General features: G+C 42.9%; 3 protein-coding genes across 4 annotated transcripts; 1 reads left to right on the top strand and 2 right to left on the bottom strand.

The window, feature by feature from the left end:
* The first annotated feature begins 9354 nt into the window (after positions 1–9354).
* Positions 9355–26325, top strand: LOC124031294 (pollen-specific leucine-rich repeat extensin-like protein 1). 2 transcript variants are annotated; one of them, XM_046342366.1, is made up of 5 exons: positions 9355–9611; positions 18034–18122; positions 20384–20474; positions 22689–24702; positions 24929–26325. In XM_046342366.1, exons 4-5 carry the CDS (start codon positions 23066–23068, stop codon positions 25014–25016), a joined length of 1725 nt encoding a protein of 574 aa, XP_046198322.1. In that variant the 5' UTR covers positions 9355–9611; positions 18034–18122; positions 20384–20474; positions 22689–23065; the 3' UTR covers positions 25017–26325. The 2 variants fall into 2 exon arrangements, with proteins under 2 accessions (XP_046198322.1, XP_046198323.1); XM_046342367.1 differs by lacking the exon at positions 9355–9611 and adding an exon at positions 10159–10311.
* A 453-nt stretch (positions 26326–26778) lies between these two features.
* On the bottom strand, positions 26779–37820 carry LOC124031295 (methylosome protein 50-like). The gene is made up of 10 exons (XM_046342368.1): positions 37262–37820; positions 36452–36637; positions 36128–36266; positions 29539–29588; positions 29355–29425; positions 29100–29157; positions 28487–28555; positions 28260–28368; positions 28109–28177; positions 26779–27969 (listed from the first exon to the last, which is right to left on the bottom strand). The coding sequence occupies exons 1-10, from the start codon at positions 37344–37346 to the stop codon at positions 27813–27815; spliced, it is 993 nt and encodes a 330-aa protein (XP_046198324.1). The 5' UTR covers positions 37347–37820; the 3' UTR covers positions 26779–27812.
* Positions 37821–42245: 4425 nt separating this feature from the next.
* On the bottom strand, positions 42246–50599 carry LOC124019872 (prefoldin subunit 5-like). The gene is made up of 6 exons (XM_046335311.1): positions 50472–50599; positions 44453–44555; positions 44236–44267; positions 43349–43423; positions 42803–42908; positions 42246–42679 (listed from the first exon to the last, which is right to left on the bottom strand). The coding sequence occupies exons 1-6, from the start codon at positions 50535–50537 to the stop codon at positions 42600–42602; spliced, it is 462 nt and encodes a 153-aa protein (XP_046191267.1). The 5' UTR covers positions 50538–50599; the 3' UTR covers positions 42246–42599.
* Positions 50600–51464: the final 865 nt, after the last annotated feature.

Genomic DNA, 51464 nt, shown 5'->3' with positions numbered 1-51464 from the left:
CTCCACAATCAACTGACCTCAACCCAATTGAGATGGTTTGGGATGAGTTGGACCGAAGAGTGAAGGAAAAGCAGCCAACAAGTGCTCAGCATATAGCTCCTTCAAGACTGTTGGAAAAGCATTCCAGATGAAGCTGGTTGAGTGAATGCCAAGAGTGTGCAGTAAAGAAAAACCCTTGAATGAGTAGATGTCCAAATTTTTGACTGGTACTGTATATATAGTGTACGTAGCTAAGATACATTTGGTGTTTTCGATAGCAGTGTCCAACTGTAGAAGGCCACTGCCAGACAAGTCTTCTACATAAACAGAATACTTCAGTGAGACCACTGATCAGCCCATTATTTTAGGAGGCCTTGAAGTGCTTGTGTTATTGGTCTGTCTCTCCCACAAAACCCTTCCCTCAAGCACCTTTTACTCAGCGCAAAGTGATCCATTCAGCTTGCCCTAGTTTACTCTTAAGACTGTAAGTCTACAACAGTTGTGGAGCTACCTGAGACATTTTTAAGGCTCCTCCATCTGGTGTCATCTCCATCACAGTGCGAGAATGGGCTGAACGGTGTTGTGACTGGACTGAGCAGAGACAGCAATAGGCGTCTAGCCTCAAATTCCCCTTCTTCTTCCCCCTACAAACAGAGACTGCCTCCTGGTGGCCCTGCCTAGAGCTACTGAGGCCTCAGAGTGAAACCACAAAACGAGTTGTTGATGTTGGGCCTATGACATCACAAAGCAGTTTGGTGGCATCATCAATGACAGAACCCTTGGGGGGAATCCAAATCCCTTTGTGTGTCACAATCACAGAATTTGAATGACTATAATAAACAAATTACTCTGTTTCTATGGTAACAATATCTCATACATTGAGTCAAAACACAATCAACTCTATGTGGCTCAGTTTAAACTTCCCTGCTGTGATTGTGCTTTGTTTAATCACTGCAGATATTTTCAGGCTAGTCAAATCAATGTCGGTCAGACTTTTAATGTTTTAGCCATCAGATGACCCCAGATACTCATTTACTCATGAGTAATCAGCGGAGGTGGGACCAAGTCATTGTTTTACAAGTCACAAGTAAGTCTCGAGTCTTAGCACTTAAGTCCCAAGTTATGTCCCAAGTTAAGACAGGCAAGTCCAAGTCAAGTCTCAAGTCAAGACCGTAGAGTATCACATCAAGTCTCAATTCCTAAACTTTGAGTTTCGAGTCCTAAACAAGTCATAATGTGTTCTTCACCAAATGTAACACCATTTCATATTTTTTACAAGTATATGACATTTACAAGTATATGACATTTACACAAATCATGAATGCATTTAAAAATATCTAAATATTTATTACTTTCCAAATAAACGTTATATTTCCATGGAAATACAGGGGTGGCCATGAGAAAGACACCCCCCTCAATAGTGATCGACAATTGCCCAACCTTAACACACACACACAAACACACACTCCCTCTCTGTGTGGTTACAGTAGGCTAACCTATGTCAATGGTTTTAGGAACAGCATTAAAATCGGGCAGGATTTAGGCTACCAACTAGTCCTTCAATCTCGGGTGCAATGATCACGTTCCCGCACTGACTGGAGGATAATTGATTAGCCTACATGATACACCAGTAAAGTAATAAAACATATAGCTGTCGGCTATATTAGCCACGACTTACCGAGTTGCAAGTCATCATATTTGTGACTCGAGTCTGACTCGAGGCCAAGTCATGTGACTCGAGTCCACACCTCTGGTAATCAGTAAACTCATTCACTGATTTTACATGTCAGGAGGACACTTATAAAACAATCAGGGAATAAGTCATCAGTAAGATTGCAGAAGTTATGCAGAAGTCACTCTCTATTATCCACTGCTGTCGTCACAGATCGGGATCTAGTGTTTTATGAGCTATAGAAACAGGGTTTAAAGGTGCAGCAAATTGCAGTCATAACACAGAGCTTTGAATCATGTCTCTGGTGCTCACATCATTTATTCTTACATATGAATTCCAATTAACTGTATCCAGAAGACTTCTTCACCTCTAAGATATTATGTGCGTAAAGAACATCACTCACAATTGTCAAACTATACTGTTACTCACAATTGTCAAAATATACTGTACTACAATCGGTCAAAATCAGATTTATATAATTTTACTTCATCATAGTCATCATAGTATGTCCAGAAACATCCAAGGCACTCTTGACATGCACTACTGCTGGCACTGCAGCTGATTCACTGGATAGACTACAGGTAGCTGTGCTCTCAGAGCCATGGGGAGGGAGTCTGAGAAGAGCCTGCCAGCATATTTTAAACATCTCTCAGCATCGGTCACCGGTCAACATGGTGACTTCCCACTGGTGAAATAGAAACAGGGTTAGTATCTGTCTCCAAGAAAATAATAAGAAGGTGCTGAAGACGGTCTCTACTAATTGACTTCACGGTCTAAGTTTACATAGATGGCAAAATGGAGATAGAAGTGTGTGTTTCTGCACATTTCTGAGATTCATTTCACAAGGCTACATGTCATCAGGTAACATCCTTTTGGTTGTGAACTCCGGAATTCAAATAAAAAATCCAACTTTATTTGTCACATGCGCCGAATACAGCAAGTGTTGTGAAAAGCTTACTTACAAGCCCTTAACCCAACAGTGCAATTCAAGAAGAGTTAAGAAAATATTTACCAAGTAGACTAAAATAAAAAGTTATAATAAAAATGAACACAATAAGAATAACAATAACGAGGTTATATACAGGGGGCACCTGTACCAAGTCAGTGTGCGAGAGTACAGGATAGTTGAGGTAATTTGTAGATGTAGGTGGGAGTGAAGTGACTTTGCATTGATAATAAACAGCGAATAGCAGCGGTGTACAAAAGGGAGGGGGGTCAATGTAAATCGTCCGATGGCGATTTTATTAATTGTTCAGCAGTCTTATGGCTTGGGGGTAGAAGCTGTTGAGGAGCCTTTTTGTCCTAAACTTGGTGCTTCGGTACCGCTTGCCGTGCGGTAGCAGAGAAAACAGTCTAGATTACAGGCAATATCCAAGCTGGGCTAAAGACTTGAGCTACTACTTACAATTATCCTGACGTGGACGAATAGAAGAAATCCCGCTACGACCTCTAACGAGACATCAAACATGCAAAATGACAATATAGGAGGAAGGTGGAATCCTATTTATTTTTTATTGAACCTTTATTGAACTAGGTAAGTCAGTTAAGAACTAATTCCTATTTACAATGACGGCCTACCCCGGCCAAACCCTAACCCGGACGACGATGGGCCAATTGTGCGCAGCCCTATGGGACTCCCAATCACGGCCAGTTGTGATACAGCCCAGGATCGAACCAAGGTATGTAGTGATGCCTCTAGCACTGAGATTCAGTGCCTTAGACCGCTGTGCCACTCGGGAGCCCTCCAAAACAACGGCCCCCCAATTACAGCGGCTACAGTGCTCGTCGTATGTGGCAGGGCTTGCAGTCAATAACCCAGTCATGAGTTGCCCAGCGATGCAGAACTCTCAAACAACCTAAATGCCATTTATGGTCACTTCACGGAATATAACACTGTGCCTTGAGTGAAAGACGCTGTTTTTCTGGATGACTGTGTGATCTTGCTCTCCGTGGCCGATGTGAGAAAAACGTTTAGAGGTTAACAATCAGCGGCCAGATGGAATATTAGGGCTTCACATACATTTTCAATCTCACCTTGTCCCCCCCGTCTGTAATACCAACATGTTTCAAGCTGACCACCATTGTCCCTGTTCCCAAGAGCTCCAAGGTAACCTACCTAAATGACTATCGCCCTGTAGCACTCACATCCGTAATATTTGAAAGGCTGGTCATGACAACATCAACAACATCATCCTAGACACCCTAGACACACTCCAAGTCGCATACCGCCCCAACAGATCCATAGATGACTATTGCACTTCACACTACCCTCAAAACAAGAGGGGAAATGCTGTTCATAGACTACAGCTCAGCGTTCAACACCATAGTCTCCTCCAAACACATCACCAAGCTAGGGACCCTGGGACTGAACCCCTCCCTCTGCAACTGGATCCTGGACTTCGTGATGGGCCAACTCCAGGTGGTGAGGGTAGGCAACAACACCTCCGCTACATTGACCCTCAACATGGGGTGTGTGCTTAGTCCCTTCCTGTACTCCATGTTCACCCACGACGCCAACACCATCATCAAGTTTGCTGATGACACGACGGTGGTGGGCTTGATGACCGATGGTGATGAGTCTGCCTACAGGGAGGGGAGGTCAGAGACTTAGCAGTGTGGTGCCAGGACAACGACCTGTCCCTCAACATCAGTAAGACCAAGGAGCTGATTGTGAAGCATATGAGAAAGAGGGGAGATCATGCCTCCATCCACATGGACAGAGTTGTTGTGGAGCAGGTCGAGAGCTTTAAGTTCCTTGGCATCCACATCACTAAAGCCTTAACATGGTCCACACACACCCGCACAGTCGTGAAGAGGGTACAGCAGGCTGAAAATGTTTGGCATGGGCCCTCAGATTCTCACAAAATTATACAGCTGCACCAGAGAGCTTCTTGACTGGCTGCATCACCGCTTGGTATGGCAACTCCACCACCCTTGACCACAAAGCGCTACAGAGGGTGGTGAAGACAGCTGAATGCATCACTGGGGCCGAGCTCCCTGCCATCCAGGACCTCTATATCAAGCGGTGTCAGAGGAAGGGCTAAAGAATTGCCAAAGTCTTCAGCCACCCAAACCATAGATTGTTCACTCTGCTACCGTCCGGCAAACAGTACCGGAGCATCGGCTCTCGGACCAACAGGCTCTGAGACAGCTTCTACCCCCAAGCCATAAGACTGCTCAAATAGCCAGACTGCTAAATAGTTCATTAATGGTACCTGAACTATCTGCTCTGACTCCATCTTGCACTGACATTACACAAACTCACTAGACTTTATATACACACACATTACATTGTCACACTACACAGTCATTCCCACACATAACCCTCACACATTCACATACACTACATATACACACACACACGCACACAACACACACACGCAGACCAACACAACATAAACACACATACATACATACACACACTTTTACACTCATCATTTGCTGCTGCTACTCTGTTCTTTATTTACGCTTATTATTGTCTATCCTGATACCTAGTCACTTTACCCTGCCTTCATGTACATATCTACAGTTGAAGTCGGGAGTTTACATACACTTTAACTAAATACATTTGAACTCAGTTTTTCACAATTCCTGACATTTAATCTGAGTAAAAATTCCCTGTTTTAGGTCAGCTAAGATCACAACTTTATTTTAAGAATGTGAAATGTCAGAATGATAGTAGAGAGAATGATTAATTTCAGCTTTTATTTATTTTTCGTCACATTCCCAGTGGGTCAGAAGTTTACATACACTCAATTAGTATTTGGTAGCATTGCCTTTAAATTGTTTAACTTGGGTAAAACGTTTTGGGTAGCCTTCCACAAGCTTCCCACAATATGTTGGGTGAATTTTGACCCATTCCTCCTGACAGAGCTAGTAAAACTGAATCAGGTTTGTAGGCCTCCTTGCTCGCTTTTTCAGTTCTGCCCACAAATTTTCTATAGGATTGAGGTCAGGGCTTTGTGATGGCCACTGCAATACCTTGACTTTGTTTTACTTAAGTCATTTTGTCACAACTTTGCTTGCAAGTACGCTTGGGGCCAATGTCCATTTGGAAGACCCATTTGCGACCAAACTTGAACTTCCTGACTGATGTCTTGAGATGTTGCTTCAATATATCCACATAATTCTGCCTCCTCATGATGCCATCTATTTTGTGAAGTGCACCAGTCCCTCCTGCAGCAAAGCACCCCCACAACATGATGCTGCCATCCCCGTGCTTCACGGTTGGGATGGTGTTCTTCGGCTTGCAAGCATCTCCCCTTTTCCTCCAAACATAACGATGGTCATTATGGCCAAACAGTTATATCATTGTTTCATCAGACCAGAGGACATTTCTCCAAAAAGTATGATCTTTGTCCCCATGTGCAGTTGCAAACTGTAGTCTGGCTTTTTTTGATGGCGGTTTTGGAGCAGTGGCTTCTTCCTTGCTGAGCGGCCTTTCAGGTTATGTCGATATAGGACTCGTTTTACTGTGGATATAGATACTTTTGTACCTGTTTCCTCCTTCATCTTCACAAAGTCCTTTGTTGTTATTCTGGGATTGATTTGCACTTTTCGCACCTGTTATGCAGGTGAATGAGGACCCAAAAGCAACTTGGCGAAAACAGAGTCTTTAATCCAGTAAAGTAAATCTACAATCATAAAGCATAATTCCACTCGTAATGACGAGAACAGACTGGAGACTCGATCATGAACTGCAGGTTGCCTCGGGAAGGCACTTGAACGTAGCAGACTCAGACACCTGCTCACCACGCAGCATCTGAGGGAAACACGACACGACAGGGCGATACACAGACACAGCACGGTGAACAATAGACAAGGATCCGACAGGGCAGAAACGGAAAACAAGGGGAGAAATAGGGACTCTAATCAGGGGGAAAGATAGGGAACAGGTGTGGGAAGACTAAATGATTGATTAGGGGAATAGGAACAGCTGGGAGCAGGAACGGAGCGATAGAGAGAAGAGAGAGAGGGAGGAAGAGAGAAAGAGGGGAACGAACCTAAAAAGACCAGCAGGGGGAAAACGAACAGAGGGAAAAGCAAAATGACAAGACAAAATAAGACAAAACATGACAGCACCAAAGTATGTTCATCTCTAGGAGACAGAACGTGTCTCCTTCCTGAGAGGTATGACGGCTGCGTGGTCCCATGGTGTTTATACTTGCTTACTATTTCTTGTACAAATGAACGTGGAACCTTCAGGCATTTGGAAATTTCTCCCAAGGATGAACCAGACTTGTGGAGGTCTACAATTTTTTTCTGAGATCTTGGCTGACTTATTTTGTATTTCCCATGATCTAATGCAAAGAGGCACTGAGTTTGAAAGTAGGCCTTGAAATACATCCACAGGTACACCTCCAATTGACTCAAATTATGTCAATTAGCCTATCAGAAGCTTCTAAAGCCATGACAACATTTTCTAGAATTGTCCAAGCTGTTTAAAGGCACAGTCAACTTCTAACCCACTGAAATTGTGATACAGTGAATTATAAATGAAACAATCTGTCTGTAAACAGTTGTTGGAAAAATTACTGTCCTAACCGACTAGCCAAAACCATAGTTTGTTACAATAAATTTGTGGAGTGGTAGAAAAACGGGTTTTAATGACTCCAACCTAAGTGTATGTAAACTTCCGACTTCAACTGTCCCTTAAATACCTAGTACCTCTGCACATTGATCTGGTACTGGTACTGCCTGTATATATCTCCATTCTTGTGTATTTTATTTTATTATTTGTGTTAGTTACTATTTTATTTTGTTTTATTATTTTTAAACTCTGAATCATTGGGAAAGGTTTGTGAGCAGGCTTGTCACTGTAAAGTCTACACAAGTTGTATTCAGCGCATGTAATAAATACAATTTGATTTGATTTGTGTTGTGACTGTTTTCAAGATCCAAACCATGACCAATGTCTTACCAATGGGCATCTGCTACTCTGATTCAGCAATCTGCCAAGGGAGGTAAATCAAATCATGGACAAAAAAACGAAACAATTCTTAGCAACTGACAGAACTGGTTTAACGGAGTAAAGCAGGAAAACAAAAAGATCAGGTCAACAAAAAAACTCAAATTCGGGGCCTCAATTCACACACTCACATCTCAACATTGTAAAATACTTGTGTTTGGCTGCTATCAGCTATCATACAGTGCCTTTTTCCACTTTTTGTTGTGTTACAGGCTGAATTTAAAATGGATCAAATTGAGATGTTGGGTCACTGGCCTACACACAATATGTCATGTATTGTCATGTCTTGTCCCTGTGCTTTCTCTTCTCTTCGTTTCCCCCTGCTGGTCTTATTAGGTTTCTTTCTCTCTCTCTATCCCTCTCTCTCTCCCAGCTGTTCCTCATTCTCCTAACGACCTCGTTTACTCTCTCACACCTGTCCCCTATTTTGCCCTCTGATTAGGTCTCTATTTCTCTCTCGGTTTCTGCCTCTGTCCTTGTCGGATTCTTGTTTGCTGTGTCCTTGTTCCGTCCTGTCGTGTTTTGCCTTTTCATCAGATGCTGCATGTGAGCAGGTGTCTCTGTCCGTTACGGCCCGCGCCTACCCGAAGGGACCTGCAGTCTGTTGTAGCTTATCCTGCAATTCTCCTCAACAACTAAAGAGGATTTATGTTTTCCCTGTTTGGACATTTCCTGTAAAGAATTGAGGATTATGTTTTCTCTGTTTGGACTTTAATAAACTCAGTTTCTGTTAAGTCGCTTTTGGGTCCTCACTCACCTGCATAACACAATACCCCATAAGTGGAACTATGTGTTTAGACATTTTTACAAATGACTTACAAATTTAAAGCTTAAATGACTTGAGTCAATAAGTATTCTACCTCTTTGTTACAGCAATCGTAAATAAGTTCAGGAGTACAAATGGGCTCAACAAGTCACATAATAATTTGAATGGACTGTGTGTAATAATAGTGTTAAAATGATTTCTTAATGACTACCTAATCTCTGCACCCCACACATACAGTACAATTATCTGTAAGGTCCCCTCAATTGAGCAGTGGATTTCAAACACTGATTCAACCACAAAAGACCAGGGAGGTTTTCCAATGCATCGCAAAGAAGGGCACCTATTGGTAGATGGGTAAAAAAGAAGCAGATACTGAATATCCCTTTGAGCATGGTGAAGTTAATAATTACACTTTGGATGGAGTATCAATACACCCAGTCCCTACAAAGGTACAGGCATCCTTCCTAATTCAGCTGCCGGAGAGGAAGGAAACTGCTCAGGAATTTCACCATGAGGCCAATGGTGACTTTAATAAAACAGTTACAGTGTTTAATGGCTCTGATAGGAGAAAACTGAGGATGGATCAATAACATTGTAGTTACTCCACAATGCTAACCTAATAGACAGAATAAACTGCCTTGCTCAGGGGCAGAACAACAGATTTTTACCTATGCGTCTGTATTTAATTTTCAATAAATTTGCTAACATTTCCCCCAAAACATGTTTTAATGTTGTCATTATGGGGAATTGTGTGTTGCTGGTGAGAGAAGTAATCAATTTAATCTATTTTGAATTCAGACTGTAGCACAACAAAAGTGGAATAAGTCAAGGGGTATGAATACTTCCTGAAGGCACTGTAAGTCTAATTTGAATTTGATTCTAATGAAGAGCATGGTTTGTTGTTTCTCTGCTTCCTCTGTGGGCTTACAAAAGAGGGAGGCACAGAGAAAGGGGAGGAGGCAGGGGCGGTGGCCATTTTCTCTCTACTTCGAAGATTTCACCGAATCAGTGAGGATTCAGTAATACACCTGTCGTTAAGACTAATTAATGAATTAATACGTTTTTGACGACTGGCTATGGAAGCTCCTGCATAATATCACGTGTTAACGATTCATCTGTACAATAGGTCTACCAATAGGACAAAAAAATGAAAAAGGGACCGTTGCATTTTTTGGGTCGAAAGAACCAGTCTCTCTTCGATACCAATATTAAAATCAAGGAGATGGGTAAGTGTTTACTGTCACATTTAACAATTAACTAATAATAGTGATTGAATATTTAATCTATCATGCCAATCAGCATTTTCTCACTACTGTCCCGACCTTTGCACTTGTTACAGTGACAGATCAATGGCAAATGTGGCCTAAATGTTCACATTCTAGAATAAGAAAAATGCTGGTTGAGTCAAATTAATACCCAATGTTTTACACAATGCTAGTAATCATCGAAAGTAACCAGGGGGGTCATTAGGTCTCCCAACAGTGGTAAACCTACATTTACCTGAGACAGTCACTAGACTCTGCGTTCATGACGATGCAGGTAGAATGCAAGGTGTCTATTTTAACTAAGTATTAGATAGCTGCAGCATTGAATAAAATAAACCATTTTCGTTGCGATTATTTTAGAACATGTCAATCAAAACAATACTACAGATCAGATTTTTTCACTTGGGAATTGCGTATACTTGCCCGCTGATGCGTAATAAAAGTAGTGTGGTGGAGGTATACACTGTATCACGTATGTAGTACAATAGAGAAATAATGTTCAAAGCAGCCTACACAAACGCAAAGCACGTGAGTTCCATTCATGTAAAACCTCACACAGCCTAATTTCAGCGGAATATCGCCCGTCAGGCAGCAAGTGCGAGCAGCTCTCCACTTGTTGTCGGATAGAGCGCAGCTCACAGAATAACGACATCCGTAACAGGTAGGTCGTGTTGAGGAAAGACGATTTAATGTAAAATATCTACTAGCAAATGCTAACTAAAAAGCAACAATGGGTATGCGAACCAAAAGATTGCTCCGAAATCTTGTTTGAATCTTTGCAATGCGCAATTCAGTCATGATTCAGTTTGAATGCATACTGTGTCGGTTTTCTACAAAAACATGGTGGCTTTGAGAGTGAAAACCTGCATTTTTTTAAATTACAACATTATGTGGGCCTACCTATTATTACCAGTAGGCCTAGATATGTTATTGAGATCTTATAACAGACTGCGCCCTAAAAATGTTTAGATTTTTTAAAATATAGAATAATTATAGTCAAAGGAGAACATGGTAGCATAATTATTAGACCTAAAGGGTTTTTTAGTCCAGGTCTTGGGAAATGGAGACTAATTCAAAATGAATATGAATAAACCCCCTAGAGATCTGAAAACTGTTCAAAGGTTCTCAGAACTAAAAACGGGACAAATTGACATATTTTGCATTGCCCTGATTTCTGGGTATTCTATTTGATGAGGCCTCTATAACAACGGAAAGGTCAAATAAAATTAGTATTTGTCACACTTCCTAAACAACAGGTATGGACTAACAGTGAAATGCTTAATTACTGCCCTTTCCAACAATGCAGAGAGAAACATTTAGAAATAATAGAAAAATAACATGAGGAATAAATACACAATGAGTAATGATAACTTGGCTATATACACTGGGTACCAGTACTGAGTCGATGTGCAGGGGTATGAGGTAATTGTGGTAGATATGTACATATAGGTAGGGGTAAAGTGCCTAGGCAACAGGACAGATAATAAACAGTAGCAGCAGCGTATGTGATGAGTCAAAAGAGTTAGTGCAAAAAAAGGTCAATGCAAACAGTTAAGTAGTGAAACCAAATAGCTATTCTGACTAACTATTTAGCAGTCTTATGGCTTGGGGGTAGAAGCTGTTCAGGTTCCTGTTGGTATCAGACTTGGTGCATAGGAAACCCCTTGTCGTGCGGTAGCAGAGACAACAGTCTATGACTAGGTTAGCTGAGTCTGACAATTTTTAGGACAATTTTTAGTCCTGGATCCACGGCCTTTTCACCCCGCTACCATCTAGAAGGCGGAGACAATACAGGTGCATCAAAGCTGGGACAGTGAAACTGATAAACAACTTTTATCTACAGGCCATCAGACTGTTAAAGTCACTACTAGCCAGTCTCCGCCCAGTCCCTGCCCTGAACTTAGTCACTGTTACTAGCCGGCTACCATCCGGTATTCTACCCTGCACCTAGAGACTGCTGCCCTATGTACATAGTTATTGAACACTGGTCAATTTAATCATGTTTACATACTGTTTTACCCACTTCATATGTATATACAGTGCCTTACAAAAGTATTCACCCCCCTTGGCATTTTTCCTATTTTGTAGCATTACAACCTGTATTTTAAATTTCATGTAATGGACATACACAAAATTGTCCAAATTGGTGAAGTGAAATGAAAAAATTAAACTTGTTTAAAACAATTCTAAAAAATAAAATCGGAAAAGTGGTGCGTGCATATGTTTACATCCCCTTTGCTATGAAGCCCCTAAATAAGATCTGGTGCAACCAATTACCTTCAGAAGTCACATAATTAGTTAAATAAAGTCTACCTGTGTGCAATAACACATGATCTGTCACATGATCTCAGTATATATACACCTGTTCTGAAAGGCCCTAGAGTCTGCAACACCACTAAGCAAGGGGCACCATGAAGATCAAGGAGCTCTCCAAAGTAAGGGACAACGTTGTGGAGAAGTACAGATCAGGGTTGGGTTATAAAAAAATACCAGAAACGTTGAACATCCCACGGAAAACCATTAAATCCATTATTAAAAAATGGAAAGAATATGGCACCACAACAAACCTGCCAAGAGTGCCCACCAAAACTCATGGACCAGGCAAGGAGGGCATTAATCAGATAAGCAACAAAGAGACCAAAGATAACCCTGAAGGAGCTGCAAAGCTCCACAGCGGAGATTGGAGTATTTGTCTATAGGACCACTTTAAGCCGCACACTCCACAGAGCTGGGTTTTACGGAAGAGTGGCCAGAGAAAACGTTTGGTGTTCGCCAAAAGGCATGTGGGAGACTCCCCAAACATATGGAAGAATGTACTCTGGTCAGACGAGACCATCAAGGAAAATTACATTTACATTACATTTAAGTCATTTAGCAGACGCTCTTATCCAGAGCGACTTACAAATTGGTGCATTCACCTTATGACATCCAGTGGGACAGTCACTTAACAATAGTGCATCTAAAACTTAGGGGGGGGGTGGGGTGAGAGGGATTACTTAACCTATCCTAGGTATTCCTTAAAGAGGTGGGGTTTCAGGTGTCTCCGGAAGGTGGTGATTGACTCCGCTGTCCTGGCGTCGTGAGGGAGTTTGTTCCACCATTGGGGGGGCCAGGGCAGCGAACAGTTTTGACTGGGCTGAGCGGGAGCTGTACTTCCTCAGTGGTAGGGAGGCGAGCAGGCCAGAGGTGGATGAACGCAGTGCCCTTGTTTGGGTGTAGGGCCTGATCAGAGCCTGGAGGTACTGAGGTGCCGTTCCCCTCACAGCTCCGTAGGCAAGCACCATGGTCTTGTAGCGGATGCGAGCTTCAACTGGAAGCCAGTGGAGAGAACGGAGGAGCGGGGTGACGTGAGAGAACTTGGGAAGGTTGAACACCAGACGGGCTGCGTTCTGGATGAGTTGAAGGGGTTTAATGGCACAGGCAGGGAGCCCAGCCAACAGCGAGTTGCAGTAATCCAGACGGGAGATGACAAGTGCCTGGATTAGGACCTGCGCCGCTTCCTGTGTGAGGCAGGGTCTGGGAAACTGGTCAGAATTGAAGGAATGATGGATGGTGCTAAATACAGGGAAATGTTTGAGGGAAACCTGCTTCAGTCTTCAAGAGATGTTAAACTGGGACAGAGGTTCACTTTCCAGCAGGACAATGACCCTACGCATCCTGCTAAAGCAACACTTGAGTGGTTTAAGGGGAACATTTCAATGTCTTGGAATCCAATTGAGAATCTGTGGTATGACTTAAAGATTACTGTAAACCAGCGGAACCCATCCAACTTGAAGGAGCTGGAGCAGTTTTGCCTTGAAGAATGGGCAGAAATCCCAGTGGCTAAATGTGCCAAGTTTATAGAGACATACCCCAAAAGACTTGCAGCTGTAATTACTGCAAAAGTTGGCTCTACAAAGTATTGACTTTGGGGGGTTGAATAGTAATGCACGCTCAAGTTTTAATTTTTATGTCTTATTTCTTGTTTGTTTCACAGCAAAATATATCTTGCATCTTGAAAGTGGTAGGTATATCAAATTATACATCCCCCCAAATCTATTTTAATTCCAGGTTGTAAAGGCAACAAAATATGAAAAATGCAAAGGGGGTGAATACTTTCGCAAGCCACTGTACTGTATTCTAGTCAAGGCTCATCCTATATAACTATTGCTGTAAACACCTTTTCTATTCATATACTGTCAATACACCATCATATATACAGTTGAAGTCGGAAGTTTACATACACCTTAGCCAAATACATTTAAACTCAGTTTTTCACAATTCCTGACATTTATTCCGAATTAAAATTCCCTGTCATAGTTCAGTTAGGATCACCACTTTATTTTAAGAATGTGAAATGTCAGAATAATAGTAGAGAGAATTATTTATTTCATCACATTCCCAGTGGGTCAGAAGGTTACATACACTCAATTAGTATTTGGTAGCATTGCCTTTAAATTGTTTAACTTGGGTCAAATGTTTTGGGTAGCTTTCCACAACGCTTTCCACAATAAGTTGGGTGAATTTTGGCCCATTCCTCCTGACAGAGCTGGTGTAACTGAGTCAGGTTTCTAGGCCTCCTTGCTCGCACACACTTTTTCAGTTCTACCCACATATTTTCTATAGGATTGAGGTCAGGGTTTTGTGATGGCCACTGCAATACCTTGACTTTGTTGTCCTTAAGCCATTTTGCTACAACTTTGGAAGTATGCTTGGGGTCATAGTCCATTTGGAAGACCCATTTGCGACCAAACTTGAACTTCCTGACTGATGTCTTGAGATGTTGCTTCAATATATCCACCTAATTTCCCCTCCTCATGATGCCATCTATTTTGTGAAGTGCAAGTGCACCAGTCCCTCCTGCAGCAAAGTACCCCCACAACATGATGCTGCCACCCCCGTGCTTCACGGTTGGGATGGTGTTCTTCGGCTTGCAAGCCTCCCCCTTTTTCCTCCAAAAATAACGATGGTCATTATGGCCAAGCAGTCCTATTTTTGTTTCACCAGACCAGAGGACATTTCTCCAAAAAGTATGATCTTTGTCCCCTTAGTCTGGCTTCTTTATGGCGGTTTTGGAGCAGTGGCTTCTTCCTTGCTGAGCGGCCTTTCAGGTTATGTTGATATAGGACTCGTTTTACTGTGGATATAGATACTTTTGTACCTGTTTCCTCCAGCATCTTCACAAAGTCCTTTGCTGTTATTCTGGGATTGATTTGCACTTTTCGCACCAAAGTACGTTAATCTCTAGGAGACAGAACACGTCTCCTTCCTGAGCGGTATGACAGCTGCGTGGTCCCATGGTGTTCATACTTGCGTACTATTGTTTGTATAGATGAACGTGGTACCTTCAGGCGTTTGGAAATTGCTCCCAAGGATGAACCAGACTTGTGGAGGTCTACAATTTATTTTCTGAGGTCTTGGCTCATTTCTTTTGACTTTCCCATGATGTCAAGCAAAGAGGCACTGAGTTTGAAGGTAGGCCTTGAAATACATCCACAGGTACACCTCCAATTGACTCAAATTATGTCAATTAGCATATCAGAAGCTTCTAAAGCCATGACATAATTTTCTGGAATTTTCCAAACTGTTTAAAGGCACAGTCAACTTAGTGTATGTAAACTTCAGACCCACTGGAATTGTGATACAGTGAATGATAAGTGAAATAATATGTCTCTAAACAATTGTTAGAAAAATGACTTGTGTCATGCACAAAGTAGATATCCTAACTGACTTGCCAAAACTATAGTTTGTCAATAAGAAATTTGTGGAGTGGTTGAAAAATGAGTTTTAATGACAACGTAAGTGTATGTAAACAGTTGAAGTCGGAAGTTTACATACACTTATGTTGGAGTCATTAAAACTCGTTTTTCAACCACTCCACAAATTTGCTGGTTGAGAGAATGCCAAGAGTGTGCAAAGCTGTCATCATGGCAAAGGGTGGCTACTTTGAAGAACCTCAAATACATTTTCATTTGTTTAATATTTTTTGGTTACTTTCATGATTCCATATGTGTTATTTCATAGTTTTGACGTCTTCACTAATATTCTACAATGTGCAAAATAGTATAAATAAACTTTTGTGTGTGTATATATATATATATATTATACTGAACAAAAATATAAACGCAACATGTAAAGGGTTGGTCCCATGTTTCATGAGCTGAAATAAAATATCCCCGAAATGTTCCATACGCACAAAAATCTTATTTCTCTCAAATATTGTGCACAAATTTGTTTACATCCCTGTTAGTGAACATTTCTCCTTTGTCATGATAATCCATCAACCTGACAGGCGTGGCATATCAAGAAGCTGATTAAACAGCATGATCATTTCCCAGGTGCACCTTGTGCTGGGGACAATAAAAGACAATGCCACAGATGTCTCAAGTTTTGAGGGAGCGTGCAATTGGCACGCTGACTGCAGGAATTTCCATCAGAGCTGTTGCCAGAGAATTGGATGTTAATTTCTCTACCATAAGCCGCCTCGAACGTCGTTTTCGAGAATTTGGCAGTACGTGTAACCGACTGCAGAACCACAGATCATGTGTATGTCGTCATGTGGAGTAGCGGTTTTCTGATGTCAATGTTGTTTACAGACTGCACCATGGTGACGGTGGGGTTATGGTATGGGCAGGCATAAGCTACGGACAATGAACACAATTGCCTTTTATCGATGGCAGAGATACCGTGACGAGATCCTGAGGCCCATCGTCGTGCCATTCAAAATTCCACAGGCTACAATCAACAGCCTTTTGCGAAGGAGATGTGTTGCTCTGAATGAGTACATTTATATTACGGACTCAAACATTGCTGGTTCTGATATTTCTTCGTTTTAAGGATTTGTGTGTATTGTTTTGTATTGTTCGGTATTACTGCACTGTTGAAGCAAGAAACATAAGCATTTCACTGCACCTGAGAACATCTGCAAAATGTATGGCAGGGAGCTCAGCCCCAGTGATGTACTGGAACATACGCACTACCCTCTGAAGCGCCTTGTGGTCGGATGCCGAGCAGCGGCCATACCAAGCAGTGATGCAGCCAGTCAAGATGCTCTCAATGTTGCAGCTGTAGACATTTTTGAGGATCTGAGTGCACAATGCTGAATCTTTTAAGCTTCCTGAGGGGGAAGAGGCATTGCTGTGCCTTCTTCATGACTGTGATGTGTGTGGACCATGAACATTCCTTAGTGTTGTGGACACAGAGGAACTTGAAGCTTTCGATGGGGGGCGTGCTCGGATTTCCGTTTCATGTAGTGCTCCTTTGTCTTGCTGACATTGAGGGAGAGGTTGTTGTCCTGGCACCACACTGCCAGGTCACTGACATCCTCCCTATAGGCTGTCTCATCGTCAAGTGGTTGTGTGCAAACATGCCACAGGATGGGAATATTTGCATATTTCAATTATGCAGGAACTCAATAGGGAAATGCCTGCCATGCCCCATTGGGAAATATATCTGTAGATGCCAAAATACTTTAAACATTGCCTGTTGTTTCCATACTCGGTTAACAAAGTTTTGATCATAGTTATATCAGGTAATGTAATGCATGTTAATCTGAGTCCTCTTTGAAATTCTTTGAGGTCTCTGTGCTTGACGTGAATGCAGAGCATGACCTGTGTCTCACTAACTGCTGTCTCTCAATGACATTTCTCTCATCAGTTAGTTACTTGGCAGGGACATGCCTGACATTGGAATGGCTGTTTTGTGAAGTTACAGATAAGTTGGTTCTTTATACAGTAACGTCAAAGCCTGTTGCAAACATTATAGATGCCATGGTAAAGTATTTTACTCGGAAAACAATCAGGTGGTCCCTCTCCCCCGTCTCTGCCCAGGAATAACCTGAGGTCAGTATTGATGAACTGCAAACACTCATGACAGGGAGGCCAACAGAAAGTTGACCCCCATAATTATGAATGTTGCACCCCATTTCTATGACCCTACTGAAATTCCATTTGTAAATAGGGGTTCATTGATGATGCGTAAAGAACTCTATTTTCTACCCTATGGCACCCCATTACATTTAGGCTTAAGTGTTTGAACAATAGGGTGACATTACTTTTTATATTGGTTATATAATAATAATATAATAATAATAATATTATTATTATTATATTGGTTTGATTAATCCTTCAACTGCTTGAATAGTTGTTTGCTTTACCCAATTACTATTTTGCTGTCAACAAGAGAAATCCCCCCGACAGAGTTCACTGCATAGCATTACATAGTAGTTTGTCAAGAATTATGAGATCTGCAGACGAAATGCCATAACTTATTATGTACATCCATAATTACTCAACTTTGCACAGTCACTAGACTGCATCTCCTTACAGAGGTGCACTGATCGGTTGAATGGTAAACTTGTTGGTTTTTAAGCAGGTCGTTGGTGCTGTTCTTTTTTTCCTTTTAGACAATGTTGAGCTGGTGTTGGATTCATCAGCCATTCCTGAATCAGGCACTGCCAAAGTGAGGTCCAGACCCGCAGTCAAGCACTACATGGTAAGTTCCTCTGCATGATGGGAAAAAATCTATTACTTCAAATCTACATTTCAACACTGGAGACAGTGTTGCAGCATTTATTGAGACTGCTGTCCAGCTTCTAGGTGGTGTTCTCTAACACCTCAAGATGAAAAATCACATGGAATTTGTTATAGGCCTTGTCTTTAGTTCTTGTCAATGCATTAGGCTCCACATAACTTTCCCACTTTTGCATAAGTCTGCAGAATTGTGAATTCTTTCTCAACAAGGCCTTTGCAGTTTCTGAAAGAGAAACTGCATTGCCTCATGAAGGGCATTCCTGTAATCATTGATCACTGTGTGACCACCTCAGAGTTAGACCTGTCTACCACTCACACCTGGTCACTCTGAAAGCATACTTTTCTAACCGGCAGGTTTCACCTGCGCAGGCTTTTCACATATGTAAAGAGGGAGTAACCCAAGTTTACTTGCAGTTAGGCTATCCATGTGACAAGGGTCAATTTGTTTGCATGTTGACCCAGTCCTCTCAAGTCATTTCTGTCGTCAGAAATTCTCACCCTATTGACTTAGACATTCTCATGCAGGACAGTAACTATAAGAATGTCACCTTGGTTCACACAATCTTGGGTCTTGTACAGTCTGCCACAATTATGGAACCTAGCTCATTTGTGCTCGATTCAACATGCTGTCCCGGTAGGTGATCCAGAAAAGCACAGCTGTATCTGATTTTTAAAAAACCAAGTTGTACTACGTTGTTATTTTGTTGTAGGTATGAAAGCCTACCTCAAAGGGGAGTGTCCTATATGATAGCTCCTCTGTTATTTGTTAGATGTGCCACACCCAGCAGCACAGGGGTTGGACTGCTCTGACTGACTGCTCTGATTTTCACCTGTGAGTCATGGAAAAGAAACATAAGGAATTAAGCTGGTTTAGAAACTGCATTTAATGCCGCACCCTTTGCCCCTTGTGAAATGTTCGTGCCTTTGCAATGAGCTGCCTGCCTCTATGAATAGTCTGCCATGATGACATATTTAAGGCATAAGGGAGGTGTTCCGTTCACGTTAGATGTTTTAAAGATACAGTGTAACCGAGGTTCTTGAGAAAGGACCACACCTGAACTTAATATTTACACAGCTGCATGAAAGTTATGTGTCTGCTGCCTGAACTTGAGAATTATGTGTACCAAGTTCTAAACAAAGCAAGTGATGGTGGCCTGACCATCAGGCCAAGCACAGTACGTTGATTACAGTTTACAGTTACAGGGGTGGACCTAACTTTGGATTGTTTTGGTAGATTAGAGGCCCTCCGGCCCATAGTTCCACTGGTCAATGTGTTTTTTGGTCTGTAACAGTGACTTGCAGTCCCTGGTGTAGGGTGATTCTGACCACAGTCTAACAGCGTTGGAAAGGCACATCTCTGTTCTGTCTGCAGGGCATGTGTTGTGTCAACACAGTCTGTTTATTTATGGCTGTGATACGAACGGTCAGTCACACAGGCAGACAGCAACATGATGGCACATCCCCTTTTCTCTGAGGCAGTCACACCCACTTTTCTTACAAGAAGAGATGGGAGTGTTGCCTGTGCCTTATCCACAGGCAGGGCGTGGTGTGGGCTGCCTGTGCCTTATCCACAGGCAGGGCATGGTGTGGGCTGCCGGTGCCTTATCCACAGGCAGGGCGTGGTGTGGGCGAGGCATGACAGCGTAGCTATAAAAGGCAGTAATGTCCTGAAAAGAGCCCAAAATGGTGCTTGTAAGCTTCAGCTAGTGTCTAGCAAGGGGTTAGACACAGTACACCAGTGGAAAATATATTGCTGAATCATTTCAAGTGGGATACTCAGTGTCAGAGATCATGTAGCCTCAATCTGCACCAAGAGGCTTTGCTGTTATAGAAAATGACTCCAACTGTTGGGAAGCCTAGACTAAAAGGAATTTTGGATGAAAAGCCCTTTCCGATTTCATGTGCCTGGCCTTCCTCTGTCTTTGGTAATTGACACTACTTGTACACCGATGTACTTGTTTTCTGAGTGCAAGGTTTAGTAAATTAATAGTTTTTGCATCAGTGTTGTCATCACACAGCAAACATGAAAACCTGTTCTAAAGTAGATGCAAGTAGTCATTTGGATAACAGGTTGGATCACTGCAAGCCACAGTGCAGTCTAGAAACAATCCATTCCCTTCCCTCTCACACTCAGTTCCTCTTACAATCTCAACAGTGAATCTCTAAACTGACACCAGGGTGAAATGTCAACCGTCTGATGGCGTTTGTCCTTGTTTCCCACAGTCCTCCTCTGATGTTGTGCAAGGGTTTGCTGTCCCAACACCCAAAGTTCCTGTCCTCCCCCCTTTCAACAGTCCAAAGATCAACAGGGCAGGTGAGGGTCTCCCAAGTCTCTGTGTTTACCAGAGTTAAGCTGTGCAGCTAAATCATTTACATTTCTATGAACTTAAGCCGTACTGCTGGTTTTCGATTCAGTTGATTGATCAAATTTCGGCACAAACTCAAAGCAACTCTGTTTTCATAAAGGGCTTAAATATACAGTACCAGTCAAAAGTTGACACCTATTCATGTAAAAAAAATATATATATATATTTTTTTATTACTATTTTCTAAATTGTAGAATAATAGTGAAGACATCAAAACTATGAAATAACACATGGAATCATGTAGTCACCAAAAAAGTGTTAAATCAAAATATGTTATTTGAGATTCTTCAGTTGCCACCCTTTGCCTTGATGACAGCTTTGCACACTCTTGGCATTCTCTCAACCAACTTCATGAGGTGGAACCTGGAACCTGGAATACATTTGAATTAACAGGTCCGCCTTGTTTAAAGTTCTTTCCTTCTTAATGCATTGGAGCCAATCAGTTGAGTTGTGACAAGGTAGGGGTGGTATACAGAAGATAGCCTAATTGGTAAAAGACCAAGTCCATTGCAACGTAGACATTGAGTCGGGAAGCAAGTGCAGGTGGTGAGTTTAATAATAAACGAAACAATAAAAGAGGAGCGTACGGACATGAAACAACATCAATACTGCCTGGGGAATAACCCGAAGTGAGTGGCAGATATAGGGAAGAGTGAGTGAGGAGTCCAGGTGTGTGCGCGTATTGATGGCAACGTTGAATGCCGGAGAGGGGGAGCATGAGTAGACGTGACATCCATATTATGGCAAGAACAGCTCAAATAAAAGCGAAACGACAGCCCATCATTACTTTAAGACATGAAGGTCAGTCAATCCAGATAATTAAGAAGTCGCAAAAACCATCAAGCGCTATGATCAAACTGGCTCTCATGAGGACCGCCACAGGAAAGGAAGACCCAGAGTTAGCTCTGCTGCAGAGGATAACTTCATTAGAGTTAACTGCACCTCAGATTGCCCAAATAAATGCTTCAGAGTTCAAGTAACAGACACATCTCAACAGCAACTTTTCAGAGGAGACTGTGTGAATCAGGTCTTTGTGGTCAAATTTTTGCTGCTGCAAAAAACACTACTAAAGGAAACCAATAAAAAGACTTGCTTGGGCCAAGAAACACGGGGAATGGACATTAGACCGGTGGAAATCTGTCCTTTGGTCTGATGAGTCCAACCGCCATGTCTTTGTGAGACACAGAGTAGGTGAAAGGTTGATCTCCACATGTGTGGTTCCTACCGTGAAGCATGGAGGTGGTGTGATGGTGCTTTGTTGGTGACACCGATTTATTTTTTAGAATTCAAGGCACACTTAACCAGCATGGCTACCACAGCATTCTGCAGGGATACGCCATCCCATCTGGTTTGCACTTAGTGGGACTCATTTGTTTTTCAACAGGACAATGACCCAAAACACACCTCCAGGCTGTGTAATGGATATTTGACCAAGAAGGAGAGTGATGGAGTGCTGAATCAGATGACCTTCCCTCCACAATTACCCGACCTCAACCCAATTGAGATGGTTTGGGATGAGTTGGACCGCAGAGTGAAGGAAAAGCAGCCAACAAGTGCTCAGCATATGTGGAACTCCTTCAAGACGGTTGGAAAAGCATTCCAGGTGAAGCTGGTTGAGAAAATGCCAAGAGTGTGCAAAGATGTCAAGGCAAAGGGTGGCTACTTTGAAGAATATAAAATATATTTTGATTTGTTTAACACTTTTGGCTAATACATGATTTCATGTGTGTTATTTCATAGTTGATGTCTATTATTCTACAATGTAGAAAATAAAGAAAACCCTTGAATGAGTAGGCGTGTCAACTTTTGACTGGTATGGTACATAAGTTATTTAATTGTCATTTAAAAAAAACATGTTTTCACTTTAATTATTGGGTATTGGGTGTAGATGGTGAGAGAAAACACAAATAAATGTAGAATAAGTGAAGGGATATGAATGCTTTCTGGAAGCACTGTAAATGTTTGTCTAAGATCTTGCACAAGAACACTACAAATATCCAAGCAGCCATTCACAAGCATGTTTGCAGAGTGGGAGGGTACAGATCAAATGTAATTTAATCAGTTTCACCATAACTCAGGCCAACAGAACTAAAAGTAAAATCATTTATTTTGACAAGTTAAATCAATAAAACACTTGTCTGATGGTAGTTCTTTCTTTATAGTAAATGCCGATCGGTTTTCCAATGGATCAGCTATATCTGTGCCCGATTTGGTGGATGGGGAGATATTTATTCCACCTCCCCCTACAATGGCACCCCCACCCCCCCCCCACCCATGTTCATCCCTCCCCCACCAGATTTCTTGGGTGACTTGGACTCCCTTCACCCTCCCTCCATGCCCCCTCCAAAACCTCCATCAGTGGTTCTGTCTAAAGAGTACGAGGATTTCACCTCCCTGAAACCTCCACTAATGCGCCCCCCCGAAGCCCCCGTCAACTTCCTCCAGTGCTTCTAGTTCATCTTTGTCCATTTCTACACCAACACCAGTCCCTGATTTTACTGAGCCCCCAAAGTTTGCCCCTCCACAGCCCCCTATAGACATGAGACAAGCTGCTCTGAAAGCCCTGAAGACCCCGCCTCCAAAGCCAACAAGGCTGTCCTCCATCCACAGCATGGACGAAGCCTCCCAGGTTCCAGCCCAAGCTTCCCCAGTACAGACCCCGACACCCTCCAGCTTCAACCCCCAGAACACAGCTAAGCTCTACAGTGTTCCTAAGACTGGCATTCTGGGTAGACAGTTGGACCGTGACAATAGGCCCAAGCAGATCCTACTCCTCCAGGTCAATGGGAAAGACCCCTCTGTGGCACCACCAGGTAAGCCAGCCCAGAGAAATAGCTTGGGTATGCGGCTGGAGCAAAACCTGCAGGACTTAAAGGAAAACTTGCAAGCCACCCTTCCAGGCCAACCCACCCCACCCGAGACTTGGGAGGAAGTGGAGTCTTTGTCTTTATCAGCACAACAGGGTATGAATAAACATGCCGTAGTACCCCCTAAAATGTCACCCAAGCTTCAGAAGGTGGTCACTGCCCCTGTAAACACAGAGGCTAGCCAGGTCAAGCAGGAAGCGTCTCCAGGCCGGAATAACAAGTTCAGTCCTATGCTGGACAGTAAACTACGCAACCTGAAGGCCAGTGATGTCACTGGGATGAGGGACGGTCCTGCCGCTTCCCCCCTGGCTCTTCTCATGGCGGCTAAAGAGCGAGAGAGGCACAGGTCCAGTCTTTCCCTTGAAAACAGCACAAAGAGTAATGAGCCATTAGCCAGCATCCAGCACAGTGAATGCAATCCCAATTCTTTCACCGTCATCCCTAGGGCCACCTCATTCACTTCTGTAACCTCACAACATAAACCACAGTCTGTGGTCCCACTGGAGGCCACAGTGGTAATCCAGATTCCAGCAAAACCCCAGAATATTGAGTCAGCGGTGAAGGGGCCAATTGCAAATCCAGTAGTTAAAAGGATTCTGCCCACCTCTAGGTCCTCATCCTCCAGCAGTCTAGCCGTGGAGAAGCAAAGTGGAGAGCAGAGGATTGATTCACCCTCTAGCCCTGTCAGGGATGACGAGAACCTATGCATGCCATTACTCCCTCCCCCTCCCGAATTCGATGACCATGATGTCGTGGACTCTCCTCCCAGCTCACCTCCACCTGACCCTCCACTGAAGAAGGTCCTGCCTCCCACTCCCAGCCCTGTCCTTCCAGTCCTGTCCTCTACTGCCAACCCTGTCCTTCCTGTCAAAACTCCCTCGCCTCCCCCCCCAAAACCTAAATCTCCAAGCCCTCCCAAATTCCCACCTCCTGTCATGGAGATCAAACCCAAACTGCCTGTTCAGATCAAACCCAAGCCACCTCCCACCCAGGCCCTCTCCTCCCTCTCAGCCAGCCAGGCCACACTCCAGAGCATCCTGCAGAAGAAGATGCTAGAGATGGACTGCAAAATGGACAACAAAATGCTGGCCATGAAGGAAACAGACTCTGATGACTGGGGGTCTCCCTTGTCTGAGGAGACCAAGTTCCCGGTTGTCCCCAGAGTCACCATGAAAAACTCTGTTATCCCTGCAAAGAGCAAGAGTGCCACTGTGCCAGCCATAACACAAGGACTTGACATGAAGGAGCTGGACACAAAAATGGCCATGAAAGGTCAGGGTTTGTCAGAGCCATCAAGAGTTCCCACAAGGTAGGACTTGCTCTCTGTCCGCTTGGCTTTTTGACAAAAAAGTTGGTTTAAGATTAGGGTGTTGTGACTAGTTGGACTTAGTTTCGGTTTGTCTAGTAGTGTCCCTAATTGCATGTTTTGACTCATAGTAAATAATGTTATCTAGATGTATTAAAAAATATTGCTAAATGCAACTAGATCAACCTGATGTGTTTAAATGTTAATTATTTATTCCTCTACTTTTTAGCAATGGGCCACGGTCAAAGCAGGCATATGGCATGACTTTCATGGTACAACCCGGAACCAAACAACCAATCACAGTTGTCAGCAAATGAGGATCCAACTCAATTATACCACATACTGTACCATACAGCCCCTGTCAAGAGCAAGGACAATGGAAAGAGAGCACCTTAAAATACTGCTAAAAATGGATATTTCCAATAAAACACTAAGCATGTATGCCAAGGATGTTTTCACCAAGCCCCTGGAGAAAATACAAGGTGCTAAGCATTTGTCTAGAAAAGGTTTTGCTGTACCACAGCACATAAACCTGCCCCCCAGAGGTGGGGTCAAATAGCTTCTTGTCTAGGTGCCAAAGTCTAGAGTGGACTATTGGAACAGCTTTCAACAGTATCTGACTGCTACAGTTTAAATCAGTGCTAGTACACATTGCCTTATTTTTTACCTAATAGATTCAAAGCAGATTGTGAGGCTGTTTTAAAAATAGGAGCTGTAATTTGCCAGCCTTAATATACACTGAATAATGTCATGCATAAGGATATTTTTATAAATGTCTTGAAGAGTTACTATACGGATGTGTACAGATTGTTTTTGCTTATGTTTCCATTGTGTCAAAGTACCTGTATATTTTTAAAGCATAAAGGGAATTGAACTAGTCTACTACAATACATTACGGACAAATGTATATTGTTCACTATATTACACTTAAGGGTGCAACAACTATGTAAACTGTTTATCTTTTGATCTTCTACTTCAGTCAGGTGAGCAAGATATGTTCCAGGTACACCAGCCCCATTAACAAAAATAGTTTGCTCCTACAGACAGTCAAGCGGCCGTGGTTTGTTATATAACTGAACATTAGAATGGGCAGAATGAGTGACCTAAGCAACTATGAGCGAGGTATGATCGTCAGTGACAGGTGCACCGGTTCCACTATATCAGAAACAGCCAGCCTCCTGGGCATTTCATACACGACAGTCTATGGTTTACTGAGAATAGTGCATTAAACAAAAACAGATCCAGTCAGCAGCAGTCCCGTGGGCGAAGACAGGTCGTTGAGAGGTCGGAGGAGAGTGGCAAGATTCGTGAAAGTTAACAGGCAGGACACAAACCGGCAAATAACGGTACAGTACAACAGTGGTGTGCAAAACAGCATCTCAGGACGCACAACTAGTCTGTCCTTATAGTAGCAGACGACCACACCGGGTTCCACTCGTATCAGCTAAAGCAGGTCCAGTGGGCACGCGATCAAACACTGGACAATTGAGTGGAAAACCTTGCCTGAAAATTATATTTCAGATGGTGTCAATTTAATTGATTCATTTTGGAGTAGAATGGTCTTAAGTCACCAGGAGTGACTTAAACAGTTCAAATAAATATGGAGAGGTATGCCCCTGCACGCTACTTTAGTGTCTGTCATTACTAAAGCTGCTCATTTATACAAAAATAAGTATTGTTTTTAATGTAGTTAAACCATGATGTATCAAGGCTGTTGATATCTCCTGACAGGAGTGTAAGTTGACATGACCATCTGATTTTTGGGAACTTTGGCATGTTCCAAGTCCTTTTAGAATGATTTGGCACAAAAGCCACCACCTTCAGAAACAATTGAAACTATAATTACCCTGGATTGCCTTCCCTGGATTTCTGGTTTTAAACATTGAATTATGCCAAATATACCAGTACAAAGGTCAGGGCACAGGCCACTCTTTTGGATTATTATTTACCTGTGATATTAAAAATGTAGTAAAGTTACTAATTAGTTTCTACCAAATTGTCTGAGAATAATTTCCTACAGAGGTCTAAAGTTCAGTAAGATTCAAGTGCTCGGAAAACCAATAGCAACTCATGACTATACAGTATTCAGACATACTTTATTCAAGGATGGAAAAACAAGTAGATTCAGTTAAGTAACTCTGCTCGGACTTCCAAAAAGCAACACCAGACATGTAGTGTACTTTGTTTCTGGCACACATGAGACGAGACCATCTAAACAAAAGAAAATGCCAAGGGGGGAAGAATATGGAATCACATTGGGACAAATAAGCCATGTAGTGAAGTTATAACTTTACACATTTACAGAAATGATTCATTTAGAAAACAAAATTGCCCATGGTATTGATTATGGTTAAAACTTGAACCATGTCATTCTAGTCTAGTGTGATTTCAGAATGCTTGGATGAGCCATAGTTTAATTGAGTCCAATTAACCCACAATCTTGCTATCCAATGAGTCAGTGGCTCCCACTTCTCAGACTGGCTAACATGCCACGTAATACAGCACCCCCAGGGTGGGTAAACAAAGGTTACATGGGGTTGGACTCACTGGAGAATAAGCGTGATCAGATGGGTTCATTAGATTAAAGATTACCATTGCCAGCATTCCAAAATCCAAGTCTAAAAGTACCCCTCATGATAACTGGACACCAAGCCATCTGTTCATGTCCCTACAAACTGCAAAACAAAAGGTGATGTCTAAAACGTGGTTAACATACACCTTAAAACAGACTCAGCATATGACGCTGCCATGAACAGAAAATATGCAACGCAAGACTGCACTCTCCAAAAATGTAGGCACATGTGCGCTTCACGCTGCTACAACTTGATCACTGCTGGGCCAAAACAGCAGAAATGTGTAGCCTCTCAAATCACTCAGTTGTTGCGAAAAACATCCCAATTTACTTTATCACAGACTACATTCACACATTATTTAACAAATCAGTTGAAAAGATAACCCACCATGGCAAGGGGTACTTAGACTAGAAAAACCATCTTCATACTGCTCTGCTCTGTTCCGGTGTTGACAATTTCTACCCTCATGCCAACCCCTCAAATTCTCCCCCACAAAAACATACTTTCACCCCCCCCCCCGACCCAGGCTGGGTGGTGGGTCTACAGTGGGGACGTGGAGTTTCCAGTGGCGGGTCCATCCTGTCCCATGACGTGGTGGAGGACCTGGTGGTCCCAGCCCACAGTGGTCAGTGTGTCAGAACCGCCAGGGGCCCAGCAGACACCCCGAACAAAGTCCTGGTGCCTCTTGTCTCTCAACCTGGAGTGGAGCAGTAGAGCCACATGTTTAAGAGACTGGGTACAAATACATTTTCACAATTTTATTTCATAGCTTGAGTTAACAAGCCAAAAGGATGAACTAGGGAGCAATTGTAAACAGCCCATACATCGACACTTACGTTTCCTTAAGCACAGAGTTCATCACAGCAACAGTGCAGTCATCACTGATTGAGGCAAGCAAGGGGGCACTGTGTTGGAAGGTAAGAGATCATTGTGTTAGTTTAGTCTGACAAACCATTGACTGCTGTAGATGTGCGAATTGGTGTTTACCTGTGTGATGAAAAGGCTAGGCCGGAGACCCTGCGGCTGTGGGTGCTCTGTGTCTGGCCAGGCTCTGCTCCCTGAAAGTCCTTCAGTGTCACTCGTCCCAGCTCGTCACCTAAATCAACACAAACGCCATTCTCAACAAACATATCATTAAAGCTTGGCAGATCAATGATTGAAAACAATGTGCTTGGACCACTATGCATCATGGGAAATGTAGCACTGGTCCTTACCGTAGGCAATTGTGGTCCTGTGGTGGGGATGCCAGGCTACTGATGTAGGACAACAGCTGGGCTCTACGTCTGAGACAAGATAAAATCTCCAAAGTCAGCTGGGAAATCACCAACATGCACTGGACAACATGGTTGGGCACACCTGACCATGTACACGTTTCTGATTTCCACACTTTACATGTATTGCATGTGCACTTTGAACACAACAAATGGGTAATTGGTGTGCTGTAGATGTCTAGATACTTTTGAAGTGGATATTTACAAAACACACAGAATTGTCCCAACACACAATTATTGAAATTACTAGGGTCACTGGAAAAGTTTTATACATTAGGAAAATTATACCACATTTTCCAAATAACCCTGTTTTTCAACATGTTGTTCTAAGTTCCTACTGCAGTGACCCGCCCTGCATTTATCAGAATTCATAAGATTGGGTTACTCAAGGATATACACTTCGACAACAGAATCCAAGGCTACCTAAAAACCACAAACCACTGACAAGCCAAGATAAATTGTCACCGTCAATCCATTGGCAACAGAAGACTATGCATCTCGGCAGTGTGAAAATCCTGCTGCCTAGCTGACTGCAGTTCAGAGTGGTTCTATTCACCTAATCTAGAGGCTGGTTTGGTGGGTTTCCTCCTGTCCCAAAGCAACAAACGACCATCCTGAGGGAAGGGGAATGGAGAGAGACATCAATGAGAGGAGACCGTGCATTAACAAGTTCATACAAGAACAATGTTTTCCTTTCAGTAAGTTACAACTTACTGTATCTAGCTTCATATTTCATAGCACACAATAGAAAAGCTGTATTCCAACTGAACCGATTAAAACAGACAACCCTCTAATTAGTATTGGCTCTTACCTGGCCACATGAGAGGAAGAGGGAGTCATCGGATGGATTGCAGGACACACAAGTGACTGGCTTCGAGTGAGCTGTGGAACAGGTGACCGATCCAGTTAAATAGACGAGCTATAGAAACATGAGAAACTGCCACTGACATGTTCACCATAGTGCAGCTCAAAATACAGAGATGAGGTATCCTTACCATTATAGGTGCTGACCACATCACCCTGAATAAGGTCCCAGACTTTGATTCTGCAGCAGGCAGAAAAGAGAAAGAACTGAGCAAGTCTTAGGGCTATGACAGCTTTAAAATGATATCTACACCAGGAAATGCAAACCAAGCTACAACACTCCCATTACCTGCAGCTGTCAAAATAGACTCACAGCCAGGCCAGTTACACCGAGGGCCTAGGTCTGTCATGCCAGTAATCCAAAATTTGCACAAGACCAGAGTATGTGAGCGGAGTTGAGCGGTCTGACATCCCACTCATCACTCAAGGAGCGTTGCTTGCACACCGCTCAGGCGCTCCACCTTTCCAACTCTCCAACTCTCACTCACAGGAAAACAAACTGCTGCCCGAAATTCACTCCATTCATTAAAATCACAATTGAACCAACAACAATTTATTTTTTAACTACTTGGACCTACCATTTGGTTTTTGAAGTATAGAACCCAAACCATATTATTAATGAAGTGTTTTAATAAACATGAAAAGGTGAATGTAAGAAGAACTCATTTCAAATAGGATACATATCATTAAACAGAAAATACTAAATATGTCAGGAGCCAGACAGGGAGCCCAAGGAACGAAAATGAATGTAGGCTATATCTTCATTATTTCAAGGCTATAGCCTACAAAGGAATAAATTGTGAAGCATTGGAGTGTGACACAATAGGCTGGTGGGGCCAAAGTGCTCAGCATTTAAACATTTTGTTGAATTAAATCATTAGTCTATAAACAGCACATAGGCTGTGACTAATTTGTATTTCCTTTTAAGTCAAACAAACAAAAAAGTCATTTTTAGAAACACGAGTTTGGCCAGTCTGGGGCTTCAGGCTCACGCGATGGTGACTGGAGAGCCGGCCAGCAGCGGTGAAAAGACTCTCCACACTTGCAGAGCCACTGGGGACACTAAACACCCTTTTGGCCACTCTTGCCAGGCAAGTTTCATTGTTCTATAGGTAGCCATAAAAAGGTTTTTAGGCAAAAAAAAAAAATCAAAAAGTAGCCAGCTATTCCCACAACGAAATTCCCACAACTACAGTACCCCTTTCGCCATCTGGCCGGTCCCTTAGTCGACACAGCACCCCGCTGTACCACCATGACTGGTCCGCAGACGTAATTACATCAGCTGTGCCTTCAACCGGCCTTTGCTGGATGACAGAGCAGACGCTTCTACTTACCCTGGACTGCTAACTTTAAACGCTGTGTCTCCCGCGTGCTAGCGTAGTAACTACCTAGCGTCTTCCCTGTTTCATCTATTGCTGTACACTGGAGCCTATGATCACATGGCTACATAGCTGATGCCTGCTGGACTGTTCATTTATCACAGTACTCCACTTTGTTCATCGCCATTTTACCTGTTGTTGACTTCGCTGATTAGCTGTTGTCTTACCCATTGTTGACTTAGCTCGCTCTCCCAATCAACACGTGATTGCTTTATGCCTCGCTTTATTTCTCAAATGTCAATATGCCTTGTAGACAGTTAAGGATAATTATTATTGTTTTAGTTTACTGTGGAGCCCCTAGTATCACTGTACATACATTTACATTTACATTTAAGTCATTTAGCAGACGCTCTTATCCAGAGCGACTTACATGCCTTAGATACCTCCGTTTTCCCACCTCCCACATGCGGTGACCTCACCCAGTATAATCAGCGTGTCCAGAGATGCAACCTCTCTCATCACTCAGTGCCTCGGCTTACCTCCACTGTACTCGCACCCCACCATACTTGTCTGCACATTATGTCCTGAATCTATACTACCACACCCAGAAATCTGCTTCTTTATTCTGACCCAAACGCCCCAGACGACCAGTTTTGCTAGCCTTTAGCCGTACCCTCATCAGACTCCTCTGTTCCTCTGGTGATGTGGAGGCTAACCCAGGCACTCATTTGTTGACTTCTGTATTCGAAAACGCATTGGTTTCATGCATGTTAACATCAAAAGCCCCCTCCCTAGGTTTGTTTTACTCATTGCTTTAGCACACTCCGCCAACCCAGATGTCCTTGCCGTGTCTGAATCCTGATTTAAGGCGGCCACCAAAAATTCTGGGACTTCCATACCAAACTACAACATTTTCCATCAAGATAGAACTGCCAAAGGGGGAGGAGTTGCAATCTACTGCAGAGATAGCTTGCAAAGTTCTGTCATACTTTCCAGGTCTATGCCCAAACAGGTCGAGCTTCTAATTTAAAAAATGAAACTCTCCAGAAATAAGTCTCTCACTGTTGCCGCATGTTATAGACCCCCTCAGGTCCCAGCGGTGCCCTGGACACCATATGTGAATTGATTGCTCCCCATCAATCTTCAGAGTTCATTCTGTTAGGTGACCTAAACTGGGATATGCTTAACACCCCAGCAGTCCTACAATCTAAGCTAGATGCCCTCAATCTAACAAATTATCAAGGAAACCACCAGGTACAACCCTAAATCTGTAAACACGGGTACCCTCAGATATTATCCTGACCAACTTGCCCTCCAAATACACATCTGCTGTTTTCAATCAGGATCTCAGCGATCACTGCCTCATGCCTGCATCCGTAATAAGTCTGCGGTCAAACGACCACCCCTCATCACGGTCACATGCTCCCTAAAACACTTCTGCGAGCAGGGCTTTCTAATCGACCTGGCCCAGGTATCTTGGAAGGACATTGACCTCATCCCGTCAGTCGAGGATGCCTGGTCATTTTTTTAAAGTAATTTCCTTACCATCTTAAATAAGCATGCCCCGTTCCAAAATTGTAGAACTAAGAACAGATATAGCCCTCGACTCCAGACCCGACTGCCCTTGACCAGAAAAAAAACATCCTGTGGCGGACTGCAATTGCATCGAATAGTCCCTGCGATATGCAACTGTTCAGGGAAGTTTGAAAAGGCTAGCCTTTGCTTTCCTAACAGAAATGTACAACCTGTAGCTCTAACACCAAAAAGTTTTGGGACACAAGTCCATAGAGAACAAGATCACCTCCTCCCAGCTGCACACTGCACTGAGGCTAGGTAACACGGTCACCACCGATAAATCCAGGATAATCGAAAACTTCAACAAGCATTTCTCAACGGCTGGCCATGCCTTCCTCTTGGCTACTCCAACCTCGGCCAACAGCTCTGTAAACGATATAACCGCCATCCATAAAAGACAGTACTGTGCAGCAGTCTTCATCAACCTGGCCAAAGCTTTGACTCTGTCAATCATCATATTCTTATCGGCAGACTCCGCAGCCTCGGTTTTTCTAATGACTGCATTGCCTGGTTCACCAACTACTTTGCAGACGGAGTTCAGTGTGTCAAATCGGAGGGCATGTTGTCTGGTCCTCTGGCAGTCTCTATGGGGTGCCACAGGGTTCAAATCTCGGGACGACTCTTTTCTCTGTAAATATCAATGATGCTGCTCTTGCTGCAGACGATTCCCTGATCCACCTCTACGCAGACGACACCATTCTGTATACCTCTGGCCCTTCCTTGGACACTGTGCTATCTAACCTCCAAATGAGCTTCAATGCCATTCAACACTCCTTCCGTGGCCTCCAACTGCTCTTAAACGCTAGTAAAACGAAATGCATGTTTTTCAACCGTTCGCTGCCTGCACCCGCACGCCGGACTAGCATTCCTACAGAGGATGGTTCCGACCTAGTATATGTACCTAGGTGTCTGGCTAGACCGTAAACTCTCCTTCCAGACTCATATCAAACATCTCCAATCTTAAATCAAATCTAGAGTCTGCTTTCTATTTCGCAACAAAGCCTCCTTCACTCACGCCACCAAACTTACCCTAGTAAAACTGACTATCCTACCGATCCTCGACTTCGGCGATGTCATCTACAAAATAGCTTCAAATACTCTACTCAGCAAACTGGATGCAGTTTATCACAGTGCCATCCGTTTTGTTACTAAAGCACCTTATTCCACCCATCACTGCGACCTGTATGCCCTAGTCAGCTGGCCCTCGCTACATATTCGTCGCCAGACCCACTGGTTCCAGGTCATCTACAAGTCCATGCTAGGTAAAGCTCCGCCTTATCTCAGTTCACTGGTCACGATGGCAACACCCACCCATAGCACGCGCTCCAGCGGGTGTATCTCACTGATCATCCCTAAAGCCAACACCTCATTTGGCCACCTTTCTGCAACACAAGTGACTGAGTTCACCAGTAAGTGTATAGTGGATGTTGTTCCCACTGACTATTAAAACCCAAATCAGAAGCATGGATAGATAGCAGCATTTGTGCAAAACTGAAAGCACAAAACCACTGCATTTAACCATGGCAAGGTGACTGGGATTTTTTTAAAAACCAGGCAAGTCAGTTAAGAACAAATTCTTATTTTTCAATGATGGCCTAGGAACAGTGGGTTAACTGCCTGTTCAGGGGCAGAACGACAGATTTGTACCTTGTCGGCTCAGGGGTTTGAACTTGCAACCTTCGGTTACTAGTCCAGCGCTCTAACCACTACTAAAATGTCAGTAGAGAGAGTGGGGTCGCAATTCAAATGGCTCATATGTGGCAGGGTCTACAGACAATCACAGATTACAAAGGGAAAACCAGCTACGTCGTACACCGACGTCTTGCTCCAGGACAAGCTAAACACCGCCGCCTGCTTTGAGGACATATTGCAACCGACACGGCCCACTCCCAAGGACTGTGTGCACTGGTTCTCCATGGCCGACGTGAGTAAGACATCTAAATATGCTAACCCTCGCAAGGCTGCAGGCCCATGCAGCATCCCTAACTGCGTCCTCAGGGCCTGCACTTTCAATCTCCCTATCCCAGTCTGCTGTGCCCACATGCTTCAAGATGTCCACCATTGCTTTCTTGTGTACAGGGACAAAGGTAACTGAACTAAATGACTATTGCGCCATAGCACTCACTTGTCATCATGAAGTGCTTTGAGAGGCTAGTTAAGGATCATATCACCTCTACCCTACATCTTAGACCCACTTCAATTTGCATACCGCCTCAATAGATCCAGACGATGCAATCGCTGTCGCACTGAACACTGCTCTATCCCATCTGGACAAGAGGAATACCCATGTAAGAATGCTGTTCATTGACTTTAGCTCAGCCTTCAACACAATAGCATAGTACCCTTCAAGCTCATCAATAAGCTCAGGGCCCTGGGTCTGAACCCCACCCTGTGCAACTGGGTCATGGACTTCCTAACGGGCCACCCCCAGGTGGTCAAAGTAGGATACAGCACCACTTTGCTGATCCTCAACAAAGGGGCCCCACAAGGGTGTGTGCACAGCCCTCTCCTGTACTCCCTGTTCACCCATGACTGTGGCCACACATGCCTCCAACGCAATCATTAAGTTTGCAGATGACAATAGTTATAGGTGTTATTACCTACAATGATGAGAGCCTACATGGAGGTGAGGGCCCTGGGAGAGTAGTGCCAATTAAATAACCTCTCAATCAACATAAAAAAAACTAAGGAGACGATTGTGGACTTCAGGAAACAGCAGAGAGAGCATGCCCATATCCATCGTCAGGACCACATTGAGAAGGTGAAAAGCTTCAAGTTCCTCAGCGTACACATCGACAATCTGAAATGGTCCACCCACACACAGACAGTGTGGTGAAGGCGCAACAGCGTCTCTTCAACCTCAGGAGGCTGAAGAAATTTGTCTTGGCCACTAAGAACCAAACTCTTACAGATGCACAATTGAGAGCATCCCGTCAGGCTGCCGCAATCGCAGGACTCTCCAGAGGGTGGTGCAGTCTGCACAACGCATCACCACGGGGGACACTGCTTGCCCGCCAGGACACCTACAGCACCTGATGTCATAGGAAGGCCAAAATGATCATCAAGGACATCAACCACTGAGCCGTGGCTTGTTCACCCCGCTACCACCTAGAAGATGGGGTCAGTACAGCTGCATCAAAGCTGGGACGAGAGACTGAAAAACAGCTATCGCAAGGCCAGCAGACTTAAATAGTCATCACTAGACCACTACCACCCAATTACTCAACCCTGCACCTTATATTATAGGCTGCTGCCCTATATACATAGACATGGAATCACTGGTCACTTTTAACTTCTCTAGGATAGGGGGCAGCATTTGGAATTTTGGACAAAAACCATGCCCAAATTCAACTGCCTGCTACTCATCCCCAGAAGATAAGATATGCACATTATTAGTATATTTTGATAGAAAAAAACAGAAGTTTCTAAAACTGTTTGAATCATGTCTGAGTATAACAGAACTTATGTAGCGGACGAAACCCAGAGGACAAACCCTCTTTTTAATAAGTTTTCATTGGGAATCCAGATTTCTAAGGCACCTTGATTTTGCACCCATGTTTTACCAGTTTCTTTATGAAAATATTAAGTGAACCCAATGGTAGTAGCTAAAGCAAGGGGGTACCGCAGCACACAAATGCATGCTTGGCCAAGAAAGCCCTGAGCTTGTGAAGTGAGCGCTTACTGGATTGAAATTACAAGTGGGCGAGAAGGCCAACGCTCCAGCCTTTGGGAATATCGCATAACGCTTCAGTCAAATTGGTCACACTCCGCTCCTCGCACACATACTCTGAATGAGACACACAAATAGAGACTGCCCCCTACTGACCGGTTGTCCATACTGCCGCTGATGGCATGGCTTGACCCAGCAGGGCTCACGCTGGTAACGATGTGATCATGCTCGAGTTTGGCGAACCGTTTCTCCAGCAGACTCTCATCCTCTGATAGCTCCCACAGCTCAACAGCACCTATAACACCAGTCAAACCACATTGCATCAACACTTTTGTATAGCTCGCAAATAATCTAGATGACGTCTGCCTGAATTAAATGTAATCATTGTACTTTTAACTATATTTCCCTCACTTTAGACCAGCCTTATTTACAGCAGAATATGATATGCATTTAGTAATGATTACGGTCATTCCTACTTACCAGAGTCAGATGCAACTAGGACACCCCTCTCTGAAACCCACTTTGCCTCTGTGATGCCTGCCTCTGTCTGGACACCAGCCTTACAGAAGCCCTCGTTGGGAGACTGCTTGGGATCACAGTAGATCCAGATGGAGCCCTGCCAGCACCTGCCTGTCAGACTGGAGGCCCCCAACAACAGGGTGCCATCTATGGGAAGAAAATAGAAAAATGTCAATAGTTGAATCATATGGTGTCTTGTGCCTGTGCTGAAGTGCCATAGAATAGGATGGCAGGTTATTTAGCATAGCTAACAAACTATAATTGTTAGTTTATGTCCAACGTTAGCTAGCTAGCTTGCAATATGATAACGTTAGAGGAACTAGTAACGCACCATTGAAGCGCTTTGAGATTGTTATGAAAAGCACTATAGAAATATCAATTATCATTCTCTTCGAAATAACAAGCTAGCTACAGTAGCTGGCTAGCTACAGTAGCTGGCTAGCTACAGTAGCTGGCTAGCTACAGTAGCTGGCTAGCTACAGTAGCTGGCTAGCTACAGTAGCTGGCTAGCTACAGTAGCTGGCTAGCTACAGTAGCTGGCTAGCTACAGTAGCTGGCTAGAGTGTGGTACAGTCAATTTTACCATAGAACAAACATGACTTTACGGTGTTGTTAATGATGTAAGTTCGATAGGTTATGACTTGTGTAACCTTATTTTGCGACAACAACGTGCTGTGCCGGTAGTTAGCTAGCCCTTTCTAATACCCATGTGTCTGGAAGCTAACTATCACACAAGGCTGCATCAAACACTAGCTGTGTGACTTTGCTTACCTCCCCTGTACTGCGCCGACTCCAAATGCTTCTCCATACACGCGGGGGCATTTGTGGGTATGTTCCATCCGTTTTCCTTTATCATATTGGCATTTACTGTACTTTTCACCCAGGCAACTCTGATTCACTCAGGCTAGTGTTTGTAATACAAATACTTATTTGTACAATAAATGTAATAACTTAGCTAGCTATTCGAGAAACCACGGACTACGAAACTACTTGATTTAGGTTTACGTTCTCGTACTGCATCGTGCACGCCAGAAATGAATGAACTTTCAAACAGCCAAAGAACTCCATCGTGTACGTTCCCCAATTATCGTCAATGGTTCGCGCGATGCATTCTGGGCGATTCTGGACAAGAACACTCCCTCAAGAAGTCGATAGCTCAAAAACCCAACATTAGCATGAAGTACAACATTACAATTATTTTCAGAGATGTGAGATAATTAACTTGTTCTCTATAGTATCGTATAGCTTTCAACTCGTGACATACCGTACTTCAATGAAATAGTCTGGTTTCTCGACTCATACCCTGACTTTTATTAAGAAGGGATTGCGTGACAATTTGCTAGTTTAGCAACCGCGTGACGCACCATGACAACATGAACTCAAGTGGTCGACAGTCTGCTGGGCAGAGCATTATACGTCTCTCCCATTCATTTCCAGCTCGGATTCTTATCCCATACTTTTATACCTTTTAATGGGGTGATTCTAGTCGAATCGGGTGTTTTCTAATACTGACATAGTGAGATTGTAGACTCCTACATGCATACCACAGATTATCCATTATATTTACCAGATAATTAAGTGGCCGCTCTAGCAATGAGAAGAGAAGTCTTAAAATGGAAGGCAGTAGGAAGGAGGCAACATCAAGTGGGACCATTCTAGCCAAAAGCCACAACTCAGCTGTAAAGTGCTTTTTTTCTCCAAAGCTGCCGGGATGTCACGTGTTCTACTTTACATCAGTACACTTGTAACAACCGAAGCATTACGAAACTTCTATTCGATCAAATATGCCATTCTATTTCATGTTAACCAAATTCGAAACTCATTGACTGCTATACTCCTTGCTCGGTGAGCAAAAAAATACAAAACCCACCTGCTGGAGAAGAGCTATTTGGGGCGCAGTTACACGGTCATGGCTAGGATGGATCATGCTTTTTGGGGGGTTAAGGTTAGGAAAATAGTTAGGATTAGCTAAAATCCCCAAAAATAAAAATTGCCGTTATTTTGACCCCCCAAAATATTAATTTTAGCCAGGGTTGTACAATATTTGTATAACTAACCAAAGATAGAGAACAGCCTGTCGTTTCCAATGGGAGCAAATTAATCATAGTGGGCAGAAAAAGCAAGCAGGCTAGGATGAGCTAATGACATCCTATTGGCACGTTCTAGAATTTATTTGCACATTTCCGTTGGGGAACGCTTACTTCTGAAGTGCACGTGTGCAACAACTAAATTAGCCCTTGCACTCCCAAACTTTGGCAGTCTTTACAGATTCTAGTTTTGGAATAAAGAAAACTGTATGGAGATCAAATGTTTAATCGATGAGAAAATGTGCAGAATGTCGGCCAAAATCCATCTCGCTTCTCACACTGCCAGCCACTGTGCTTCCTCTCATCATCATATTTGGTAGTGAGTGGAAACACCAAACGGATGCTTCACATTTATATATCCGATGAACATTCTGTGGGGTTATCCCTCTCACTTCTCCTCTTCCTCTGTTTATACAACTGAGGTACAAGGGCTGCAGTCCAAGCACTTTATTTGAATCTCCTTAGCCCTTACACTAGCCACTTTCGGGGAATCCCTGTTGCAACCAGATGCAGTTTGATTGCCATCTTAAGTGCCAGTCCAATTCACTACCGTTGCCCCCTTGGCCCCCGATTTCATTTGAGGGAGTGAGAGAAGAACTTTGATCACTTGTGGGGTTTATATGACCTACAATTCAGTGCAAACTGTAGTCACGTGTTATTCTATTTTATGTTTGACCTTTAACTACGCAACTGAGTTAAATTCTTATTTACAATGACAGCCTACCCCGGCCAAACGCTTCCCTAACCCAGACGAATTGTTTGCTGCCCTATGGTACTCCCAATCACAGCCAGTTGTGTTACAGCCCAGAATTGAACCAGGGTCTGCAGTGACACCTCTAGCACTGCAATTCAGTGCCTTAGACCACTGCACCACTCAGGAAGCCTTCTCCTACTCTGGTGGCTACGAAGTGTCACATTTAAATCAACATATCGGCATGTCTGTCAAAATTATGACGCTAGCTTGCTTAAAAACATACAGTACCAGTCAAAAGATTGAACACACCTACTCATTCAAGGGTTATTTATTAATTTGTACTATTTTCTACATTTTAGAATACTAGTGAAGACATCAACTATGAAACAACCAAAAAAGGTGTTCAACACTTCAAAGTATATTTTATGTTTGAGATTCAAAGTAACCACCCTTTGCCTTGATGACAGCTTTGCACAGTCTTGGCATTCTCTCAACCAGCTTCATGAGGTAGTCACCTGGAATGCTTTTCCAACAATCTTGAAGGAGTTCCCACATATGCTGAGCAATTGTCTGCTTTTCCTTCACCATCTCAATTGAGTTGAGGTCAGGGGGATGCAGAACTCCATCACCCCCCTTCTTGGTCAAATAGCCCTTCCACATCCTGGAGGTGTGTTTTGGGTCATTGTCCTGTTGAAAAACAAATGATAGTATGACTAAGTGCAAAACAGATGGGATGGCGTATCACTGCAGAATGCTGTGGTAGCCATGCTGGTTAAGTGTGCCTTGAATTCTAAATATATCACAGTGTCACCAGCAAAACACCCCCACATCCATGCTTCACGGTGGGAATCAAACATTTCAAGATCATCCATTCACCTACTCTGCGTCTCACAAAGACACGGCGGTTGGAACCAAAAATCAAACATTTGGACTTATGAGACCAAAGAACAGATTTCCACCGGGGTCTAATGTCCATTGCTTGTGTTTCTTGGCCCAAGCAAGTCTTCTTCTTCTTATTGGTGACCTTTAGATGTGATTTCTTTGCAGCAATTCGACCATGAAGGCCTGATTCACACAGTCTCCTCTGAACAGTTGATGTTGAGATGTGTCTGTTACTTGAACTCTGTGAAGCATTTATTTGGGCTGCAATCTGAGGTGCAGTTCATTGACGATTTCTTAGGAAGGTAACTAATGAACTTATCCTCTGCAGCAGAGGAAACTCTGGTTCTTCCCTTCCTGTGGCGGTCCTCATGAGAGCCAGTTTCATCATACCGCTTGAAGAAACTTTCAAAGTTCTTGAGCATTTTCTGGATTGACTGACCTTCATGATGATGGACTGTCGTTTCTCTTTGCTTATTTGAGCTGTTCTTGCTATAATATGGATTTGGTATTTTACCAAATAGGGCTATCTTCTGTATACCACCCCTACCTTGTCACAACGCCACTGATTGTCTCAGACGCATTAAGGAAAGAAATTACACCAATTAACTTAAGGCACACCTGTTAATTGAAATTGATTCCAGGTGACTACCTCATGAAGCTGGTTGAGAGAATGTCAAGAGTGTGCAAAGCTGTCAAGGCAAATGGTGGCTATTTGAAGAATCTCAAATATATTTCGATTTGTTTAACACTTTTTTGGTTACTACATGATTCCATATGTGTTGTCATAGTTGATGTCTTCACTATTATTCTACAATGTAAAAAATAGTCAAATAAAGAAAAACTCTGGAATGAGTAGGTGTGTCCAAACTTTTGACTGGTACTGTGTGTGTGTGCGTGTGTGTATAGATAGATAGATGAAATTGATTTCCGTTGGCAAATTGGCTTAGTCTCGTAGCGAGGAGCCTATCAAACATAGCTAGCTTCATGCACATGTTTTTTGGAATTTTGAAATGCATTGGTATAAATGTCCAAACTAGCCAGTTATAACTGTAGCTAGCTACGTTAGCTTGCTAGGTACTTAATAGCTGTAGGTTGGTTGTTTTTAAGCTCAATTTCAAGATTACCACCAAGGACGTTGCATCTCCGATCATCACTCTCCCTCGCTTGGGCAAGGGACATTTAAGGTACACTCGGATGTGACTATGTAAAACGTAATTCAAGAGCTGAGGGTTTGGGGCCGAGGGATGTCTACTTTGAGTTTGGACTGTTCCCAAGGTTTACATATACTGCATTTCTGAAACAGAAACCCAAAAGTGAACTGCATACTTCCACTTCCTGGCTCCACACAGCTGGAGGTTTTGGTTGTCACAGCCACAAAGTCAAAATAGCTTTTTGGTCTTAATTTAAAAAGGTTAGGCATAAAGGTTAGCAGTGTGGTTATAGTTAGGTTTAAGGCTCAGTGCAGTCAAATATGATTTCACTGTGTGTGTATATACGCACACACACACACTTCCACACTATGGACGTTGGAAATTGTAATATCTTTTTCACAATATAATGCCCTTTTGACGTAAGCTGTTTGAAAAGGCCGCCTGAAATTTCACCCGGTTGTGGTGGGATGGCATTTTGGCACCAGGATGTAAATTAGTTTAGACCAATAAGAAAGAGTTCCAAACATCTCTGCCAATAACAGCTAGTTTTCAGTTTTCCTCTCCCCACAAAGACCACTCCCTGACAGTCTTAGCTAAATTCTTGCTTGCGAAATTGCTCTTTCTAAGGTATTTTTGTTTCTGCTTGACCATTTTAATTGAAAAACAATCACAGTAAGATACCTAATTGTTCCTCCCAAACTATTTGATATCAAGATAAAAACAGCTGCATTGGACCTTTTAAAATCAGATTTGAAGAAATAACACAAATAGGCGGATTTAGCCATAATAATGACTTTGTGGCTGTGGTAACTAGTGACGCCACTACGTTGGGACTGTTTTATGGTAGTTTTAAAATTGTATTCTTTTTGATCTGTGGATTTGAACAAAATGGAAAATATACAATGTTTCATGTTTCAGTAAAACAGTCATTGAGCAAAATCTGAAAGACAAACAGTGTAATATGAGGGCACTAACATGTTCTCCATTCAAAACATCTGTTGCAGATTTCATGTCATCACAAATGATAATCTGAGGGTGATAAGATAGTCAAATTCAACATTGATATAGCAATCTGGCTACTGAACGTACACTGAATCCAGGTAAGACTCAAATTTTCAGGAAGTGTTTGTTAAAACACTAACTTGGCTGCTCTTCACCATTGTACTGTTGGCACACATTTGTAGTACATTCTTGTCTTTTGTTCACTTTTACCTTAGATCATCCAATTAACAGTTCATGCAGAATTTGTTTTCAGTAACTCTAAATCCCCATCATAAAGAACCCAAGCAGACTGGTTAGGCTTCAGTGGTCCCCAACTGTGAAGCCTGTTGACTCTGAAGCTGTTGGATCTTAATATTCATCACCTCAATTACAGCTAGAAGACAGAACAAAAAACACAGATAGGAAGGGATGAGCAAAATAAAATACAAGTTATATTGCATTTAAGTGAAATACTTGTATTACAAATATGACAAACGTTTGTATTTGTGTGTGTTACCTTGTTTCAAGCCATGTTTCTCCTGCAGAGCCGGTTGAACCTTCTCTATCTGCTTGGTGAGGAATTCTATTTTGCGCTTGAAAAACTCTTTTGTGCCATCAACATTCTGCAGAAATATTTAAAATGAGGCTTACAAACTCATATTATACAGACAGATTTCCAAATAATTGTACTAACAAGCAAATAAATGTATATGGAACAGCAGAGTTTAACAAAATATAGTCAAATGACTCCTGGGTTCTCTGAACAAAACAAAAAGTTTAAAAAACAAGTGAAACTTGTAGGAACGATCTTTCAGAATGGGTCTGGTTTTCCTTTTTCCTTTGCTACAGTGTGCCTTCACAAACACAACCCTGATAAATGCAAAGGATTGGGTCATGTCAGCATACACAAAATTAGAAGATATTATTGCTCCAGCTGGGCAAGGTTAAAATAAAAAATATATATTTGGTACTGGAAAACAGATTACTTACCCAAAGTGAACTTATGCGTCAACTGTACAATGAAGAGTATTAGCAATTTGTTATCAATGACTTTTCTGCCCACCTTTTCAACGTAGTATCCTGTCCCCACATCCACTAAGACATGTTCCACGTCATTAAGTGTTCCAGGGACGTACATCTAATAGCAAGTGATGTTAAAAGGACAACAGAAAACTTCCAACTACGGTACACTAATGCATACTGACGATATTGTAGCCGAACTCGGGTCCAGTGACTGTCAAGCCAACACCTTAACCGTTATGCCAAGAGGTCCGAACCTCTTGACGAGGTATTATAGTTGGGTTAAGGTCACTACGCTACCCCCTTTCTTACGAGAGATTATGTCCCCACTATTCTCTATACTAAGTCCTTCACTTATACACACTTCTCCGATTGCCTCACAGGCACCATCCCACTTCTGATACCAATGTAGCGAATTCGTTTATTTTTTATCTATTTTTAACCTTTAATTAACTAAGTCAGGCTGAACAAATTCTTATTTTCAATGACGGCCTAGGAACAGTGGGTTAACTGCCTGTTCAGGGGCAGAACGACAGATTTGTACCTTGTCAGCTCAGGGGTTTGAACTTGCAACCTTCCGGTTACTAGTCCAACGCTCTAACCACTAGGCTACCCTAGCCCCGACTGTGATACCTCAACTGTTACACCAAAAGGTCTGAACCTTTTGATGAGGTTGTTATGTATTGGGTTAAGGTTGCTACAATATAAAATGGCAGAGAAGGTGCTGTGGACTCATTTTCATGTTTTAAATACTGTATTTAACAATGCACCTTCAATCAATCTCAAATTAGAGTAATCAAGTGTGTTGAATGTGAGAAAAATTAGTTTGCTTGTATGTTTGAAGACTAAGAGGCTTTCAGTAGGCAATTTCAGTAGGCAAGTACAAAAAAATACATATATAGGCATCTCCGATCATTAACATAAGGATACAGAGCTTGTGAGCGGCACCAGCAATTCTTTTCCTAAAAGAAAAAGATCAAATGTAAATTATCAATTGAAGTGTCATACTTACAAACACCAATGTGGGGTGAGATCTTCATAAAATATAATTTCAATCCATTTATTTCAGTATCTGTAAAAGCTTACATACAAAACAAAAACTGAACAAAACATAGGATGCATTAACAGTGTAGTTCGAGGAGCTCACCTGCATTGTTTTTGTTGAGGACACTCAAACTGTCCTTAGCTTCTACATATGTCATCTGGACAACTTTGAGCTGACCTATTGAGGAGGTCAAAAACTCTGCCTCCTGCAATAAAAATTAAGAAAGAATCAGGTGATGCAACTTAGATGGTTGGGTAGTATGTTTGTCACTTTTGAATGCTGGTGGTTATTTCACTCTAGTGGTAGCATGAGACGGAGTCTACAACCCACACAAGTGGCTCAGGTAGGTGCAGCTCATCCAGGATGGCACATCAATGCGAGCTGTGGCAAGAAGGTTTGCTGTGTCTGTCAGCGTAGTGTCCAGAGCATGGAGGCGCTACCAGGAGACAGGCCAGTACATCAGGAGACGTGGAGGAGGCCGTAGGAGGGCAACAACCCAGCAGCAGGACCGTTACCGCCTTTGTGCAAGGAGGAGCACTGCCAGAGCCCTGCAAAATTACATCCAGACTTTTGGCATTTGCCAGAGAACACCAAGATTGGCAAATTCGCCACTGGCGCCCTGTGCTCTTCACAGATGAAAGCAGGTTCACACTGAGCACATGTGACAGACGTGACAGTCTGGAGACACAGTGGAGAACGTTCTGCTGCCTGCAACATCCTCCAGCATGACCGGTTTGGCAGTGGGTCAGTCATGGTGTGGGGTGGCATTTCTTTGGGGGGCTGCACAGCCCTCCATGTGCTCGTCAGAGGTAGCCTGACTGCCATTAGGTACCGAGATGAGATCCTCAGACCCCTTGTGAGACCATATGCTGGTGCGGTTGGCCCTGGGTTCCTCCTAATGCAAGACAATGCTAGACCTCATGTGGCTGGAGTGTGTCAGCAGTTCCTACAAGAGGAAGGCATTCATTCTATGGACTGGCCCGCCTGTTCCCCAGACCTGAATCCAATTGAGCACATCTGGGACATCATGTCTCGCTCCATCCACCAACGCCACGTTGCACCACAGACTGTCCAGGAGTTGGCGGATGCTTTAGTCCAGGTCTGGGAGGAGATCCCTCAGGAGACCATCCACAACCTCATCAGGAGCATGCCCAGGCGTTGTAGGTAGGTCATACAGGCACATGGAGGCCACACACACACACTACTGAGCCTCATTTTTACTTGTTTTAAGGACATTACATCAAAGTTGGATCAGCCTGTAGTGTGGTTTTCCACTTTAATTTTGAGTGTGACTCCAAATCCAGACCTCAATGGGTTGATAAATTTGATTTCCATTGATAATTGTGTGATTTTGTTGTCAGCACATTCAACTGTGTAAAGAAAAAAGTATTTAATAAAAATATTTCATTCATTCAGATCTAGGATGTGTTATTTTAGTGTTACCTTTATTTTGTTTGAGCAGTGTATATATGAGTACTAGTCAAAAGTTTGGACACCAACTCATTCAAGGGTTTTTATTTATTTTTAGTATTTTCTACATTGTAGAATAATAGTGAAGACATCAAAACTATGAAAAAACATGGAATCATATTATATAGTAACCAAAAAAAAGTAGCCACCCTTTGCCTTGATGACAGCTTTGCACACACTTGGCATTCTCTCCACCAGCTTCATGAGTCATTTGGAATGCATTTCAATTAACTCGTGTGCCTTGTTAAAAGTTAATTTATGTAATTTCTTTCCTTAATGTGTTTGAGCCAATCAGTTGTGTTGTGACAAGGTAGGGGGGTACACAGAAGATAGCCCTATTTGGTAAAAGACTAAGTCCATATCTTGGCAAGAACAGCTCAAATAAAACAAAGAAACAACAGTCCATCATTAATTTAAGACATGGAGGTTAATAAGGAAAATGTAAAGAACTTTGAAAGTGCAGACGCAAAAACTATCAAGCGCTATGAAGAAACTGGCTCTCATGAAAGGAAGTCCCAGAGTTACGTCTGCTGCAGAGGATAAGTTCATTAGAGTAACCAGCCTCACAAATTGCAGCCCAAATAAATGCTTCACAGAGTTCAAGGAACAGATACATCTCAACATCAACTGTCCAGAGGAGACTGTGTGAATTAGGCCTTCGTGGTCGAATTGCTGCAAAGACCCACTACTGAAGGACACCAATAAGAAGAGACTTGTTTGGGCCAAGAAACACAAGCAATGGACATTAGACCAGTGGAAATCTATCCTTTGGTCAAGAGTCCAAATTCGAGATTTTTGGTTGCGACCTGTCTTTGTGAGACGCCGTGTTGGTGAAAGGATGATCTCTGCATGTGTATTTCCCACCGTTAAGCATGGAGCAGGTGTGATGGTGTGGGGGTGCTTTAATGGTGACACTGTCTGTGATTTATTTAGAATTCAAGGCACACTTAACCAGCATGGCTACCACAACATTTTGCAGTGAAACACCATCCCATCTGGTTTGGGCTAAGTGGGACTATCGTTTGTTTTTCAACAGGACAATGACCAAAAACACCTCCAGGCTGTGTAAGGGCTATTTGACCAAGGAGGAGAGTGATGGAGTGCTGCATCAGATGACCTGGCCTCCACAATCCCCCGACCGCAACCAATTTTTAAAAAAGTTATTTATTTCACCTCTATTTAGCCAGGTAGGCAAGTTGAGAACAAGTTCTCATTTACAACTGCGACCTGGCCAAGAATAAAGCAAAGCAGTACGACACATACTACAACAGAGTGGCACATGGAATAAACAAAACATACAGTCAATAATACATCTATATACAGTGTGTGCAAATTAGGTAAGAAAAGGGAGGTAAGGCAATAAATAGGCCATGGTGGCGAAGTAATTACGGCATACCAATTAGACACTAGAATGATTGATGTGCAGAAGATGAATGTGCAAGTAGAGATACAGGGGTGCAAAGGAGCAAGATAAATACATAAATACAGTATGGGGATGAGGTAGTTGTTTGGGCAATTTTCAGATGGGCTATGTACAGGTGCAGTGATCTGTGAGCTGCTCAGACAGCTGGTGCTTAAAGCTAGTAAGGGAGATATAAGTCTCCAGCTTCAGTGATTTTTGCAATTCATTCCAGTCATTGGGAGCAGAGAACTGGAAGGAAAGGCAGCCAAAGGAGGAATTGGCTTTGGGGGTGACTAGAGAGATATACCTGCTGGAGCACATGCTACGGGTGGGTGCTGCTATGGTGACCAGTGAGCTGAGATAAGGCGGGGCCTTACCTATCAGAGACTTGTAGATGACCTGAAGCCAGTGGGTTTGGCGACGAATATGAAGCGAGGGCCAGCCAACGAGCGCGTACAGGTCGCAGTGGTGGGTAGTATATGGGGCTTTGGTGACAAAGCGGATGGCACTCTGATAGACTGCATCAAATTTGTTGAGTAGAGTGTTGGGGGCTATTTTGTAAATGACATCGCCAAAGTCAAGGATCGGTAGGATGGTCAGTTTTACCAGAGTATGTTTGGCAGCATGAGTGAAGGATGCTTTGCTGCGAAATAGTAAGCCAATTCTAGATTTCATTTTGGATTGGAGATGCTTAATGTGAGTCTGGAAGGAGAGTTTACAGTCTAACCAGACACCTAGGTACAGAATGGTGTCGTCTACGTAGAGGTGAATCAAGGAATCACCAGCAGCAAGAGCGACATCATTGATGTATACAGAGAAGAGAGTTGGCCCGAGAATAGAAGCCTGTGGCACCCCCATAGAGACTGCCAGAGGTCCAGACAACAGGCCCTCCAATTTGACATACTAAACTCTGTCAGAGAAGTAGTTGGTGAACCAGGTGAGGCAGTCATTGGAGAAACCAAGGCTGTTTAGTCTGCCGATAAGAATGTGGTGATTGACAGTCGAAAGCCTTGGCCAGGTCGATGAAAACGGCTGCACAGTACTGTCTTTTATCAATGGCAGTTATGATAACGTTTAGGACCTTGAGAGTGGCTGAGGTGCACCCATGACCAGTTCTGAAACCAAATTGCATATCGGAGAAGGTACGGTGGGATTCGAAATGGTCGGTAATCTGTTTGTTAACCTGGCTTTCGAAGACTTTAGAAAGGCAGGGTAGGATAGATATCGGTCTGTAGCAGTTTGGGTCTAGAGTGTCTCCCCCTTTGAACAGGGGGATGACCGCGGCAGCTTTCCAATTTTTGGGAATCTCAGACAATACAAAAGTGAGGTTGAACAGGCTAGTGATAGGGGTTGCAACAATTTTGGCAGATAATCTTAGAAAGAGAGGGTCCAAATTGTCTCGCCCGGCTGATTTGTAGGGGTCCAGATTTTGCTGCTCTTTCAGAACATCAGCTATCTGGATTTGGGTGAACGAGAAATGGTGGGGGCTTGGGCAGGTTGCTGTGGAGGGTGCTGGGCAGTTGACCGGGGTAAGGGTAGCCAGGTGGAAAGCATGGCCAGCAGTAGAGAAATGCTTCTTGAAATTCTCAGTTATAGTGGATTTATCGGTGGTGACAGTGTTTCCTAGCCTCAGTGCAGTGGGCAGCTGGGAGGAGGTGCTCTTATTCTCCATGGACTTTACAGTGTCCCAGAACTTTGAGTTTGTACTACAGGATGCAAATTTCTGTTTGAAAAAGCTAGCTTTAGCTTTCCTAATGGTCTGTGTATATTGGTTCCTAACTTCCTAAAAAGTTGCATATCACGGGGGCTATTCGATGCTAATGCAGAACACCACAGGATGTTTTTGTGCTGGTCAAGGGCCTGTTTTTTTAATGCAGCATGCTTATTTAAGATGGTGAGGAAGGCACTTTTAAATAATAACCCGGCATCCTCTACTGACGGGATGAGGTCAAGGTTGATTAGAAAGGCCGGTTCACTGAAGTGTTTTAGGGAGCATTTGACACTGATGAGGGGTGGTCGTTTCACCGCAGACCATTACAGATGCAGGCAATGAAGCAGTGATTGCTGAGATCTTGGTTGAAAACAGCAGAGGTGTATTTGTAGAGCGAGTTAGTTAGGATATCTATGAGGGTGCCCGTGTTTACGGATTTGGGGTTGTACCTGGTAAATTCATTAATTTGTGTGAGATTGAGGGCATCAATCTTAGATTGAGATGATTTGGGATGAGTTGGACCACAGAGTGGAGGAAAAGCAGCCAAACAAGTGCTCAGCATATGTGAGTACTCCTTCAAGACTTTTGGTTGAGAGAATGTCAAGCGTGTGCAAATATGTCATCAAGGCAAAGGGTGGCTATTTGAAGAATCTGAAATATAAAATGTATTTTGATTTGGTTAACACTTTTTTGGTTACATGATTCCATGTGTTATTTCATAGTGTTGATGTCTTCACTAGTATTCTACAATGTAGAAAATAGTCCAAATAAAGAAAAACACTTGATTGAGTAGGTGTTCTAAAACTTGACAGGTAGTGTATATCTACATTTCGAACAGGATTATCTATTTTGGATGCAATGTTAATGGAATTCATGGGGAGAGAAAGACTATGGCAGAGTGCTCCCGTGCGCACTGATTTAAAGCAACAATATTCGCCCTGCGTTGCATCGAATGAGCCGCAATATCATGCTTAAGTGTCAAAGTCGATATCCACGTTTATAATCACAGGGTCATTAGTTACGGGCGTTCAATTTATTTTACAGTACAAGTGGAGGGTCACGTGAACTAGCAATTTAGAGGTTGGTTGGTTTGTAAACTACTGCGGTTGGCTACTGCCACCAAGTTGTTGTTTTATCAGATATAGACTGTTCCAGTTTGCAAAATGCATACAGGTATTTGAATATAAGCTAGCGCGTGAAAAAGGGAATCCGGACAGAGTAAACATTTAAAATGTAGGTGTACTGTAGACGCATGACCTGTTCGGAATTCCATGATTAGAACACCATTATCAGAATACAAAAGCTGCATAAACTGCCAAGTGTAGACACTGCCTCTCAACCATAATTACATTCCAAAACAGCTCGGTGTAAACAAGCGCAGTGGTAGGATCTGAATCTTCTGCCAACCGGTAATGTAATTAGCTAACGTTAGTTACTCAGATGGCATGACAAGCTAATCAGCTGGGCTGGCACACGCAAACAGTAGAAAATAATGGCCCCAGAATGACTTCAACCGAGATTCAAGATCCCTCTGTTACCTGCTCAAATTGAGTCTTTAGTCCCTCCAATTGAGGAAGGGAAAGCTCTGTCAGATTTACCGCCATGTTGAAAAGTGAGACAAATCAGATTGACCCTTCTGCCTAACGTATTTCCAGTTTGAGAAAACGCCCTTTTCATTGCGAAGGTGCAGAAGTAGTGATATACTGACCCCTACTGAGGGATATTCCTTTCTACACCAAAGTGCAAGGAATGTTTGGCAAATATACTGCATTTGTATTGTCAAGCATTTATTTATACATTTATGTACACATTTCACTAGCATTCAAAAAGGAAAATCAAAGGATAAAACATTGTTTATATTTAAGAAGGCAGCCTTAGCAGATAATGCACACAAGCAAGTCTAAAATCACATCCTCCAATTCATGTTTTGGGGATCAGTGGCTTCAGATCAGTGGTGTTACTAAATTCATTCAAGTTTGTGTGTTTGGGGATGTTCTTTCACAGGTAGATGGGGAGTCCGTAGACCATGGGTGCTTGAGGCCTGGCAGGACAGGGCCATGTTTTTATTTAACTAGGCAAATCAGTGAAGAACAAATTCTTATTTACAATGATGGCCTAGGAACAAATCAAATCAAATTTTATTTGTCACATACACATGGTTAGCAGATGTTAATGCGAGTGTAGCGAAATGCTTGTGCTTCTAGTTCCGACAATGCAGTGATAACCAACAAGTAATCTAACTAACAATTCCAAAACTACTGTCTTATACACAGTGTAAGGGGATAAGGAATATGTACATAAGGATATATGAATGAGTGATGGTACAGAGCAGCATACAGTAGATGGTATCGAGTACAGTATATACATATGAGATGAGTGTGTAGACAAAGTAAACAAAGTGGCATAGTTAAAGTGGCTAGTGATACATGTATTACATAAGGATGCAGTCGATGATGTAGAGTACAGTATATACATGTGCATATGAGATGAATAATGTAGGGTAAGTAACATTATATAAGGTAGCATTGTTT

Source organism: Oncorhynchus gorbuscha, linkage group LG03 (assembly GCF_021184085.1).
Source record: "Oncorhynchus gorbuscha isolate QuinsamMale2020 ecotype Even-year linkage group LG03, OgorEven_v1.0, whole genome shotgun sequence".
In the NCBI taxonomy this organism is placed as follows: Eukaryota; Metazoa; Chordata; class Actinopteri; order Salmoniformes; family Salmonidae; genus Oncorhynchus; species Oncorhynchus gorbuscha.
The sequence above is the reverse complement of the archived record's forward strand: the minus strand, read 5'-3'. Positions and strand labels throughout refer to the sequence as shown.

What these genes read in the sequence shown, in the direction of transcription:
- LOC124031295 (XM_046342368.1), bottom strand. Translation starts at nt 37,346, where the DNA reads ATGATAAAGGAAAACGGATGGAACATACCCACAAATGCCCCCGCGTGT. An exon ending in CCTAGTTGCATCTGACTCTG is followed by an intron (nt 36,267 to 36,451) that starts GTAAGTAGGAAT and finishes CTGGTGTTATAG; the next exon opens with GTGCTGTTGAGCTGTGGGAG. An exon ending in CAGGACCACAATTGCCTACG is followed by an intron (nt 28,369 to 28,486) that starts GTAAGGACCAGT and finishes GTGTTGATTTAG; the next exon opens with GTGACGAGCTGGGACGAGTG.
- LOC124019872 (XM_046335311.1), bottom strand. Translation starts at nt 50,537, where the DNA reads ATGGCGGTAAATCTGACAGAGCTTTCCCTTCCTCAATTGGAGGGACTA. An exon ending in CCTCAACAAAAACAATGCAG is followed by an intron (nt 44,268 to 44,452) that starts GTGAGCTCCTCG and finishes TTTTTCTTTTAG; the next exon opens with GAAAAGAATTGCTGGTGCCG. An exon ending in CAGGATACTACGTTGAAAAG is followed by an intron (nt 42,909 to 43,348) that starts GTGGGCAGAAAA and finishes ATATTTCTGCAG; the next exon opens with AATGTTGATGGCACAAAAGA.
- LOC124031294 (XM_046342366.1), top strand. Translation starts at nt 23,066, where the DNA reads ATGAGACAAGCTGCTCTGAAAGCCCTGAAGACCCCGCCTCCAAAGCCA. An exon ending in CCATCAAGAGTTCCCACAAG is followed by an intron (nt 24,703 to 24,928) that starts GTAGGACTTGCT and finishes TCTACTTTTTAG; the next exon opens with CAATGGGCCACGGTCAAAGC.